The following is a 72,089-nucleotide window of genomic DNA, read 5'->3' as shown; positions in this document are numbered from 1 at the left end:
AGACGACTGAGTATAACTTTAGTCTACTGAAGTTCCTATTTCCTGAATTTTTTCTCTATAGTTTGAAAAACCGGTTTGCTCTCTTTCTTGGCTCTTTTATAAAAATAGTTTCGGGATTTTAAAATTATTTCTAAGTCTATGAATGTCTCCTAATGATGTTCATGAAATGCATGAGTCCAAAGGTCATTCTAGATTGTGATTTGAGCCTCAAATTAAATCATATGAAAATATAAATACATAAGTTCTAAGTACCCATTCCCATGACGCTTTTGAACTTGTTGCTTGCATCTTCATTCTTGTACTCTTTGAGTTCCATGGATTTGCCAAGTTGTGTATGCTTTACTCTTTATGGCTTCCATGACTTGTTATCCTTCTGTGCATGCTTAATATAGTTCCTGTTCACAATCTCAATGCACAGATCAAATACTAAGTGATTTGTCATTATCAAAACAGGATTGGACTCATAGAGTCAACATGCATAAAATGGTTCGGTCGCCCGAGCTTTCTCAAACTCCCTAATAATATTCAATTTAAATGTATTTTTAACACTCCTGTATTCTATATGATATATATGCATGAGTGTTGGGACCTAGAGTCATACTAGGGTCTTACTGAGCTTACCATATATTCTATATGCATGACATTAAGGTAATTATTACAGACCATATCCCTAGTTACTATTACAGACCCATATTACATAAATTGAATTTACAATATGAAATAGAATCCTCAGGGTCTTCATGTCTCGCTTCAAGTGTCATTCCTTGAGATGCTCATCTAAGCCTGCACATACACTTGAAAACCATTAAATACCTAAGTATTTGTCATCATCAAAATCGGGTGTGACCTATAAGGTCAACATTCTCCCCTTTTTGATGATGACAAATACATCATGCAAAAAATGGGTATAGCCATAGAAGGCTCCCCCTAACAATGTGCATTATGTAAAAGTATGTAAAAGTATTTTCCTTAAGTGCTTGTAACCTAATTTTTTGCCTCTTATTCATCTCCCCCTTTTGCTAATAGCAAAAACATAAATAGAATCATTATCATGCAATAGATATGAGAATTGTGCATTGCAAAACATAACCAATTTCATAAAGTCCAAGCCAACGAAAGATTCCAATTGTTATATTGATTGTTAGACTTTGAAATTATTAGAAAACTCCCCCTTTTAAATATAGCATTTGGGTATGAACAGTTTTTATAACCAAAGAATATATCATTTAAGCACACAAGCAAAAAAACAAGATATGTAGCATGTAAAATCATTTTCTTGCCAAAAATACGTAATATAAATAGATAAATATATATATCTCCCTTATGATTTTAAACAAATGCATAGGAACAGTGCTTGCTTAAAAAAAAACTTTAATTCGAAGATCAAGCAAGCAAATTTTTATGGTGATCATTTAAACACAAAACAACTTTATGACCAGAAAAATTACAACCATATGTAACTTAAAGATAGACAATTTTAAGTGCAACATCATACGGTAAACTTTGAAATAGTTTGTGACAAAACAATATATTTCAGTTTTAGGATTTTCAATGAGATTAATACATTTAAGCACATGCCATAATACAACTTAAAGCACATTTAAGCTTAAAAAATGGGCGAGCACAACAAGATTGTGATTTTAGCTTAAGGTTCCCCCCTATGAATTTGAATATTAGCTTAGATAAAATGAACAACTTATACTACTCAAAGATTTAATTTATTAAGCATGCCAAGCAGTATAAGCAATCTCTTAAAAATTTCTTCATCATAATTATACTGGACATTAATTAATTCATTTCAAGCATTATTACCAGTATAGTCTCCATAGAGCCTTCAAATGTATAAGAAAATATATACTACAACATGAAATGGTACTCATAACGTAGAACAATCCATATTTATTCAAAGACCTTTAAGCACTGGATATGATGTTCAGGGTTTTATAAAGGGTCTCAATATTCAAAAAGCGAATTGATGCATATGAGTTCTTTGAGCCTTTTCTATAGGAATGGTGCTTAGCTCCCCACAATACTTGATGATTGTGTAAGGATGAAATTCAAAATTTTTCAGTTTTCACTCATCCTTTCAAAAAGATTTTAATATTAATTCTATCATAATCATCCATGTACAAGGTTTTACTTGGGAATATTCCTGTTGAAATTTCGGCAGCATGTCGTTTGTAAATTGGACATTTTCCCATAAAACCTATACCTGATAGGTTCAAATAAACAATTTATAACTCAGTTCAAGGCACACGAGAACCTATATCCACTACCAGCATGCACTACACATAAACTACATCCGCCATGCAGGAGACATTTTAGACAAAGCATGTATTCCAGTAGTATAATTAGCTGAAGATATTCAATATAGCTCTATACAAGATCATGCTAAGAAAAGACATAAAGTATCCATCAAGGAAATTTTAATCATTTATTGAATCATGGATAGTGCAGCAATGCTGTACACATATATAAGCATAAGGCATAAACGATATAAGGATATAAGAGCATTTTAATTTACATATATGAAGAATAAAAGCTCCCCCTGAGTTATGCACTCAACTCATTTAATGTCTTTTTCTTATTTTTCAAGTTCTTTATGTAGAGACCCAAGCTCGAAATAAGTTAGGTTCGTCAACAAAGGAGTCGCGTTCGTCGACGAAGTCCTTTAGAGCCTCGTCGACAAGCAAATACCGAACGGGTAAGAGAAATATCCGGAACTTGGGCTCAGTAACGAAGGGATGGCTTTGTCGATGAGCTGTGTGGTGGATTCATCAACGAAGACGCCGCCTCGTCGACGAGTTCGACTTGGTCAAAGGCCCTATAAATATCCATTTTAGTTGCTTAGAAGTTAAGTTTCTCTCCAAACTCTCTCTCTTTCTCTCTCTCTCTCTCTCTCTCTCTCTCTACCAATGAAACTTCTCTCTCTCTTTAAGAGTCTTCGTCGTTTGATGCCCGTTTCTAAAAACAGAAGTTCCCGCGGGGATCAAAAGAGGAAGTTTTAAACCTTTATCGGATCAGATCGTTATTTTGAGGATTTTCGGGTTTTCCCAAAAATCAAGGTAAGGATGTCTTATGAAGGCTTAGAAAACATATATTGTAAGTATTTCAAAAGCTAAAATGTCATTTGAAATATGTTTTGAAGCTCTTTCAAGAGATTATAAAGTCTTAAAAGTCCTATTGAAGTTTTCTGAAATAAGTCTTGTAAAAATCAAAAGACAGCAAAATAGTTCGTTAAGCAAATATTTTTTAAAAAATAGATTCTTAAAAGATCAGATGACTGAACTTTTCAGTTCAGACATCTGAAGATTAAGTACAGACGTCTGAAGATTTAATGAAACAAAACAGAAAGAGGCAGTAGCAGTTCAGACGTCTGAACTCGCGACTTCAGACGTCTGAACTCGCGACTTCAGACATCTGAACCTGAAACCTCAGATGTCTGAACCTTGACTTCAGACATCTGACCCTGTATCTAGTTCTATTTTTAAAGGGTTTCAGGAACTTCAGACGTATGACCTCGAATCCTCAGATGTCTAAACACTATTCAACGTGCAAATTTTTAAAAATATCATTTTTTAAATTATAGCCGTTTGAACCCCAAATTTTCTAAATAATTGGGAAACTCTTTAAGGAAACACTTGCAACAAGGAAACATGTTTTTGAAGCCTATAAATACATCGTTTTTGTTAATCAAAAATTACACCAATCATTGAAATTCTCTCAAGCTTTCTTGCTCTCAAAATCTTTCTTGATCAAACTCTTGCAAGTTGAAAGTATTGTGATTCTGATTTATCTACTCATCAATTCCTGAAGAAAGATTACTGAATTCTCTTCTGGAGAAAAGGAATTTGGTGAAATCTCTGTTAAAGCTTCAAAAGTTTATTTCTCTCTTGATATTTATCTTTTGAAGTACATAGTTTCTATTTGTACTAATCTGCTCTTTGTGTTAGCATCTCTTGTACACCAGCTTTTTAATATCTCTCTTATAGATTTTGGACGATTCCAGGCTGTTGGATCGTTGATTGAACAAGGGTATATTGTTTGGAGAAGGCGGGCTCTAGCCTTGACCAAGGAGTGGTTGTAAACAGGCGTTGTTCCACCCGGTAACGGAATTGTTATAGTGGAACCCTTCGGTGTTTTGCCAAGGGCGAGGACGTAGGCTATGTTGAAGCTGAACCTCGTAAAAATTTTTGTGTCTTTCTCTCTTCTTTACTTTATATTATGTACTTGTTGTTGTTGTATGATTTAAAAGTGCAAGTTGTAGGTTTTAAAGTGAGAAAGAAACAAAGACTTTTGATATTTAAAAAGTACGTTTTGATTAACTGTTTGCGGAAACCTAAAAGGGAGTACATTGGTTAATCTGCGGAAATCTTGATCAAGAGAGGTGCATACTAAGAGCTTACTCAAAGAAAGTGGCAAACATTTACAAGGAAATTAACAAAAGCACTAATCTTCTTGGTTGAGTGGTTGAATTGCTTTGATTTCATTGATTGGCTTGTTGGTTTAAATTTCAGTATTTTAAAGTTTGATTATTAGTTATCAATTGTGTTTTTCTTAGTATCATAAGCAAAAACTCATAAATTTATTAAAATTAAAAAAAGAATCCAATTCACTCCCCCTCTTGGGAAGCTATTTATAATTCAATTGGTATCAGAGCCTAATTATAGAAATTCCTAGCAAGAAACTATAAAAAGATCTAATGGCAAATATTGGAGTAGCACCCTTCGGTGAAGGTCAATCCTCAACCCGTCCACCAATCTTCTGTGGACACAATTATACCTTCTGGAAAAAGAGGATGGAAATATATCTCCAACATATGGATTGGAAAGCATGGGAAGTTGTTATGGATGGAAATCTTATTCCCACAGTTGATGCAAAACATATTCCGAAAGAAAATAAAGATATGACCGATTTAGATTATAAAAAGCTTCAAATAAATGCAAGTGTTATAAATGCATTATATTGTGCATTAGATGCCAATGAATTTAACTGAGTCATGGCTTGCAAAACAGCTAAGGAGATTTGGGATAAACTAGAAGTAACTTATGAAGGAACCGTTGATGTTAAAGATAATAGGATAGACATGCTAACAAGCGAATGCAAAGCATTCAAGATGAATTCTGATGAAACAATATCAAGCATGTACACCAGATTTACTCACATAATAAATTCCTTAAGTGCTTTAGGAAAAACCTATACTACCTATGAAATGATTAGAAAAATTCTAAGAGGCCTTCCCTCTATTTGGGAACCAAAGGCTACAACTATCACGGAAGGTAGAAACCTTAAGACTACTTCTTTATATGAACTTATAGGCTCACTTCTCACCTATGAAATGACTTTAAAAGAAAGGAATCCTGAACCAAAGCATAAAAGATCCATAGCACTAAAAGCATCTAGTCACAACACTAGTGAAGAAAAAAGTGAAACAAGTGACTGAGATCAAGATGAATTGGCATTCATTACCAAGAGACTAGGAAAATTCTATAGAAGAAATAAAAGGTTTCCTATAAAGTTTAATAAAAAGAAAACAGAAAAAGGAGAGACAAGTAGGAAAGAAAATAAAGGTAAGAATGAACCACCAATTTGTTATCATTGCAAAAAGTCAGGGCATATCAAACCGAACTATCCATTATTCAAGAAAGATAAGAAGAAAAAGAAGGAAGCAATGAAAGCTACTTGGGATGACTCAAGCTCCAGCAAAACTGAAATCAAATCAAGTGAACAAGAGATGGCAAATATATGCTTCGAACGATGAAGAGGTAAATTCTTACTATTCTCCAACTGAACCTCAAAATGAGTCTTGTGATGAGTCGTGTGATAGCTTGCCCTCTTATAAGGAATTACAAACTGAATTATTCTCATTACATAAAAGATTTATAAAAGTTTCTAACAGAAATATAACTTTTAAAGATCAAAATCAAGAACTAGTAAAGCAACTTGAATCATTCAAAGCTATTGAAGAAGAAAGAAATACTTATATTAAGAAGTTGGAAGAATAAATAAACATAGCAAAACAAGAGTTAGATAAAACTCATAAAGATTACTTGAATAAGAAAGATTTAGAAATAAATGAACTCAAAAAGGTAGTTGAGGATAAAGAAAAGATTGTCTATAATTTTACTAAAGGAAAAGAAAACTTTGAAAAAATGATTGGACAGCAAAGGCATCATGGAAACAAAGAAGGAATATGTTACAACGGTAAAACAAATAAAATGAATAAAAAGCTATACATGGGATATTTTGTTAAGGAAGCTAAGTTTTATGCTAACACTTCATCAAATAACAAACATGAACACACCACTTGCTATATGTGCAAGACTAAAGGTCATGTGATGTTTAATTGCCCATTAAAGAGAAAATATGTTAAAGTTCAAGGAGAATGGAAAGCAAATAGTGGAACTAACAATAAAACAAAGAAAGTCAAAAGAGTTTGGGTTCCAAAAACTAACACATAGTATCCCTCATTGTGGGTTTGTTTTAGGACAACAACGACAACGGACAAATGGTACTTCGACAACGGGTGCTCAAGGCATATGACCGGTGACAAGACCAAGTTCACTGCTTTAAAACAAAAGGATAGGGGATACATCACCTTCGGCGACAATGTCAAAGGAAAAATTATTGGTATTGGAAAAATTGGTAAAAAACATTCACTCACTATAGATAATGTGCTATTAGTGGAAGGACTAAAACATAATCTTTTAAGTATTAGTCAACTAAGTAATAAAGGGTTCGAAGTAATTTTCATGAAAGAAAAATGTGTTATTCAAAATCCTAAAAATAAAGAAACTTTGTTTATGGCTCATAGAATAAATAATATCAATTGCATAAATCTTGAGAACTTAGCAAGTCAAAACATAACTTGTTTAACAGCTATGAATGAAGTAAGTTGGTTATGACATAGGAAACTAGGTCATGCTAGCATGGACTTACTATCCAAATTATCTAAGAAAAATCTTGTAAAAGGACCACCAAATACTAAATTCATAAAAGACAAGTTGTGTGATGCATGTCAAAAGGGAAAATAAGTAAAAACAAGCTTTAAAAAGAAAAAATTCATATCCACCAAAAGACCCCTATAACTTTTACACCTAGACTTATTTGGTCCAACTAGAACCTTAAGTTTAGGAGGAAAACAATATGCTTTTGTAATAGTAGATGATTATCCAAGATTTACTTGGGTAATATTTCTAGCAAACAAAGATGAAGCTTGTAACTAATTAATAACCTTATGTAAGAAATTACAAAATGAGAAAAGATATAATGTAACAAACTTTAGAAGTACCAAGGAAGAGAGTTTAAAAACAAGGAAGTTGATAAATTTTGTAATGAACATGGAATAATTCACAATTTTTTAGCACCGAGAACTCCACAACAAAATGGAGTAGTTGAAAGGAAAAATAGAAATCTACAAGAAATGGCAAGAACAATGCTAAATGAAAATAATTTACCTAAATATTTTTGGGCAGAAGCTGTAAATACAGCATGTTGTATTGTAAATAGGGTTTCAATAAGGCCAAAAATAGATAAAACACCATATGAACTTTGGAAAGATAGAAAACCTAATATTTCCTACTTTCATATATTCGGTTGCAAATGCTTTATATTAAATACTAAAGATGATCAATTCATATAACTTTTGATGAATAAAATAATTATGACATTAAAGATATGAATGATGAAAAAGAAGTCACTTCATAAAAGGAAGAAGATCTTGAAATAAAAGAAGAAAAGAATAATGATGTTCTAAATGAAAATTTTTCAGAAAATTTGAAACTTCCTAAAGAGTGGAAATATGACAAAAATCACCTAAAAGAACAAATTCTTGGTGAAACATCAAAAGGAATAACCACTAGAGGCTCACTAAAAAATATTTGCAATCATTATGCCTTTTTATCCCAAGATGAATCCAAAAATTTTGAAGATGTTTTAAATGATGATTCATGGATTATAGCTGTGCAAGAGGAATTAAATCAATTTGAAAGAAGTCCAGTATCTGAACTTATACCAAAACCCAAAGATAAATCAATCATAGGAACTAAATGGGTGTTTAGAAATAAGAAGGATGAAAATAGAGTTGTTGTAAAAAATAAAGTTAGGCTAGTAGCACAAGGGTATAATCAAGAAGAAGGAATTGATTATGATGAAACCTTTGCACCTGTGGCAAGGATGGAAGCAATTAGGATGCTTTTAGCCTATGCAGCCCATAAGGATTTTAAATTATATCAAATGGATGTAAAGAGTGCATTCTTGAATGGATATATAAATGAAAAAGTGTATGTCAAACAACCTCTAGGTTTTGAAAATTCTAAAAATTCAAACCATGTATTCAAATTGACAAAAGTCTTTTATGGTTTGAAACAAGCTCCAAGAGCTTGGTATGAAAGGTTAAGTAAATTTTTACTCAAAAATGAATTTACAAGAGGAATGGTTGACAGTACTCTATTCATTAAAACCAAAAATAAAGATATGCTAATAGTTCAAATATATGTGGATGATATTATATTTGGAACTACAAATGAAGATCTATGCAAAGAATTTGCAACTTGTATGCAAAAAGAATTTGAGATGAGTATGATGGGGGAGCTAAATTATTTACTGGGATTACAAATAAAACAAGCTGAAAATAGAACTTTCATAAATCAAATTAAGTACATCAAGGATATGCTCAAAAAGTTTGATATGGAACAAAGTAAACCTATAGGAACTCCTATGAGTACAACTACAAGTTTTGATAGAGATGAAAAAGGAAAACAAGTAGACATCACACACTATAGAGGAATTATTGGTAGCTTACTATATTTAACTGCTAGTAGGCCGGATATTATGTGTAGTGTGTGTATGTGTGCTAGATTTCAATCAGCCCCCAAGGAATCTCACTTAAAAGCCGTCAAGAGAATTCTTAGGTACTTGGTAGGATCACTTGATTTAGGTTTATGGTATCCAAAGGACACTGATTTTAATATGATAAGTTACTTCGATGCTAATTATGTCGGATGTAAGATTGATAGAAAGAGTATAAGTGGCACATGTCATTTTCTAGGACAATCCTTAGTATCATGGTTCTCAAAGAAACAAAATTCAATAGCTTTATCAACCGTCGAAGTTGAATATGTGGCAGTGGGAAATTGTTTTGCACAAATCTTATATATGAAACAACAATTAAAAGATTTCAATCTAAAATATAAAACAATACCAATAAAGTGCGATAACACAAGTGCCATAAACATATCTAAAAACCCAATTTCACATTCAAGAACTAAGCATATAGACATAAGACATCATTTTTTGAGAGATCATGTTCAAAAAGAGGATATAATTCTTGAATTTATAAATATAAGTGATCAATGCGCTGATATTTTTACAATACCTCTAAGTGAAGAAAGATTCATACATATTAGGAGGGAACTTGGGCTAATCCATAGCAGAGAAGTGTATTAGAAGCGAAATTTCAGAATTTTTATGCAATTCAGAAGTCTGATGTTCACACCCCAGACATCTGAACGCTGTAGCAGAAGGGTTTAGATGACTGAACTTGTGACCTCAGACGTCTAAGCGCCTACTGACTTTTAAAATTCCAGGTTTTAAATACTTCAAACGTCTGAAGATAATCTTCAGACATCTGAAGTCGCGGGGTTTATATACTATTAGCGCACTAAACCCTAACTTCAGACTTCTGAAGTTATTTGCTTCATTCATCTGAACTTCACACTCTTCATCTTCTCTCATTCTCACTTCAATCCGAAGCCTCTACCCTACACAAATTCACCACACGAATTCTGGGGTAACCAAAATCTTGTGTCTTCATGCCTCGAATCAAGCAGACTGCAAACAAGGGTTCTTCATTGGGGAAGGATACTCAAAATATTGAAAAATGGTTGGTTGCTCCTCAAGCTCGAAGCCGATATCAAAACTCACTGAGTTCTGTAGAACCAATCTTAGGTAAAATCGTGGATGTATCATTCTTCGCTACTGAATTTCTAGATATTCTTACCTTATTTCGTGATATTGGATGGCTTGATTTCATTACTCAACAACCTAAAGGTTGTTTTCCTCATTTGGTGAAAATCTTCTATGTAAATATGACATATGAAGATGGAATTTTTTCTTCAGAAGTCAAAGGGAAGAAAATACTACTGAATTCTGAAATATTATCTCCCGTTTTCAAAATTACTCTAGGAGAATTTAATTGTCCTATGTTTGCTCAATCTTGGATCCTAGAACAAGGATTCACTCCTGAAGCTTTTCTTCATTAATCATGACAAATGAACCCGTTTATTTTGCACACCCTCCGTTATACAAGCAACTGAATTTAAAAGGCCAGATTCTCTACAAACTTGTTTCTAACAATATCATCCCAAAACAAGGCTCTTTTGATAATCTTTCTTATATCAAATGCTTTGTTCTTTGGTGTCAGCTCAAAGGAAAGAAACTAGATTTGGCTATTTTAATCATTAGGTGGATGTGGACCAAACTGTAATCTAATCGATTCATTCTTCCTTACGGAGGAATTCTTACTCTTCTTTTTACTCATTTTAATCTTACCAATATCTCTGAGTTTTTCATAAAAAGAACTCGATATGATCTTTTTAGTGAAACTTCCCTCAAGAAAATGGGGTATGACAAGGGAAGATTAGGATGGTATTTGAAAACAGGAAGGGCTACACATGCACCGCCTGCCTCTGCAGCAGCCTCAGCTTCAGCATTAGCCTCAGCCTCTGATCCAGTATCCACAGCAGCACACTCCTCTTCTACACAGAACCTCGATTCATATCAAGAGACACCTTCATGGTTCTTATCCTTTCAAAAAGATTTCACCAATTTTTTATCTGAAGTACGCACTGGACTTCAGAATATCAAAGAAAAAGTCACATCACTTGACAAACGGGTCACTCATATAGAACAATATCATGCAAAATCCTTTAAGGGAAGTGATCCAATGGACATTAGCTCTGATCCTCAGAGTGGAGATGATAATGATGATGATGACTCTAAAGAAAAAGAAAGAAATTATGAAGAAGAAGGTGATGAAGGGAATAACGAAGAAGAAGGAACTCAAGAAGAAGGGGAAGAAGAAGAAGAGTAAGGGGATGGCTTTGAAGAAGAAGATTAGAATAGTTAGAAGTTACCCAACTTAGATATTATGCAATTTTTTGTTTGTCATAAAGAATCAAGTCTTATGTACCTCAAATTGTCTGTAATCATGCTATAAAGCAGCTTTTTGTTGTATTTCTTTTTCTGTATGGAAACATATGAAACTTCTATGTATTGCTACTTTGTACTGATTACCTTTTGATTATAAGAATGAATTTTTGATGGTTCTTCATAACTCTTGTCACTCTTTTTGACTAATGACAAAGGGGGAGAGAGTGATACGTAAAGATAAAATATATAGAGATCTTGGAGATCTTGAACTTGATGAACCACATGTTGATGTGAACTATAATAAGAGATCATAATGAACACTTGATGAATTACATGAGAACTTGGAACTACAATATGAGAACTTGATGAACCACATGTTGATGTGAACAAATGGATGGATATATGACACATGTGAACTTAAATTGACATGGATATTTGAAAGTATTTTTATGGCTTGCACTTCCTATGACTTGCGACATATATGGAACACATGATAAATTTTCTATGGCTTATAGCAAGGGGGAGTACTTCATTTTTATATGGCTTGCTTATTAATGTTAATAGTAAGGGGGAGTACTTCATTTTTCATAAAATCTTTATCTTTACTCCTTGTTTGTCATCATTAAAAAGGGGGAGATTGTTGGCCTAACAAGGTCTTTCAATCGGTTTTGGTTTTGGTGATAACAAACAAAGGATTATTTAACTTGGAAAGGTTGAGTTTTTATGTTTCAGGAAATATGGTTCAAATCAAGCTCAAGTATGGTTCAAATCAAGCTCAAGTATGGTTCAAGTAAAGCTCAAAGCATGGTTCAAGTAAAGTTCAAGACTGATCAAAGATACAAGGAGAAACTAAGATATTTGCACCTCAAGAGCACAGAATTATAAAGAACTCAAGCATGTCTTATGAAGGCTTAGAAAACATATATTGTAAGTATTTCAAAAACTAAAATGTCATTTGAAATATGGTTTGAATCTCTTTTAAGAGATTATAAAGTCTTTAAAGTCCTATTGAATTTTTCTGAAATGAGTCTTGTAAAAATCAAAAGAGAGCAAAACAGTTTGTAAAGCAAATATTTTTTAAAAAACAGATTCTTAAAAGATCAGATGACTAAACTTTTCAGTTTAGACATTTGAAGAATTACTTCAGACATCTGAAGATTAAGTATAGACGTCTGAAGATTTTATGAAACAAAACAGAAAGAGGCAGTAGCAGTTCAGACGTCTGAACTCGCGACTTCAGACATCTGAACGTGAAACCTCAGATGTCTGAACCTTGACTTCAGACATCTGACCCTGTATCTAGTTCTATTTTTAAAGGGTTTCAGGAACTTCAGATGTATGACCTCGAATCCTCAGATGTCTAAACACTATTCAACGTGCAAATTTTTAAAAATGTCATTTTTTAAATTATAGCCGTTTGAACCCCAAATTTTCTAAATAATTGGGAAACTCTTTAAGGAAACACTTGCAACAAGGAAACATGTTTTTGAAGCCTATAAATACATGGTTTTTGTTAATCAAAAATTACACCAACCATTGAAATTCTCTCAAGCTTTCTTGCTCTCAAAATCTTTCTTGATCAAACTCTTGCAAGTTGAAAGTATTGTGATTCTGATTTTTCTACTCATCAATTCCTGAAGAAAGATTACTAAATTCTCTTGTGGAGAAAAGGAATTTGGTGAAATCTCTGTTAAAGCTTCAAAAGTTTATTTCTCTCTTGATATTTATCTTTTGAAGTACATAGTTTCTATTTGTACTAATCTGCTCTTTGTGTTAGCATCTCTTGTACACCAGCTTTTTAATATCTCTCTTATAGATTTTGGACGATTCCAGGCTGTTAGATCGTTGATTGAACAAGGGTATATTGTTTGGAGAAGGCGGGCTCTAGCCTTGACCAAGGAGTGGTTGTAAACAGGCGTTGTTCCACTCGGTAACGGAACTGTTATAGTGGAACCCTTCGGTGTTTTGCCAAGGGCGAGGACATAGGCTATGTTGAAGCTGAACCTCGTAAAAATTTTTGTGTCTTTCTCTCTTCTTTACTTTATATTATGTACTTGTTGTTGTTGTATGATTTAAAAGTGCAGGTTGTAGGTTTTAAAGTGAGAAAGAAACAAAGACTTGATATTTAAAAGTACGTTTTGATTAACTGTTTGCGGAAACCTAAAAGGGAGTACATTGGTTAATCTGCGGAAATCTTGATCAAGAGAGGTGCATACTAAGAGTTTACTCAAAGAAATTGGCAAAAATTTATAGGGAAATTAACAAAAGCACTAATCTTGTTGGTTTAGTGGTTGAATTGCTTTGATTTCATTGATTGGCTTGTTGGTTTAAGTTTCAGTATTTTCAAGTTTGATTATCAATTATCAATTGTGTTTTTCTTAGTATCATAGGCAAAAACTCATAAATTTATTAAAATTAAAAAAAGAATCCAATTCACCCCCCCCCCTTCTTGGGAAGCTATTCCTAGTTTCATGAATCCTTTTTCAAAGATTTGTTTCTTTTAATTCCCAAGGTTTTATTATGATTGATCTTCTCACTTTTAGCCTTAAGTGACACTTTAGAATGATCTTCTGTTTTTCTCTCCAAGCAGATGATTTTCAATATCTTCACTATCTTTTTCTTTTCAAGAATAGCATGATAATTTTCTAAACCCTTTAATTGTTTTGCTATTTTTTTTTTGTTTTCTTTCTTCAAAAATATTTTATGCTTAGATGCTTTAACTAGAAATTTATGCATTTTCAATAAAGTCTTTTCTAGTTTTTCATACGACAACACGTTTTTAATATTCAATTCAGCACATGATTCAACAAAAGAATTAACACAATAATTTTCACATGAATCATTGCATGCAATGTCAACAGTGTAATCATAATTTTCAATAGATGATTCAATGCATAATATATTCTTGTAGTCTTCATGAAAATCATCAAGTGCATCAATAGCAAAATTTTCACAATGTTCAATACAAGAATCATCCATCGAGTTATAGAGAGAATCATATACCTCCCGTTCTATTATTGCCATTTCCCTCTCACTTACTACTCTCTGACCATCTGAGCATGACACCTCTAGAGTGGTGCTCTCCTTTTCTTAGGTCTCTCCATACTTCTTTTCAAGCTCAACCCAAATCTCTTGTGCACTACTACATGCCATAATCTCATGAAGAATATCAGTATCTAAAACACGGTACAATAAATCCATGGCATGTGAATTTGCATGCATTCAATTAATGTCATTTTCTACAAGCATACAAATTCCCTTATCAATCACCTACCAAGCTCTCCAATTCATTGATTTTATAAATATGCTCATTCTAATTTTTCAGTGGGTGTAGTTTACACCACAAAACAATGGAAAACTGGAAGGTGACTGTCCCTCACTGAATGGGGATACACCAATGTGAGTCATCTCGATCTTTAGTAAAAATATTTGAATCAATGCTACTAGGCTCTGATACCAATTGTTAGTTTTGGTGTATTCCCCAAAGGGGAGTGAATTGGGTATTTGAAAATTATCTCCTAAGTTAAACCAGATTGATAGTATTACTCAACCTAGGGTCTGTCTATGCAAAAATAAACCCAATCATTTACAATAAAACATACACATGCAGTAAATAAATTACAAAAATGTAAAGAACACGCACGATATGTTATCGGGGTTCGGCCAACTATGCCTACATCCCTGCCTCTAGCTCGTAAGCCCAAGAATTCCACTAATGCTCACTTAATGGGTGGAGCAGCACCTAATACAACCAGGTCAATTAGCATAGAGTTGACCTCAACCTTTACAAATTCTCCTTGCGGAGCGGAGAAGACCTTAACAATCCTTACGGACTGGATTACCGCCCTCTCAGGCCACGCCTGGAATACAACAGTATTTTTCACAAAATAATCGATATAGTGATTATGCTTCTCAAGTAAAGCAGATATGTACCCAATGTAATCTATCACATCCACAATAACAATATAAGTAATGTAAGCTCAGTGATGTGAATATGTGTGCAAATAACACTCAACAAGATATGATCACAATAATGTTCAAAAGTGTTCTAAATAAGATGTATCTTTAAAACAGGTTTATATCAAATCTCAATGTTCAATCAAAGTTTCAAAGATGCTAGTCAGATGTTCAAACTAACTCAAAAGATTTCTTTCAATGAAACAAGCACACAAGTAGTTTGAAAAATATTTTAGCTTGTAGAAAATATTTTGCACAACCAAATCAAAGCTATGAGACACTTGCAATAACAATGCAAATATCCTAAGCTTGATAGTTTATTCCAACACAAGATTTATAATATTGAAATCTGTGGGATAAACTTAACTAAACTCCCAAAAAAGAATCAAACAATCAACCAAACAAAGGAGAGTATTAGTACTATCTAATAAACACAATAACAATCAATAAACTCTCACAATATTAAGATGTTTAAAGAGAATAAATATTTGAGAGTATTTTGGGCAAACTGAGATTTTGTGATAGAGAGGATTTTTGCTAATTATTTTGGCTAATCTCTTGTTAATCCTCACAAATGAACCCATATTTATAGCTAAGGTAAAAAATATAACCATTTGGGACCTATTGGGTATTCTTAGAAAAGTTCCAAAATGTTTAAACACAATTAACCCATATTAACTCGTATTTACCTCAATTAAAATATTTTTAACCTGGAAGGGTTCGGGTGGCTGAACCGAGGTTCGGTCGCCCGAACAGACACATTTATAAAAGGTCTTTAAATTAGTTCGGCAGCCCGAGTCCCAGTTTGGTGGCTCGAACAAAAGTCGAAAACATTTCTTCGGAATTTCGGGTGCCCAATCCTAGGTTTGGTAGCCCGAACACACATGTTCAGTCGCCCGGGGATTAATTTGAACTAAATTTCTCGATGGCCTGAGTTGGTGAGGGGTCCCTTTCAAAGGATTCGGGCACCTATGGAAGGTATACATAAAATGGTTCGGTCACCCCAGAGCTTAGGTCAATTGTTGACTTCTCAACAGTTCGGGCGCCCGAGGAGTTTTGAACTCCAAGGGGTTCGGTCGCCCGACCTCTCACAATTATGTCTATTAAGTCCAATTTTCAATTCAATTATTTTCCTTGATGTTATATGTAATATGAGGACTATTTTGTGCATTTGTGTAGGGACCTAAGGTCTTTTCAAGTACGCCCAAAAACTCGGCGTCGGTCGATGTAACGCCCTGAACCCTGAAACCCAGGTCTGGCGCGTTATACCTAATAAAATCCTGATAATCCATAATATACGCAGGGGAAAACATAATCATAATCTTCATATAATAAAGTACTAAAGTTTACTAATTCTAACTACCAACCATAATAAATTAATCATCCACTATTATTCAAATATATACATGTCTCCAAAACAATATCCACTAATACCAGTATGTTTCACAACTATCCTTTCATAACTAACTTAAAACATAAATCATAAAACATAAAATATACATATCAAAATTAACATAAAAATATACCATTTTTCTTATATCTTCAAAAAATGTTATAAAATCTCGAGCTCTCAAAGCTCGATCCTGAGAAATCCTGAAAAAAAAATGAATTCATATTCGGGTGAAACACATCTCAGTAAGGAAAGAAACAATATATTAAAACAGTGTGTGGCCAACATGAGTTAAATAGATATCATTTTATTTCATTTGCAAATCATCATATAACATTGAAATCATTTTCTGAACCTAAATAATCACATGCAACCAAGAGATTACCTGAGGATAGGGGTGATTACCCGCCCATACAAGTAGCACCCCTCTGCTCTGATACATTTAGCAACCCGAAGGTCACGATTTAAGCATACCAGGGCACTCGCCTTAATCAGTAAACCCTCAAGTGTTAAACTGATCTTGTACTCACGCGTTCAACAATAGTTTACCGGCAAAGGCCCTAAGGATTGAGAATTCTACCCGCCTATACAAGTAGGTTTCCTCTTCCCTAGTACGTTATGCGGCTACTGCCACATCTGTAGCTACTAGTGCACTCGCCTTACTCAGCAAGCCCTCAGGCGAAGAGTGTGCCCTGCCCAAACGTAACATGTTCTACATACATAAATACTTCTAATATCATAATACACCATTTTTTCTGTTATTATACATTCATACACATTCATTTATGTTCATAACTTAACTTTGCATTTTGTTTCACTTTAAGTGGCTCTTTCCCATTTACATCGTTTACCTTTGTCATTTCATTTCATTGCCATTTCATCGTCATTTTATTACATAACATTTCATTTCATTACTTCGTACTATAGCTGGTCTTTAGCCATCATCAGTTAGTCTACGTAGAAACGTGCTAGATTTGCTAACACAGCTCCTTTTAGCTGTCATCAGTTAGTCTACACAAAAGTATGCTAGATCTGCTAACATGGCTGTCTTTCAGCTGTCTTACATTTACATGGTTGCATTTAACATACACAGGCAACATTGTCCATATCAAATTTTATTCTCATTGTTTTACTTACTTAGTCTGCATCTTATACATTTAACATATATTTGCACAGATTCTCATGCCACACAATTTAGCAATAAAATTCATACACTGCCTGTAAAATAAGTCAACCAACATTTAATGTTTATATACTGAAAATACCTTTCATTTCTTACTTAATTATTCTGAAAGTATTTACCACTTTCATCAGTTCATTTTTGCATATACATATCTAATAAACAGCCCTAAATTTGAAAAAAATATAATTTAAACAGTTGGCATTTTACCCATACTGAAACATATACACGTACATATAACACAATTTATTTTTCCATTAAATTCATAAAAATTCTGATTTAATATATATATATATATATATATATTTTCCCTTACCTGGTTTCTTGAACTAAAAAAGACCTACGGTGCTCACTCAGACTTTGAAATTAAATTCCTAATTCCAATAAATTATTCTTGAATAAAATATTATTTAAATATTTCCTAGGGTCATAATTCCTAAATAAATAAATATACCCTTAAATTTAGCCAAATTGCCAAATTTTCCAAATCCCACTCTCGCTTTGGAGTTGGGCCTAGAAAACCCCAATTGAAAAATGACCTACGTCAAAATGACAACAACGACGATTAGGACCCCGTGGTGGTGCCTGATCGTCGATTCAATAGCAGATTTTACCAGAAATTGAGAAATTGGGAAAAAATTACCTTTCCCCAGGAGCGATGCCTAAGTCATTCCTACAAAAAATCTGCTCCAGTAGAAATGTCGGTGGCGGAGCTAGAAACCCAACGACATCTTCCGTTTTCCGATCCGCCATAAACTTGTCGAGAAATAAAAGAAGAAAGAGAGGCGGAGATGGAGGAGTGGAGAGGCGAGATGACGAGAGCAGAAGCTCTCTGCAATTCCCTGCAGAAGCTTCAGTAAGCTTCTTTATCCTCTTTTTTTTTTCTTTCTTTAACTTACCTTAACTTAACTTTACTTATAAAACTTATACTTTAACCATTATATATATATATTAAGCTTACATATATATATATATATATATATATATATATATATATATATATATCTTTATTCCATTTTTTTTTACTATTTATTTATTTAATTTAATAAAATTTAATTAATTAATAATTATTATTTTTTTATACTATTTATTTTTATTTTTTTATTTAATACATTAATTTAATATTGTTTAACCAATTAATTAATTAATTATTTAAAAAAAAAAATTTCTCGGATTATTACAGTCGACCTGCCCTAAGGTCATTCGGTCCCTATGGTCAGTCTATGGCATTTCTGAGCTTACAAACTTACATGCATGACATGCAAATATTATTATAAACCGATATAAATTATTACAGACCCAAATAATATAAATTATAATAAAAAATAATCTTCAGGGTCTTCAGGCTTTACTTTGTGTGCCATCAATTAATTTGCTAATATAAACCTGCACACAAATTTGCTAATTTAAATTCATTTTAACACTACTGAATTTTGTATGATATATGTGCATGAGTGTTGGGACCTAGAGTCATACTAGGGTCTTACTAAACTTATCATATATCCTATATGCATGACATGCAGGTAATTATTACAGACCATATCTCTAGTTACTATTACAGACCCATATTATATAAATTGAATTTACAATATGAAATAGAATCTTCAAGGTCTTCATCTCTTGCTTCAACTGTCATTCCTTGAGATGCTCATCTAAGCCTGCACATATACTTAAAAACCATCAAATACCTAAATATTTATCATTATCAAAACCGGGTGTGACCTATAAGGTCAACACCCTATTTAAACTTTCTCAAAAATACCTAATAGGTCTTGAACAGTTATAATTTTTGGGGTGTCTATATACTATAACGCCCCAACTTGGGTCTTTCAGGGAGCACTATGTCTCTTCTTCTCCACTTGGACCAGACAACAGGGGGGGCATGCCTTATCGGACTAATAACTGGCCCCACAAACCAACACATGTCCTTTTCAGTGTGTTTTTGTCCTCACTCACACACTTCTTAAGAAAACTTCCCAAGTGGTCACCCATCCCAAGATTGCTCCAAGCCAAGCACGCTTAACTATGAAATTCTTATGGGAAGGCTTTCGAAAAGAAATGTGCACCTTGTTGATATGGGTAGTAACATCTAATCCTTTAAACCTTTTATCCATGGGGTATCACATTCTCCCCCACTTATAGAACGCAACATCCTCATTGCAAACCCACATTTCCAAACCCAGGCGATGTGAATCTCATCACACTTCCGGTTGGGTGTTGGCTCTGATACCATTTGTAACGCCCCCACCTGGGTCTGTCAGGGAGCACTGCGTCTCTCCTTCTCCACCTGGACCAGACAACAGGGGGGGCATGCCTTATCGGACTAATGACTGGCCCCACAAACCAACACATGTCCTTTTCAGTGTGTTTTTGTCCTCACTCACACATTTCTTAAGAAAACTTCCCAAGTGGTCACCCATCCAAGATTGCTCCAAGTCAAGCAAGCTTAACTATGAAGTTAGCTCCCAAAAAGAAAGGTGCACCTTGTTGATATGGGTAGTAACATCTAATACTTTAAGCCTTTTATCCATGGGGTATCACATATATCCTCTTATTTGCATGGACTAGCATCAAACTAGCAAACATCATTAGCAAATTGTCTCTAAAATTCCAAAACCCTATTTCTCATATTCAAGCTCCATACTTCTATTCTTACTCATCCTATTGCGAAAATCGTTTAGTAAGAGTGTTCTTGTGATTGTCTCACTAAGCTTACACTCTCTTTGTTCCACTTGATTGAGATTTATTTTCATTTGAGCATAAGCATATAGTTTTTCTTGGAGACTTTATCAATAAGTTTTCCTTGAGAAAACTCCTTAGAACTTGTGTGTTTTGCATCATCATTGTAATACTCAATAGCTCATATTACATTTTGTTTGTGAAATAAATTTTTACAAACTGATTTCAAATATCTCTTGTGGTTATTTTTGAGAAAAATATTTTTGAGATATTTTCTTGTGTAGTGAAGATCTTTGTTGCTACATCTTGTGATTGACATTACTATATTGACACAAAGATCCTAACACATACACTCTCATGTACTGATTGCTATACTTGTATTATTTTTGTTGAGAGTAGACATTAAAACTACATTGAGCTTATCATATCCTATCATACTGCAGTATGTTGATTATACTAGTACAAATCTACTTAGTTGAGAAGCATATATTTTGTACGCATCTTATATTGAAAAATTGGTTGTATTCCAGGCGTGGCCCTGAGGGGGCGTTAATCCAGTCCGAATGGATTGGTTGTAAAAGTTGAGGTCAGCCTAGTGTTAATTTGACCTGGTTGTATTTCGGTGTTGTTCCACTGGCGAAGTGAGCCTTAGTATGCGTGTGAGCTAAGGTGGGGACGTACGCACTGTTGTCGAACCTTAATAATATAGTTGGTGCTATCTCTCTTTATTGCTTTATTGTGCATGGTTAATTAGTTTACTTAAGAAGTTTAATTTCCGCTGAATATACATTGATTTATTTTACCCACACTAGATTGACTTTATGTTTGTGTAATACTGCTGCTAGTTCATTGATCTAGGGGATTAATTTTTAAAATACCAATTCACCTCCTCTCTTGGGATTACAGTAAAGTTAAAAACATATATATTTTTATATACATATATTTTTCTCAGCAAGAAATGATTTTACATGCGACATATCTCGCTTTTTGCTTATATGCTTAAATGTCATATCTTTAAAACTTTTTTTTATGCCCAAATACTATATGAAAAAGGGAGAGAATTTTTTTTGTGCTCAAATGCCAAAAAGGGGGAGTGTTTTTAAAAGGGGAAGAATTTTTCTGAGTTAAATGAAAATTATTTTTGAAAGGGGGAGTGCCATTTTAAGCTAAGATTTTTTAATCAACTATTTTTTTTTTCTTAACTTAACCCTTTTGCTAATGCCAAAATGGAGAGAGGGAAAACAAAATGTAAAATTTGAGCCATTTTGCATGCTACATGTATGTGCTTCATTGTCCAAACTGAATGCATATTACCTGAAAATGTCATCTTTTGTGAATATGCTTGATTTATATTGCTTATGTTTTAGATATGCATATTCTTAGGGGGAGCCTTTTCGGCTAAATCCCATTTTGCTCTTAAGTGTTTGTTATCATAAAAAAGGGAGAGATTGTTGACTTTTTCAGTCTGATCCTTGTTTTGATGCTGACAAAACATTTTGAACTAATGTATGTGCCTAGTATTTGAACAGGTCATTAATTCAGAACACACACATAAGAGAGGTTTGATGGAGGCTAGAAAAGACCATAAGCACATACCCCTGGCTTATTTATTGGTTTATTCGTCCTAGCTTGCACACACAGTTTTTGATTTGCCATAGTAGTTTTTGAAATTAATTTTGTGGACACTTGGTGTCTCCGCGTTAATAGATGCTTAAAGAAGTGATCAACAAAAGAACTCATTTTAACTACATATTAGTTATGTAGGAATGGAATGGAGCTGAATGGGAAGAAATCAAATTCATCACTTGATTTTGTTTTAATTCATTTTGCTGCTACTCCTACTTCGTAGGTAAACGAAACATAATTTAAGGAGAATTCACGAAAAGATTCTTGAACTAGATGTGAAGAGAGATGTGAATATAAAGAAATAAAACAAAAAGAGATATTTGAAACAATTAAGTCTGATTATTAGAACATGAGTTGTGAATAGTTGTAAAATGTTTATTTTTTTTTAAAAAATAATCAAAGGTTATATTAATGTAATATTAAAAGAATAGTTAGGGACGTATTAGAAAAATCAAAAACTAAATTAGCATATAAAATTTATTTTTTAATATTAGAGATGGGATTAATTAATTAAATTAAATTAAATTAAAGAATTGGTTCGGTGCATTAAAAATAAATATATTTGTTAAATGAGATTATTTTGTTAAATTAAATTAAATAATTAACTTTTAGGATAGATAGATTAAGAAATAGTAGTATTTCTTAATTTTCTATATTAATAATTTCATAAATAAACAAACAAACAAACAAATAAATAAATAAATAAACCAATAAATAAATAATAGAATGAGGACACGCAATATCCAAACTTGATTTTAGCGGAGTTGTCCGAGATGCAAAGCCTCCTCTCAGATATTCTTTGCCCGCGATCACTCGTCCAAGGCTCGTACCAAAGCAACGGCTCTTCTCTTCTTCCTGTTCCCCACCTTATATATAACAGTCTCTTCCGTCTTCCCTCCACCCCTACTGCCCTGGCCTCTCTCTCTCTCTCTCTCTGTTCGATTTTTTTTCCCCTAGAGCACGGCTTCAATGGCGACGAAGTTGTCGCTGTTCTTTTGGAGCCACGGATTGATTGACTTGAATGGCAAGTACTCCAATGTGCGATTACCTGAAGTACCTTCTCGCCGCCTGCTACCTGCTTCCTGCAGGATGCGTCAGCGTAATTTCAGGTGCTGCTCTCCTCGTTTCTTGGCCTCTTGTGTTTTTTCAAGAATCTACAGCGGGTTTCCTCATTCATTTTCTCGCCCCTTCTTTTTTTTCTTGATTGATCGATTCCCTGTAGCCCATATATAGGTTGAGTTTTGTTCCATTTTTTTGTCCGCATTGGTGAAATGAATTGGGAAGCTGTCCCGTCTTGCATAAAGAAAAAGCACTGCTTGCTTATTTGATTGGCTTTCTAGTGAAAGTTACCTACTTTTTTTCGTGTTCCTGCTGTTGGCTCTTGTTCAATATTTCAATTTTTTTGGCACCGTTTTGGTTGGCATTTTCAAAGATTCTTTTATTGCTACGAGAAGCAAGAATATGTTGATTCTTGCTCTTAAAAGCAACCCCTCCCCCTCAGCAGCAGAAGAAAAGGTTTCCAAGATGCTCACAGAACATAACGTCAACTAAACAAGTATACTAATGAAATGGGGCCTTTTATGCTGGATAAAAGTCATCATTAACAACTTTAAACTCATAATTAACTACTTTTTGATCCACTTTTTCAAGAATTGCTTGTATGCTAAAGAAGCGATGCCTTGAAAATAGAATTAAAAATTGTTAATGATGACTTTTAATCCCGTATAGAAGGCATCATTTCAATAGTATACAAGTAATTTACTAGTTGATACTCTGCGCTGTGAGCATTCTTGCTCAACCAATTATGTAAAATGTGAATTAGTATTTTTTTTATGTTTGTTGATCAATCATGCTGCTAGTTAGGGGCCATTAACGGACCAAATTCTTTGCCACAGGTGACGGATAGATAATTGAAGAGGGGAAAGGTAGGATAAAGTGAGGTCAAGAGCAGACACTACTAACCTCTTATCTATATCTATCTATGAGTAAAGTGTAAACTACTATTAGATGTACAAGGAATGGACACGTGTTTTCATGTATAGTCCAAATATTGTACATATTCATCACAAACACATTTGTTGCTTCCATTCATTGTACCCCTAAAAAAGTCCTAGATAATAATAGCTCTTTGTCTGTTTTCATATTCATTGAGAAAGTATCTTGTTAGTTGAGCTGCCAATAACATTGCGTATATTTACTTCACATTCTCTTATTGCATATCTTCAAGAATGGAAACGTGATTTTACTTGCAATCCAAAAAATTACCTATTCATTTCACATTCTTTCAACGCATCCTTTCATTGAGCCCCCTCAAGACATAATATAATAGATCCATCATGTGTTGTAACATTCACTGAACAGGCATCTTGTCACTTGGGGTGCTCGATAACATCATACCTATTCGTTCCACAGTCTCATCACATTCCTTCACCGTACCCCTTCAAGTTTGATAAATATAATCCAAGCATCATTATATGTATCTATAATGATATAGTTATTGAATGGAAATCTGGGAGACATCCATAGTCACTTGCAACATGAGCCAATTAATAACTACTCTCACTTAATTATAACAAAAAAGATCATGTTAGGATTTTAATTTTGTTAATTTTGCCTTAATGTGTCAGTCATCTGTTGTAATTTTTGGTTAGGAGATATGTTTTTTTCACACTCTTCTTTCAATATGGTCTATTTTAAGGTCTTTCTAGCCTGGGAGACTTGCTTCTGCAACAAACTTCGTAATTTGGGTACTGCTTTTGTTCTCTCTTTATGGTGGAGAGATCTTTTTGTTTCTATTCACCAACAAACTATGCGTACTGGAATTGTATGATCAGTATGCAATTGGATTTTTAAAAGGGTTTTGACGAGTGAAAAATTCTCAGCTTGGTTTGCTTAATTTATTAGACTCTTTGGCATTGAAGCTGCATTTGCTCTAGCAGAAATTATCCCTTGCAATGGATGGGTAATGTGCATACTCCAAATATCTGACTGTCATTTTTAACGATAATAATTTTGAATATTTTTTAGCAACATAACACATGTTTATTGCTGAATTCTTCTGCTACCATTCTCTTAGAGGAGATTAGGCTTGTATTTGAATCCCTTCGTAGATGGTCTTAAAGGATAGTGTTGTTTCTCTTTTAGATATACCTCATGGGGCTTAGGGAGCTTCACCAGCTGTTATTTTTATTTTTATTTTTTGGTAATGTTTATGGGAAGAAATAAGCATTTGGTTAGAAGAAAGGCATACCAAATTTCTGTTTGTTAAAAAAATTGTGTTTCTTTGCTGAATTTTAATTCAGTCAGAAGTCAATCAATTATAAGTTCCCTTTTCAAGCTGATATTATTTTGTCTCTTTTTCTCCAGTTTTCTTTGTTGAAGCAAGGACTGGTACGGTCAACAGTCAACTTGTTCTAATTGACTGGTTTGAGGTTACATAACTCCTGAAATTATACATAGGACTCGAACAAAGAAAAGAAAATTTCTTAAAAAATGGAATAGAAACAGACACACACGGAGGAGATTACGATTCCACTTTAGAAATGCATATATTTGTAAGAGACTGGAGTTGAAACTATTTGTAGAATGTGTCTAGTGACCAATTATTGTTCACTGGTTGGTACCTGATATAAGGTGGTCAATTTATATTTGTCACCGATAGTTTAAATATGATGGAATTGTAGCTTTGATTCTGCTTTGGTACAAGAATTATCTTTGATGTTTTGACAAAGTGGGCCTATCCTTCCCAAAAGAAAGGCATTAAAATCAGATGATGCTGTAGACCTTAATGGAATTGTGAGTGTTTGAATGGAGTGTATTTCGTTAGCCGTATAATTGCCTTTTTCTATCTGATTTCTCACCGATCTGAGCATACTGATGCTTAACTATTCCCTTAGTACCATTTCCATTTTTACCTTGTAATGTAGGATTGTTGATATGGCGACAAGGTATTTTATTGGCTTTTAATTTATTATAATAATCAAGTTTAATTTTTAATAATTATTTTAATATAAAAACACAACTGTACTCTCATGCATATTGTGAAAGTAATGTTGAGTGGTTCTTGATTTAAAATAAATGTGCCATGTTATCTCCATTTGAAGTTGAGCCTTGACTTAATGATAAAGATGACACACTCAAACCTGAAGGTCATAGGTTGATGTTACATATGTAGCCTCTCGAAATCTGGAGGTAAGGTAGCCTACATCATGTCTTCCCTGAACCTCAAAGACATAGGAGCCTTGTGCACAGGTTGTTGCATTTGTATTTATGGATATTTGCTATATTAATGTTGCTATTGGGCATTTGGAAAAAAAAAAAAGAGTTTACTAATTAGCCACACATGGAACTAAATGAACGAGACATGTAATGCATGACTGTTTTCTGGACTGACTTCCCGTAACATTTAATAGTCAGCCATCGTCAAGGAGTTTTATTTTTTGACAAAGTATGTATACTTTTGTGCACTCAACACTAGTATAGTTTGATCCATTTGTAAAATTTATCTGGATTATCTTCTCTGTGCTGAACAGTAATATGTTTTCAGCCATATGTAAATTTACATTTCTGGATTAATATCCTCCTTTATTGTTTTTTTTTTTTCATTTAAAAATATGTGGTTGAAATGAATGCGGCCATGCAGATACCTTTTTGTGGCATGCATACATGTACTACAGAATGCTCTTTCTGTATTTTTGTTCATTCTGACTTTATGGAGTTTGCCATATATGTCACTAGCTGCTTTCTTATATTGCCCATATGGTTAGTTGTGCACTTAGTTGATGGAATATTGACATTTATGCAGTTCTCAACATAAGAGGCGACAGTTGAAGAAATTCTCTGTTGAACAGCCTCCAGTGAAAGCAAACATCCAGATAAATAGTGAAGATACTGGATCTGAAAATGCTTCGACTGATAATATCTCCAGTTTGAATAAGGATTTGATATCTGATGATGATGCCGGTTCTAGTATACCTGTGGAGGATTCCAATGAGGATGATTGGAATGATTTAGTGCTTCCTGATGAGACAAAACCTCTGGTATAATCTCTGTCATGCTTTATGCAGTAAAAGTTAATAACATGAATTTAAATCACACTTGGTGTAACTTTTTTTTTTTTTTTCAATTTTTTGTCTATGTTGAGGGTTATCAATTTAGATGGAATGCTTTCTGGATGAAAAGGTTAGTTAAAGAATAATAACATGGTTAAGCTTAGTGTCTCAAGTGACTGAGCTTGAATAGCAGATGCTGAAGGAGTTCTTATCAATTATAAAAATTGGAGTAATTATTGATGTAGGACGAGCAGAGGCTGCATGAATGGATGGTTTGACCTTATTTGGAGGTTCACTTTGTGAGTTCAAAGTCCAAGAGGTTTAAGCATAATTAGTTAATTAACTAGTAATATTTGGCGGCTATTTTTAATTGTTGAATATCAGGGGTTTTATTGAGTTAGCAATGGCTTTGAATGCAATTTTCTCTTTGGGATTATATGGGATTTGAATTTTTATTGTGTGTTTCTCCCCTAATTTCCTTCTCTCTTCCCTTTCTCCTTTCTTTCCTTTAGTGGCAGCAGCACATCAGTTGGTATCAGAGCACTGCTTGACCCACTTCACTCCTTCCTCTTCGATCCACTCTTTCTTCACTCTCTTTTTCCTTTTGCACCATTATCCCTCTTTCCTTTTCTGAATTTTGCTCAAGGTTGCCATTAGCACAACTCTCTGCTGCTGCCACATGCACCAAACCACCAATCAAAACTAATTATAGTTGACCATACTCTCTACCACAAAGAATCTGCCACTTACCCTTACAGCTGCCATCAACACTAAACCCCCAGAACTTCTTCTGTATTCACTGAGCAACCTTCAGTTCAAATCCCAAATGTAACTTCATCCCAGAAAAGAAGATATTTGTTCATCTTTATCATAGATTAGTGCTGTTGGTTTTGCCATTTAACGTTGTTGCTGATTGCCACCTCATTGTTGCACCACTCATATTCACCGCCTGCAAGCCATCACTGACAAAATTCTCACAAGTCGCACCACATTCACTGCTGCCTTGATTTCAAAGTAAGTCATGACAATCCTCCATCAAACCACTGCTTTGTAATCATTGTATGCTGGCTGTCATCCCCCGACTTTGTCACTGCATCAATGAGCATGTGGGTTGAGATCTGTTGAGGCAAAAAAACATAGATTTTCATTTCCTCTCTCTTGATCAAAGAGAAGAAGTCAAAACTAAGGGAAAAAAGTGCATCAGGATAATGCTAAGGAGCTGACTGACAGTTAACACATCCAGACTGGGGTGGAGCTGAATCTAGACCCGCTCAGAACTGCAACCACATCTTTGTCTAAATTTTCTTTGTTATGTTTACCTCCTATCTCCTTATCTTCTTCAAGAGTGTCTTGCAAGTTGAGAAAGTAGACATCTTAGGTTTCCAAAAAAAACACAGCTGGTCTTTGTCTAATCAGAAAAGTGGAACTACTAATGCTAGACCCCGTGCTTTTTCACACAGAGGGTAATATACCAACAATAGGGGAATTAAATTGGTGGTTTTAGGTTTTAATAGGGTTGGATCTGGCACAAGTTGTAAGCATGGTGAGCAAGTTCTTTTCGAATCTGGGTCGACAACATTGGGATGCAGCCAAGTGTACCCCGGATATGACATTATGTTCAGTAGACAATATAGTGATCCTTCAGTGGTAGGTTATGTGGATGCAGACTACGCAGGAGACTTGGATGATCTATTTGTTGGAGGTCTATGGTGTAGTCACTCATTGCTTTATCTACTACTGAATCGGAGTACATGGCAGTGGCCGAGGCTGCCAAGGAAGCGTTGTGGCTTACAGGATTGGTCAAGGAGCTGGATATCCAATAAGGTGGAGTTCGCCTGCAGTGTGATAGTAAGAGTGCAATCTATTTGGCGAAGAACCAGGTGTATCATGCGAGGACAAAGCACATAGATGTGAGATTTCACAGGATCAGGGAACTGGTTGTTTATGGTGAATTACTACTTGAGAAAGTTCACACGGCTGAGAATACAGCTGCTATGTTGACAAAGCCTGTTACAACGGACAAGTTCAAGCATTACTTGGATTTGATTAACATCCCCAGGTGCTAGACGGGAGGTTGTCCCAACTTACTGTCCCAGGTGGAGTAGTGGGTTATGCTTTCATATTTCTCCTAAGTGGTGAATGTTCGCCAAGGTAGAGATTGTTGGAAATGTGGCTCATATTGAGTGGAACACATTCACCGGGAAAGCATGGTGAAGCAAAGAACAAGGAAGTAGGCTGCAAGAAGAAACCGTCGACTGTTTGGTTGACGGTATGATCGACGTTTCACCCTCGGGAGATAAACGTCAACGTTTTCTGTTTGCAGGAATCAGCTTCGGTATTAACCATCGACGGTATTGTTTGGCGCTAAACACGGATTTTGAATTGGGAAGATTAGTAGATTGGAGGATTTGGAGGATTTTCCTCCGGGATTTACTACAGGAGTGTTTTAGATAGTTTCTAAGACTTCTATATGCATAGGGTTAGTATATAAACATTATTTTGTAACCCTTGATGTAAGCTTTTGACGATTGAAAGTGAAAATAAGCTGCTTGCTCCTGTGGACGTAGGCACATTGCCGAACCACGTAAATTCTTGTGTCGTGTGAGTTTATTGCTTTCACTTATTCTCTTTTTGATTGATTGGTTGGTTTCTTATTGTTCATCGTTGATTGCTGCACTGCACGTTCTAATTCAATTTGTGTTTCCGCTGCGCATTGGTGTATACTTTGCACAACATAAGACATCAAAGCTACCATTCACTGTTCAGCACAGCCAAGGTCTCATTTTGCAGCTAGCTTCCTAGGGTCCTGATAGCAAATATTTAAGACACTCTTGCCACGGGTTTGAGGCGTGGAAACAGCCTCTTGCAAAAATGCAAGGTAAGGCTGCGTACTATAGACCCATTGTGTTGCCCGTTCCCAGGACCCCACATGTGGGAGCTTTGTGCACCAAGCTGCCTTTTTTTTCTTATTATGGACAAATAATATTCAAAATTACAGAAAACTTTGGAATGGATCAATACCCCTCTAGTAATAGAGAGAGAAAAATAAGCTAACAATCATGAAAAATTGTTCAAAATTGGAAAAGGGGTAGAACATAATACCCCATGAGAAAACTCTAAGGCATATACTCAATTCAATTAATGGTTCATACATCTGACCCATATCAGTAGCATTTTCATGAGAAAATATATGAGCAGTGGGGGTCATGGGGTTCTGAATGTAGATGGACATGACCTCTGTGCTTTTGGTAGGTGGTAGCTTCAGAATGGTAGGGTCTAACAGCAAAATATCAGTGGTGTCGTCCATAATTAGCCTGTTGGAGAGTAGGTTGGATACGAAGAAAATGAACTTGGTCACCATGGAAGAAGTCTCGACTCATCTCTCATACTGTTTCTACAATCTGATTTCTCTCTCTCTCTCTGCCACCTCTCTTTCTGCTCTCTTTATTTATTAGAGTGATGTTGCTGCCTTTTTGTGATGTTTCGATTAGGAGTGTCATGAAGAGACTAGAAAGACTGTCTTGAGAGAGAGTAGGTTTTCCACCCAAAAAATGGCACTGTTGCACAGAGAGAGAGAGAAAGATGGTATAGATTTTCCACCCACAACAGCACTGTTGCATAGCAACTATTTAATACCTCAACTGCTTTTTTGCCATAGAGTATAGATTTTCCACCTAAAAAACTTGGGAATTTACAAAAAATTGTTGCAGTTAATCTGTGCATGTTCAATGCTTCAACAAGAAATAAAAATTTAATAAACATTTCCTGTTTTTGGATTTAATTCTTGAGAAATTTCTTTACATGATGGAAGTATATTCAATTGTGGAGGAAAATTTACCCAGTTGGATATATGAACCTAGTGCAGATTAATGGCAAAAATAGATTTGCGATTCTGCCTGGGTGACCTCAAACTATTTGGGTAAGGATTTTTGTTCAGTCAAGTATGCAATAAAATCTAGAGATGGTTGATATTTTTCATTTTAAATCCATTTATTGAACAAATATGTATTTCATGTGCTTTTTCCCTCCTTGAGCTAGAATGTGAGAAGAGAAACATTTAGAACTTTAATGACATGATTCCATGTAACAGGCTGTGAATGTGGATGGTGGAGAGCATCTTTCAAGTGTTCAACTTGGGGATTTGATAAGCATGATTAAAAATGCAGAGAAAAGTAGGATATTTTTTTCCTTTAAAATTGTTCGGTCAGTTATTTCTTTTTTTTTCTTTGGAGGACATTTATGTGTTATTTGTATTTTCTTTTCTTGTATGTTAGATATCCTTCTTCTTAATGAAGCTCGGGTTCGTGCACTTGAAGATCTTGAAAAGATTCTCACTGAGAAGGAGGCATTACAAGGAGAAATTAACATCTTGGAGATGAGATTGGTAGAAACTGATGCCCGGATCAAAGTTGCTGCCCAGGAAAAGATACATGTGGAACTCCTAGAAGACCAATTGGAGAAGCTGCATAATGAAGTGACTAACAGGGGCGGCACTGATGGCAGTGAGCTTGACATGTATGGGAAGGAGAATATAATTTTGAATGAGGAGGTGGTATCTCAAGATAGTAGAGTTCATTCTCTTAGCAAGGAGCTTAGTTTCTTAAGGACTGAAAATATGTCCCTAAAGGATGCCATACAAGAACTTAAGTTCGAGATTAGTAATGTCAAGAGAACTGATGAACGTATGGTGAAGCTGGAAAAAGAACGTTCACTCTTGGAGTCAACTCTGAAAGAATTGGAATCTAAACTTTCTGCATCTCAAGACGATGTTTCAAAACTTTCGACACTTAAATTTGAATACAAGAATCTGTGGGAGAAAGTAGAAAATCTGCAAGCACTGCTAGACAAGGCAACCAAACAGGCTGATCAAGCCATTTCAGTGTTGCAGCAAAACCAGGAGCTTCGAAAGAAGGTTGACAGGCTGGAAGAGTCTTTTGAAGAGGCTAATGTCTACAAGCTGTCATCAGAAAAAATGCAACAATACAATGAACTAATGCACCAGAAGTTAAAACTATTGGAGGAGCGTCTTGAAAGATCTGATGAAGAGACACAATCGTGTGTTCATTTATATCAAGAATCTGTGAAGGAATTTCAAGTTACCCTTGATAGTTTGAAAAAAGAAAGCAAGAGGAGGGCACTGTATGAGCCTGTCGATGATATGCCTTGGGAATTTTGGAGCCGTTTATTGCTTATGATTGATGGTTGGTTGGTTGAGAAGAAAATATCAGCCAGTGATGCAAAGCAGCTGAGAGAAATGGTGTGGAAGCGAGAGGGGCGTATTCGTGATGCATGCATAGCATGCAAGGAAAAGAATGAGCATGAAGCTATTGTTACATTTCTCAGGCTGACATCATCATCAATGCGGTAGTAATATTTAACTTGTTAATAGCAGTGAAATTAAATTCCACTTTTTAACTGGTGGTCTTTGTTGATCTTTAGTGCAGGATTGCATGTCATTCATATTGCTGCAGAGATGGCACCGGTTGCTAAGGTGAACTTCTATTTGTCTGATTCTTTAATGTTTTTCATTGCTCTGAATGATACTAGGTAGTCAAAATTATTTGAGAAGTTTGGTTGTACTATAAAAAGATGTTTTTTAAGAAAAAAATGCTTTGTATGTAAACTTTATGAGAAAGGTTAGTCAGAGGGCCAAGCTTCAACATCTTTTAGTTGAGGTAGCTGAGGAGTGATACATTTGGTCAAGTCATGGTGGTGGTGATAATAATATATAAGTTAAATTGGGTCAAGATGTTACGTAGTGGTGAATTGTATTAATATGTATTCGTACATGAGGTATACTTTTTATGTTCACATGCAATTTCTTATTCTAGTGCTGTACAATCTAAATGGGATTGGATGATTCAGATTTGGAGGGGTCGTTGAAGAGTCCCATGAAAATAAAAATGAAACTTGAATTATTTGTTCAGTTTAGAACTATTTTGAGTGTTCATGCAATCAAGTTTATCAATAGTCAGTATATTTTTTTATTGTTATTTTTTTAAGGGTTGTAAGATATCAATCTCATTTTATTTGAATGCTTTATTAATAGTCTGAATATTTGTTTGTTTAAAGTTATGGGTTCTATAACTCTTCATTTGGGTTGCAAAATTGTTTAGTTGTGTTATTGGGCCTTATATTTGGCCTGTAGCAGTATCAATTCTAGTTCAAGTAGTAAAGAGTTTCAACGTTAAGGAGTTCCTTTTGGAGTTCATGTTGTACTCAAGTTAGGAGTCTTCATTTGCGATATATCCACCCACTCTTTCCATTAAATGATTAGATAAAGATGAGAATTTTTTTTTTTCGCTGGATAGTGTCATAAGCATGTCCATGAAATAAAATATGGCATGTTGTAAATCGAAAAATAAAAGTAAATGTTAATCAGTTGTTAATAATGCTGAAGGCATTCCAGTTTTAGTCCTGGACTCACTTATAAAAACCTTGTTTATAGTTGATCATCCAGATGCAATGTTTGTGTGGTTCCTTCTTTTTTTTCTTCTCTTGGGATGCTCTTGAATATAAAGTCTCACTTTTGGTGCCTGTAGCTGTATGCATGCAAATTGCTGTATAGGGAAATAATATTTATTGGATGGGTTCATTATGCACATATGCTCATTTCACAATTATGATTTATACAACATCTGTATTTCCGTGGAGATGACATACACTTATGCCGAACATCATTGAGTCCTTGTTAGAGGACTGGCCTTGCATCTATCTAGATTCACCATTTTCTGTATCAGAAATGTAGTGTTCAAACTGATAATGTATATAGTGCACAAACTTATCATGTATTTTTAGTATCTATGAACACTTTTTTTTCTGCCACCAAAAATATCCTTGTTAATCTTTAAATTGACTTGGAGGTATTTATATGTTTGCTGCAAGGTTGGTGGTTTGGGGGATGTAGTGACTGGTCTTAGTAAAGCATTGCAAAAGAAAGGACACCTTGTGGAAATTGTTCTTCCCAAATATGATTGCATGCAATATGATAGCATATGTGACTTGAAGGTACGATAATTGTTCAATGATTTGATCATTGTACTTAAAAGTATCAGTGGTTTGTAGACTTATGCTCATAATCTAATTGTTTGTACAGGCTCTAGACGTGGTGATAGAGTCATATTTTGATGGCCGGATGTTCAAAAATAAAGTTTGGGTTGGCACTGTTGAAGGTAAATGCATTTTCTTTTGCGCTTTCGTAAATATTTCAGTATTTAATTCTGACATAGTTTCAGCCGTGCAGGCCTTCCTGTTTATTTCATTGAGCCTCATCATCCCAATAAGTTCTTCTGGAGGGGACAGTTTTATGGGGAGCATGATGATTTTAAGCGTTTTTCATTTTTTAGCCGTGCAGCGCTTGAGTTGCTTCTTCAAGCTGGCAAGAAACCTGACATAATTCATTGCCATGATTGGCAGACAGCTTTTGTTGTAGGGGCAAATCTTCATTTTTGACTTGTGCTCACTCTTTGGCTTCTGAAATAAACTGTTACCATTTCAATTAATAATCTATTTAAATGGCTTTAGGCACCTCTTTATTGGGATCTATATGCACCGAAAGGATTGAACTCGGCTAGATTATGTTTCACATGCCACAATTTTGAGTACCAAGGGACTGCTCCTGCTCCTGAATTGGCATCCTGTGGTCTTGATGTCCCCCAGTTAAACAGACCAGATAGGATGCAGGACAACTTGGCATATGGCAGGGTCAATTCTCTTAAGGTAGGAATTGTAATCTCATCATAACCAGCATTAGCAGAGGAAATTTTATTTATCTATTTGTTGTGCACAATCTAATTTTACAGGGTGGAATTGTGTTCTCAAACATTGTGACAACAGTATCACCCACTTATTCACAGGAGGTGCGGACTGCTGAGGTATGAATTTTTCCTTGTGGTTGAACTTTTTAATGATTTTTATGTCTGTTTGATAATGCTTTACAGTTCCTTGTCTTTTCATTTGCAAAGTTACAATAATGAGTTGTCATAGAAGATAATCTAAAAATGGCTCTTAAAATCATGCTTTGGCTAATGAAAATTTGAAATTTGTTCGATGTTAGGAAGTAATTGATGATTTGTATCTTCTGGTTTTGTAGCTATTGATTTTCATTTTATTTATAAATAGCTTGGCTGTTTGTCATGGGCTGAATATTTCACACCTGAAGGGTCGTGCGGTACTAGCTAAAGCACTTTTTCTTAACTAGTCAGCCAAAGATTATTGCAGTTTACAAACAGAACACATTCATGTCAACAGAATGTGAAGTAAGCGGAAGTAGTAAGTAATTCATGAAAGCAAATGGCAAGCAAGTGGTAAACATTAAAGAAACACAGTTCATTAAAAAACACCTCCATAAGAAACAGGTGTTTAGTGAGGGAGGCAACTAGGCCAAACACATTTAACAATGCTAGTGAGATTTACAAGACTCATGAACACTTACCCTCCCTTAAAGAGCTTTATATGCTATTTTAGCTCTAGCACTATGAGACATCAAATTGTCCAAGGAGTCATACTCCCCTTTTACACTCTTACACCTTCTCAAAGCATAAAACCTATACTAGTTTTTACATAATGGTAACCCAATTTATGTACACAAGACAGATGGTCACAAGCAAGCATAATGCCCTAAGCAAGCTTTGCTCATGACATTCTCCCCCACTTATGTAGTTAACATCCTCGTAGACTTTGACACTAGGTGCACTCCAACTTCATCCACAAACGGTTGCATATCCTCCACTAAAATTAGCTAATTTCTTCGTCACCAAGGCCTTCCACTTCACTAAGGAATCGTGTCGCTTCTTCCTTGATGATATGAGTTCTCTATTTGTGAGGATTACTTCAACTTATTTTCTTTAGGTTGTGTTGTGTTGATTCACTTCTAGTTGGATCTTTAGTGTCTGGGTGAATGGATTGAGGTAGCTGATATGAAACACAAGATGCACTTTCATCCAAGCCGGAGGATCAACCTTGTTGGAGGCCTTCTTGACTTTAGTTAAGATGGGGATTAATCCTTCATATTTGCAAAGTAGTCTCCTACCTTGACCTCGTAGTGAATTGATCTCTTCAAGATGGAGCTTAACAAGTACAAGTCACCTACATTGAAGTGGATTGGTCTTCTTCCCTAATCTGCCTACTTCTTCATTTTCTTGGAAGCTTTCTCCAAGTAGGTTTGGGCAATTTCTGCATTTTGTCTCCATTCTTTGGTGAAAATGTATGCCCTCATACTCTTTCCTTTGTACGACTTATCCACTATGTGAGGTAACAACAATTGTTGGCTTGTAACAAGTTCGAAAGGACTCTTGTTGGTTGTTGAGCTCTTTTGAGCATTGAAATAGAACTTAGCCACATCAAGTAGTTGTACCCAATTCTTTTGATTGGCAGTGATGAATGGCGCAAGTATTCTTCTAGTAGCCCATTGAATCTCTTTGTTTGCCTATTTGTCTGTGGGCGGTAACTCAAAGAGATGTCAATATATGAATCGAGGATTTTGAAAAGTTCTATTTAGAAGTTGTTAGTGAATCTTGAGTCTCGATGATTCATTATGTCTTGGGGAACACCCCAATATTTCACAGTGTGTTTGAAAAACAATTTTCTTGACTCCTTTGCTGAACAGTACTTTGGTGCGGGTATGAAGGTACTATACTTTGAAAACGTGTCTATGACCACAAATATGGTTCCTACGTCTCCCACCCTTGGAAGGTTGGTGATGAGGTCAAGTGAGACACTCTAACATGGTTTTGTTGGTACTTGAAGGGGCTTTAGTAGCCCTGTAGTCTTTTTTTGCTCCACTTTGTTTTATTGGCAGGTGAGACAAGTTCGGGTGTACTCGACCACATCATCACACATCTATGGCCAGTAGTACCTTTGCTTCAGTAATGCCAAAGTGCGATGCTATCTTGGATGACCCTGTCCATATGATGCCATGACACTCTCATCAGTGTCTTCCTCAGATCTTTAGCTCGATTACAAAGAGCCAGTTACCATGTGTCATTAGCAATTTGTTTTCTAACCAGAACTAGCGCACTTTGCCCTCTTCCATTAGCCTTATGAGGTTTTGGGCAATTGGATCTTTGGTGGATGTGCTCCTACATTGTTATGGAAACCTTACTATCAAGTGAGTTACCATCTATAAGGTTGCAAGCTCGACCTTCTTGCTTAGTGCATTTGAGACTTGGTTCATCCGACTCACCTTGTGCTTAAATAGGAAATCAAACTCTACTAGGATTTCTTGCCAACAGGGCACTTGGACGATAGCTTTGGCTGTGTAAAGAAGTGACTAACAACTGAGTTATCTGTTTTCACCACAAACTTTGACCCAAGTAGGTAATGCCGCCGCATGCGACGACAATGTATCGTTGCTAGCGTCTCTCTCTTGAGCTGTGTACATGGTCTTAAATTTCCACGAAATTGTCAAAATTTCTGTTGAAATTTTTGATTTTCGTCACCCTTGAAATCAAAATGGCAGTCTATTTCCGGCTTGCATTATTTCTGTCAAAAGCTTAACAAATCATCCAAAATTTATCAAAATCTCGAAATTTTAGCCAAACTTGTCAACATTTTAACTATACGATGAAATTTTGTCATAATTCAAATGAGAAATTTAGGAGTGAAGTGAAATTTCTGTCCTAATTTATTTTATCGAAACGAAAGATTATTACAAGTGCTTTTGAAATTATATGAAAAAATAAACTTACAGTGCATTTTATGTAACCATTCATGTCTAAATTATCATTATTTGTACAATAAATAATATTTAAATGATTATGAATTTCATTTGTATTAACTGAATATATTTAGTGTACATTATCTTACAAATATGTTTGATACACATACTATTTTACAACTTTTCCACCTTATACAAAACATAGATGTATTTAATTTGTAATATATTAGTCCTAAAATTTATATTATTCTGTTTGTTAACCATTTCTAAAGTTTTACAAAGAATTTCATGCTTTATTACAAATTTTCGTTATTTTTTCAAATTGAAATTGAAATTGAAATCAGCATTGAAATCGAAATTTTCGTCAAAATTTCCGTACTTTTGGAGCTTCAAAATTTGAGTTAAAATCAAAATTTAAGACCTTAGCTGTGTACTTTCTTTCAGCTTCATGAAGCTTATGGTTGTCGTATGCAATAGGATGTTCCTCTTGTGACAAGACTCCCCCAAAGGCATAGTTTGATGCATATGTTGTACTTCAAAGGGTTTCATGATGTTTGGAAGAGCAAGTATCGGATTTCGCATGACATCCTTAAAGTTATCAAAGGCTCCCTGACACATCTCTGTCCAGTTCCACCCATGACTCTTTTTTAGCAGTTCGTTTAAAGGAGCAGTTCTCCTCGAATATCCTTCCACAAACCTTTTGTAATAGTTGGTAAGTCCAAGAAAGGAATGCAACTCCTTCATTGTCGTTGGGATCTTCTAGTCTGGATTAGTTCTTACCTTCTCCATATCCATTCGGATATGACCTTACTTAATCACATGACCAAGGAATTTGATGCTCCGCTAAGTGAAAGTGCACTTTTTTATTTTGAAATACAAACTATTGTCCTTCATCATATCGAACAACTTGCATAAATGCTCTTTATGTTCCTCCAGAGTGGAATTGTAGACAACAATGTCATCTATGTATACCATAACAAACTTGTCAAGGTACTCATAAAATACCTGGTTTATCAAGGTGCAAAATGTTGTTGGTGTCAATCCGAATGACATCACCAAGAACTCATATGCCCCATACTATGTCATATAGGTCATCTTCGGTATATTGCCATCTTTCATCCTCACTTGATAGTAGCTTGACCTCAAGTCAAGTTTGGTGAAGTACTTTGCATGGCTTAGCTGATTAAACTAATCATCAATCAAAGGAATAGGGTACTGCATATAGTCACCTTGTTGAGTGTGCAATAGTCCACACACATCCGCATGCTCCCATCATCTTTCCTTTGAAATAATACCGGTGTTCTAAATATTGCTTTGGAAGGGCGCATATAGCTTGCTTTCAATACCTCATCAACTTGTTTCCTTAATTCTGCTTACTTTGGAGGCACCATCCAATATAACCCTTTAGCAGGCGGCTTCAATCCTATTAACAACTCGATCTTATGCCCCAAACTTTGCTGTGGAGGGAAGTTGTCAAGTAACTTGTCTGGCATCACAACGTTGTGCTCGTGCAACACAACTTGGATGGTAGTAGGTACCTGTTCTTGGCCTACTTCTTGATTGACCCATTGTGCTTGGGGTCTCTTAGTTTATGCCAAGCATTGTACTCAACATTCTTAGGAAGATTTGAGCCTTGAGCCCTCTCTTCAAATCTGCCCAACAATCAATTGCACAACATCCTCCGAATATCATCGTACTTGGTACACCACCACAGCTTTGCGTCACCAACCAAGTACATTGTTGTAGTGGTTACATTCACCTATTCTAAGTCCGTTCTTATTGTGTGAAAGTACTGCTCCATATCAAATTGGGTCAATATTGAACTCTTGGGATTAAGCCAACTTAACGAGCTTGTTAACGAGCTCATTATTGAGCTCCTTAATAAGTCTAATAAATGAGCCCATTCGAGTTAGTTATTGAGCTGCTCACAAGCCAAAACGAGCTGAGTTGGGCTGTGCTCACACTCAGCTTGTTTACAAATTGAGCCTAAAAATTGTGCTTGGGACTTGTTCATTTAGATAAACAAGCCCAAATGAGCTCTTATCGAGTCGAGCTTCTAAGCTGCTCATGAGCGGTTTGGTTCGTTTACAACCTTATTAACACATTACTATAATGAAGGCGATTGAATTCACATAGCAAGTAGCCAAGCTTTGATACCAACTTTCACGGGCCAAATATTTCACACCTTGTGAAGGGCTGTGTGGCATTACCTAAAGCACTCTTGCTTAACTAGTTAGCCAAAGATTACCGCTGTTTACCAACAAAACACATTCACAGTAGTAGAATGTAAGTAAGCGGAAGCTGTAAGCAATTCATAAAAGCAAATGGCGAGCAAGAAGTAAACATTGAAGCAACATAATTCATGAACAAGCACCTTCGTATGAGTGTTTAGCAAGGGAGGCAAGTAGGCTAAATACGTTTAACAATGCTAGTGAGCTTTATAAGACTGATGAACACTCCCTCCTTTAAAGAATTTTATATGCTATTTTAGCTTTGATACTAGGAAACATCAAATTGTTCGTGGAGTCGTACTCTCCTTTTACACTAAGTCTTACACCTACTCAAAGCATAAAACTTATACTAGTATTTACATGATGGTAACCCATCCCACAAACACAAGATGAGTAGTCACAGGCAAGTATAATGCCCTAACAAGCTTGGCTAATGACACTGGCATGTTCTAATTTTTTTCACAGGGGAATCCGCATGGCAAGGTGTCTTTATCATTGATTATTTGATGAAAATGGGAATAGCATGGTTAATCGATGTTTTCTATTTAAGAGTCAAGGGAAGCCGGTTAACCATTTATTATTGTAACACTTCGGTTTTTGGTCAATGCAACACTTGGGATTTATTGGCTCATTTTGGACAAGATGGGGAAGGAGCTTTGGGCATGGAGGGCTTCTTATTTGAGAGCTGAAAATTTGTGCGATGCTGTTCCACAACCCTCTCTGATTTTTCCATTTTAATTAATTCCGAAATTAGCACTGGCCTCAAAAGCCTAAGCTTGTGGGTAGTGGGTAATTTTATTCATTGAATCAATTCACTAACATTCCCCATCATGTGTGGGCCCAATCTCCCCCTTAACAAATGGAGGATCAGCATATGGGATTTTTGAAAATTTTTAAAAATAAATTTTAGTAATTGGGAGGTGAGGTTTGAATTCAGGAACTTACACTTTGATACCATTTATAGCCAACCAATAATCCCAAAAGCCTAACCGTAGATTGTGAGTAATTTAAGTCATTTGATTGATTCTATAGAAGTTTTATACATAATCTGATTAATCTCTAAAATATTATTATTCAAATTTAGGATTTACAATTATCACTAGGTAGACCCACCCCCGAAAAAAAAAAACTGGCCCTTTAAGGGGTGTTCTGTTTATTGATTTCAGATCAAATACTTTAATATGCCCGTGGATCAATTTTTCGGGACAAGTATCTTGCGAAAAGGATATGAATTATATGCTTGTATCCTCGAAAGTAGGTGATATGTTGTCTTGGAAGCTATGTCCATTCAATTCATGATCTTTGGTGGATTCTTCATGAGAGACTCATGAATTAATTTTGTTACATTTTACAGGGAGGGCGCGGTCTCCATATAACACTTAACACTCACTCTAAGAAGTTCATCGGAATTCTGAATGGAATTGATACTGATGCATGGAACCCTGCAACTGATCCTTTCCTCGAAGTCCAGTATACTGCTAATGACCTCCGAGGGAAAGAAGAGAATAAAGAAGCCATAAGAAAAAAATTGGGGCTTTCTTCTGAAGATGTCAAACGGCCATTGGTAACCACTTTCTGAAGTATCTAATGATGTAATGTTGCTGTGCAGGATGTGATGGTCCTATTCCCTCAGCCAATGTGGGACTGAGAATTACATACTGATGTCATCACAATCTCTTCTGCTCAAATATGTGATGTCCTTGTTGAGTCACAGGTCTTGTTTCACCTGAGTGGAACATTGATCTGCTCGACTCCACAATGAACTCCTTATTGTGTTACATAATTGCGTGTCATATGTTTTGCTTCAACATGTAACGAGTGGGATGCCACCCAGTTGCTCTAATACCATTAGTAACATCTTTTGACCAACCCACCAATCAAAGAACTTTAGGTTGATCAGCTAGCACAAAATGCTTTAGCCAAGTTGCGTAATAGGTTTGCCAAGCGTCCAAGGCACAAATCTTTCCTTTTTGCTGGTTCAATCTAATAATAACTCTTCATGGTTCATTAGCTTAATACAGATAATGTGTTCATTGTCCACTGACAATGAGATTTAACAGGAACTGCATATGATTTATTGCCAAGATTTTTGCTTAAGTGTTTTTGAGGTGTTGTCTTCAAGTTGGAGAATAAATTATGATCTAAAATTGTTAGGGTGTTGTATATAATGCACCCCCCCCCCCCTCTTTCTCAAAAAAAAAAAAAAAACCGCACCCACGCATACATGCACACACGCACACAATAGAATGTTGGGAGCCACTGATTGTTCTTTCATTGTTAAAATAGTTGGGATGTGACATGCTATGCTTGTGGAACAATCCCTTCTATTTATCTTTAAACTGAATTTTTTTTGTTTGTAGCGCATGTATGAAATGTCTGAAAACGATGTATGCTGTTCTTATGATTGTGTTTTTTTAAACTTACACAGTAGTTTAAATAAAAAGGAAAATATACATATTAATTAAAAATCCCTAAATCTAAAGAAGTTATTGAATCTGATATCTAACATGGCCTATTGCAAGTTTTGCAGTCTCATGTGTATTCCTTATCATGCAGCATTTTTGGATTTGGTAATTGCAACATGTTGTGCAAATTTTTAATGTTGCGTCATTACTTATGCATGTTTACAGAGCAGCACATCGAACTTGTTTTCCCTGGAAAAATATAGAGCCTATTTCCTTGTGGAAAAATAGTTTTTATTTTTCATTTTGATTTTTGAAAAATTTAAAAACAAATTAGCTTATTTTTCAGTTTTTCAAAATTTATGCAAAAAAATTGGAGCACAATAAAAAGTTTTGGCACTATTAACTTGTGAAAATAGTTTTATTTTTCATTTTTAATTTCAAATAATTACTAAAAAATGCCACCTTATTTTCTAATTTCTGAATTTGTATAGGAAAGTTGGAGAACATCTTTTCTGGTTTTCAATATTTCTAATTTCTTAAATAATTTTTGGAAAACTAAAAAACAAGGTGATATTTTTTGTAATTATTTGGGAATGTAGAGATGGAAGATGGAAATTGTTTTCCACAATTAAACAAACCCTTTATTTTGTACATTTCAGTACAAAGCTTGAAAAGATGAAATATAAGCTCGAATTTCTATAATTATTTGGAAAACTGAAATGAAAAATAAAAACTGTTTTTTGCAACTAAATGTGCCCTTATGGTCTATCCTGCTGCTGCCTTATGTCTTCATTCTGGTTGTGATAATAGAACATGTCAACGACTATCACTAGATGGTACAAGGATGATGTAGTCAAATGTGAGATTTATTATTAGAACTATCATTTATTTTGTGTCCACAGATTCATTTTGGGGTGGTTTGAAAACTTCAAACTCTTTACAGACATGGCATGATGGATATGCACTCTTTCTTAGAAGAAAAAAGAGGGAAAGAGAGAGCTAGGGGCGGTGTTTAAGTGCTACAGAAGCTATACTCTTATTAGACCTGAGATTGTTATGCTATTTTTCTCATTGGTTTAATATAGTACACAAATGGCTATCAAGATTTTGACATGCATAAAGATTTGTACTTGATGATGCAAATATGAATCAATTATCCCATAAAGAAATAATTTGAAAAGTGAATTGCAAAGCGAAGATGTTGAATAAACATTCAACTTTGGGAAGAGATGTAAATGATTTGTGAGGATGCCAAATATTTAATAGTAATTTGAATAAAGAAAATGAATCAAAGTGATCTTCATGCATAAAAGTGCTCTCATTGGCATTGATCTGATGACTGCTGTCATAAGCATTTATCATATGAACTGATAATTGCAAACATATGCTATTTCTTTACTTCAATCTGATTGGTGATTGCAGTCACATGAACATCATTTTTCTTAAACCTGAAATACATGAATATATTGTTGATTAGGTCGGTTGTATAACTAGACTGGTGCCGCAAAAGGGAGTGCATCTTATTAGACATGCAATATATCGGACATTGGAGTTGGGAGGACAATTTGTACTACTTGGTTCAAGTCCAGTGCCCCATATTCTGGTATGTTCTACTGCTGTTTCTATTGTCAAGATTTAGGTAGTATTCTTTGTATTGGAAGAATGTGGAGTATGAGAAATTAATTAGTAATCTTACTTTGAAGACAGGAATGTGTTGTTTTAGATGTGGGATTCTAACCCTAGTAAATTGTAAGTTTGTTCTTGCTTGCTTGAGTTTTATGTCTGACAATCTAGTCCTCAAGAATGGTGAATTCGAGCCTATCTTTCTCTTGGAACAATTGGAATTCTTTTTATTCCATTGCTATGGATATGAATTTCTATTACTCCACTTTACATTTAATAATTTAATAATAAAATTCTTCTAGCTGTTCGGGTTCTTTAAGCAGCAAGATCCACCATATTTCATTTATCTTCAAGAATATTCTTCTTTGAGCAAGTTTGGAGCAAGTAGATTCTTTAGAATATACTCAAAGATCTCTTTCAACAATGTTGGGGATGTTATTTCTATAACAAGGGCCAATCTTTATTAAATCCAAATTCTATTTTTTTTTCCCACACATTAATATCCCAACCTTTTTGTGTTTTCTTTGTTCAAATCCAAATTTCATTTCTTGGAGTATCTGAATTAATATCAAACTTATTGGAAAGTTTTTGTAGTTTTGTTTCAGACTTTCAGTCACTTCTGATATTCAAATAAACATCAAAGGAAAAGGCTGGAGTTGATTCTTAGGAAAATAATCTAACTTAAATCAAATAAGCTAGGTATACTATTTTTGGAGATTTTTCTTGACTTGACTCAATTATCTGTGGGTCAACTTGTGTCTTCTTTCTTTAAGCAATCTAATTCTTGTGTCATCTTTAGCAACACTGGGTCTGATAAGAAGTAAATATGCACTGGGTATTTGTTTTCAAAGAAGAACAATTGTATTGCAGCACACCAAAAACTATATAGTTGCGTGTAGAATATATACAGGATTTACAAGCACTAGTTCTACGAGTAAATGCTAAAAATAAGGCTAAGAATCCGATCAGTTACAACTTTTAAAAATAGAATCAAAATTCAAAATTCAATCTTTGATTTGCTTGCTGTTAGTCTCGTGATTGTTGCTTGATTTGCTGCTTGTTTGATCTTCACCGGGATTTGATGAATCTTCCTTTATAGGGTCGACCTTCATTCATTTTGAATGGACCAAAAAGTCTAAAATATGAAGAGTGATTCAACATTAAACTCATTTGAATTGACTCAAACTCTCTCTTTTCAATTTCAGTTCATTTGTGTTGGCCTTTAGAGCCATTTAGGTTGATTCATTTCAAGGATGGATTTGAATTTAATTCCTACACACTTAATAGACATGTTAGGTTACCAATATAAGTTTTATGCATGGGTTCAAAAGAGTTGTATTCACCTTGGCCCTTGTTTGATCCTCATACTTAGGATGGATTTACGTATATTCAACATCTATAGACATGCCCAAAAGTAAAATATACCTTTTGAATTTGAGGAAACCTATTGACTTGGACATTTCTTGGCAGACTCTCGATGCAACACGTATCCATGGGAGACTATAATTATATACTAGAAGAAACACAGTAGTGGTTATCTAGGACTGGGAACAGCCATAGCTATTTTTCCTATAAAGGAAGAGACATCGCTAGCTTGTTTGGAATGTGGGAAATATTAGGGAAAGGAAAATATGGAAGAATCCCTTTTTTTGATTTTTTTTTTTGGTTTTGTTTTGGTTATCAATAAAAGAAAGAAAGCGAGAAGATAAAATATATAAAAAATCAGTGAAGAAAAAAATTAATTTTATACATCATTAATACTTGATATTTCCCATTTTTTTTTTTTTTATAATCATATGATTGATATTATCATGAAAATTTGAGGGCGGACCTTGAATCAATGGTAAGGTTGCTCTTTTGTGACCGGTTGGTCATGTGTTTGAGACCAAGGAAACAGCCTCTCTGCATAAATGTATGGGTAAGGCTGCATACATTGTGACGACCCTCCCCCTACCCTCGCAAAGCGAGGAGCCTTGTGGCGCAGGGACGCCTTTATTTTTTTAAATGTTTTTGATATAGAGAGAAAAAACAATAGAAAATAAATCTCCTTATTTTCCTTCCCTTTCCTTCGCTAAAACAAATCCTTGATCCAAACAGAACTTGATTATTTCCATTGAAGGAAGATGGAAAATCATATTCATTTTTTATTGAATCTTTTGGATATGTATGATGTAGTATATTTTCATTGATAACATACTGAAGTATGCAAAATATTTCGTGGTTTATTTGTCTTATATTAGTGTCCATGTCATCTTGCACATGCATTGTGCCTTGTTTCCATACTCTTGCTTTATAGATTTTTTGTTGCTTAGTTGGGAGCAAAAAGTCATAAATGATTTTATTGGACAATTTTTATAGTACTTCAGAGTTTTTTAATTGCAATTCTGCATTTGGGATACCAAATGTTTATTGACAAAAGAAATTTACTAGTGCTATGCAAAGTTTGAATTAGTTCATTTCTCCGGCTTAATAGTTAACTTATACTTAATCTAATGATATTGGCATTTAATAGTTGCTTGTGCTTTATAGAAGATATTGAGATTTGGTTTTGGATGCATAAGATATTGAAATAATTTTTTTAGAGATTTTAAATTTTCATTCAAAATATTTTTGACAGTTCTCCTACATAATAGTTATACTTAGTCTGATGATTTTTCCATTTAATAGTTTCTTGTGCTTTGTAGAAGAAATTTCTCTGTTCCTTAGGGTTCAAATGAACCTATTATATATGTTAAACTTTATTCAATGCTCTTGCCAAGTTGGCAGTTGCTGCTAGTATTTCGTTTGTTGTCTGTAGTGGTTTCATTAATTAACCATGTTTAGGCCTATGGATTTGGAGCCATTAATTTGAACAAATTTTAATATAAAATTTTATGAGTTTTATCCAATAAAAGCTCAAGCTGACTTCTGCTCTTTGATTTGCTATTAAAATTTCTTTTAGCTGACAAGAGTGATTCCTTTTGCAGAAAGAATTCGAGGGTATAGCAAGCCATTTTCAGGGTCATGATCACATCAGGTTGATATTGAAATATGACGAGTCTCTTTCCCATTCTATTTATGCAGCATCTGACATGTTCATCATCCCATCTATCTTTGAACCTTGTGGCCTTACACAGGTAGAGTAAAATATTCTTTCAGTGAAAATTTTCTTGGACAAACTATTATTGTGTGTGTGATTGCTGATGTATAATGGAAATTGTTGTTGGAGAGGTTACAAAACCTTTAGATTTCCTGGCAAGACTGTTACTTTGAGAGTAATAGATTATTTTAAGAGTGATTTTGGTCTTAGCCTGCGTAAATGATGTTCCTTGAGAATTGATATGCCCTTTTCTCAATCCCCTTTAGTGGGTTGGACATATGCAAACTTATTTACTGTTTGAGCACTGCATATCCTTCTGCAGATGATAGCAATGAGATATGGTTCTATACCTATTGCAAGAAAAACTGGTGGTCTGAATGACAGGCAAGTTGGTCATCGGCTGACTTATACAAAATGTCCCCACTTTGTTTTGAGGTTATCTTGCTTGAAAGATTCATTTTTTAAGTTTTAAAATTTGAATTTTCCTCTGTAGTGTTTTTGATGTTGATGACGAGACAATACCTCCCCAGTTTCGGAACGGGTTTATATTTCTTACTCCTGATGAACAGGTAAATTAATTGAGTGCTCGACATGTAGATAAATAGTATATATATATTAATTATTTTGTTTCTCTGTTATCCATGTTTATCAGAAAGCATGCTTGCATCAGTCTGATGATGACTTGGGTCTGGACCAAACCAGCCAAGGACATCTGTCCTCAGTTGCCTGGAATTTTATTTGATTATGTATATAAAATTTGGGAAATTTACAGTTACTACTGTGCTTACTCTTCTGCCTACGACTTGAAATGTTACATCAGAAAACTGCTGCTTTCCTGGTGACATGTTAAAAGCATACTGGTATAAAGAATAAATGAATACAATGACTGAATTGCCCTCCTTTTAAGTCTACCCCCTGCCTTGCACTCCAAGGAAACTGATGATGAATTGGGGACATTAACTATTTGAGGGAAAAGCATGTAATTTAATTAATCTTTTCTTACCCCCATAAAGGGGAAAAATAAGAGGATGATAAATCTTCTCATTGCCAAAATTGTCTTACACATTTTGCTTCCTTTCTCTGAAAAATTTGTAAAAAGATGTTCTTTGACAATAAATTTTCTCATTGCCAAAATAGTCCTATACCGTTTTGCTCCTTTTTTCTTAAACATTCATAAAGGGTGTTGCTTAAACAAATTCAAGGATTTCTAAAGAAGTGTTAAAAATTTCAAAGATTTCTTATGAGTTGTTTGCTGTCACAAAAAATAAAAAAATAAAATAATGGAAACTATTAAAGCATGATATGCATTGTTGGCCTACAACGTAACGGCTTAAGCTCTAGGTGAATATCTAACATGGTATTTGAGCTATGGTTGTCAGGAGGTCCTTGGTTCCAGTCTTGTTGCCTGTGTTTAATTTGTGTTGGTTAATTATTATCATACTCACTGTAATGAGTGTTATTTATTGTTTTTGTTTGTGCGCAATTGGCTGCATATGCAGGGGATTGTTAAAGCGTGATATACATTGTTGCCCCACAACCTTAAATCTTAAGTTTTTAGGTAAAGTGGTGATCTAACAGAAACAAAAATCAGAATCAAAAGATAAAAACCAGAAATAAAAACCAGAAACTGAAAAATAGCTACCTGTTTGGTTAATATTTACAAAAGTAAAATAAATTTTTAAAAAGCCTAATTGAATGCACATTCATTTGTGTCTTTGAATGAGATAAGATTAAAAAATTATTATTAAAATATTGAAAATGCAAAAGAATAGAATTAGAAAATGTTATAGTGAGGAATAGAAATTAAAGAACATAATTATTTTACTTTATTTCTTTTGGAAGAAGGTAATAAGAATATATTAGCTCAAAGGGGAACAATATGAGGAAAACCAGCTTCTATTAAGCTTGTACAAACGAGACAAACAAAACCAGAGAAGAAGCTAGATTCTAATCTTGTTTAAACCATTGCATCTACTTTGATTTCAAACAAGATACAAGAAATGATTGAATAAGCATTGGGAATAATATCTTCGAATATATTGGCATTTTTTACTTTCCAGATATGATAAAATTGAAGCTGCCTAGGACAACTTGTTAATAACTACATAGTGAGAGTTACAAAGAGAAGACAGCCAAGCAAGATCCACATCCCAATCTGAATACGATCTTGAAATTTTAAGAGAGTGGAGGACTTTGTGAAGAGCACTTTTATGAAGTCACCTGCAAAGAACAAATTGAGGACTTTGTGAAGAGCACTTTCGTGAAGTCACAAGAAAAGAACAAATTATCTCTTTCAGTGCAGGATTTGCAGAAAAGCGTGTAGGGACATTGTGCTTGAACCATATTGAGGAATGCCAACTAACTGGATCAACTTTAGCCCTGATTTGATTCCATATTGAAATAAGAATAAAATCTCCAAAAGAAATAGGAGTCCATACTATTGAGTGTTTCATATAATGGGAAGAAACTTAGTTTTATTTATTAATTCAGAAACTCTTAACAGAATGTCTTCTTTAGCCCTGATATGGTTCCATATTGAAATAAGATTAAGATCTCCAAAAGAAGTAGGAGTCCATACTATTGAGTGTTCCACATAATCATTATAATGGGAAGAAACTCAGTTTTATTTATTAATTCAGATACTCTTAACAGAATGTTATCTTGGTCATTTCCACTCTCCTTCTACTATGATCTTTGGGACCTTTGTATTGAGAGGTAGTCCAAGTATTCAGATCCAAATTAGCTACCAAAGGACTCTGTGGGTGCCAATTATTGTGAAAAAGAAAAGTGTTTCTGCCATCCCCAATAAAAAGTTCAATACATCCATAAGCAGCTTCTCTGGCTTTAAAGATTCTCTTACAAGTCCATTAGCAGCTTGGAGGAGGCTTTATAGCCCAAATACATTTGTCCCTCAACTTATAAGAATGGATCCATCTGACCCAGAAAAGAAGGAGCAGCAGATAAAGCCCATAACAGCTTATAAGCAATAGAATTGTTCCAATCAGAGATCAACTTAATTTCAACCCATCCTCTTTTATGGGCTCACAAACTTTAACCAGCCAACCTTGCACCCTTTGGAGTTCCCATTATGGCCTTTCCGTAGAAAATCTTTTAATCTTCTTTCAATTCCATTGATAACATCTTGGGGAGAAACATAGATGAGCCCCAGCAGATTTGAATGTTCAATAGAACAGAATTACGAGCTTCAACCTACCAGCATAATATAAATTCTTACGAGTCCAATTGTATATCTTAAATGTGATTTTCTTAATGAGCAGGTTGCAGTCTGCTTTGTAAGCATTCTCTGGGGTCTCAAAGATCTGAATGATACTAACTTTGTCAGAATCAGAAGTTCCAGAAGTCAGTAGATCTGATTTTGAAGGATTCTGTTGTAATCCTAAGAGCAAATAGAAGAGATTCAAGGCATTTTTTAATGCTTTTTGCTGAATCTGTATCTGCATGAGTGAAGATCAAAATATCATCTGCAAAGCAAAGTGACCTTTTATTCTCAGCCTGCTGCAATTACTATGAAACTTTAAGTCACCACGGCTTGCTGCTTTTTTGAAGATTTCTAGTAAAAACCTCCATGACCATTTAGAAGGACAGATAGTAAATATGCATTCTCTAAGTCAATTAATAAAGTCGTCAGGAATTCCAATCTCTTTTGAAAACTTGCCCACTCAACAGAGTTAAAAGCCTTTGATCAGTCTTTAGAGCCATTCTAGGAGGATCCTTATTTAAATGATAGTTATGGAGAATTTCTTGAGCAAGGAGAATATTATCGTGAATAATTCTTCCTTCAATAAAAGCTGTCCAATTTGAGGGAATGAAAGAAGGAAGGCAAGACTGGTGTCTATCGGCAAGGATTTTAGTAATACATTCATATAGCAAGTTGCAGCAAAGCAATAGGTCTGAATTCTGCTGGGCTTGAATGGTTATGTACTTTTGGAAACAGCATCAAGGCTGTAGCGTTTACTTGCCTCAACAACTTGGAATCAGAGAAGAATGAGAAAACAACTTTATTTCCATCATCCTTAATAAAAGACTTGAAGAATCTAGCATGAAAAGTTTAAAACCATCTGGACTAGGAACCTTTTTCTCAGAAAAGGAAAAGAAAGCTTTCTTGATTTCCTTCCTACTAATGGGTTGATTGAGCTTGCTCTTCTTTTATCTTACCAATTGATGTTCTACAGATCGTTAAGGAATCTCTTACTACAAGGAATGGTGGATCTGTTCCTGGCACCCAATATATCTTGATAGAAAAAGAGCAGCTTATTCCTTATTCTTTCAAAATTTTCAATCATCTTGTCTTCAGAATCAATCAAATATTTAATCTGAGATTTTGTTTTCTTTGCATTCGCTGAAAGAGAGAAAAAATTATTATTTTTATACCCAATCTGAATCCAAGAAATCCTGGATTTCTGCTTGATGATGCTTTCTTCAGCATTCAACATATTAATATAGCATTCCTCCTTTGAAAATGCAAGAGAGACATCAGTACCTGGATGGTTCAAAAGAGCTTCTGAGCTTTATCAAGCTCCTCTTTAGCCTGTCGAATTTTGTCACCGATTCTGGAAAAGAATAAAAAAGTGTTGACTTATTTGCAGCTTTAAATTTTTGGCCGAAGTTTGAACACTGGAGTACCAGAGAAGCAAGCCAATTCTAAGAAGTTCTAACCACATCAAGGAACTCGGGTGAGAAGTCCAGCAGTTTAGAAATTTGAAAGGGGTTTTATGAGCACATTTAGATATTCCAGAAGTTAAGTTGACCAGAAGAACAAAGATTGGAAATAATAGGAGGTAGAAAATCCACTCTGAAATTAGGGAAAATCTGGTTATGGTTTTGGTGTCGACACTCTGTAAAGTTTTCTAGCAATGAGATCAGAATCTCTTTTGTTAGACCAGGTGAAGACAGGACTAGAAAATGGAAATCCAAGCTTGTTAATTCCCTGAAATTCTCCTTGCCCTACTGATTTATAGAGGTGATGGGGCTGCTGCTCTCTGAAACATCTTTCATTGTGCCAAAATTACCTAAAAGCCATTTTGACTTGAGTGGTTATGTTACATTAACCTGCAACTCTCCTTTCATGAACTCAATTTGATGCATAAACAAAAGAAACCCAGAAGTTTGGGAATTCTGAGGAGGACACTTTCATTGAAATACATTGTGAATGAGAAATCACCTCCATGATACTAAAGATGGAAGGATTATAGCACTTAAATTCTAAGCAGAACGGTCTGTTTAGTATAATTGTGAAGAAATGATCAATTTCTGTGGATGTTAAGGTAAATTTTATCAAAATTTATGGCTGTAACCTTGGTTTCCAACAGACCAAGCATCTTGATAGAGTTCAAAGAGATAAATTTGTTAATCTCTCTGTTTTCGGGGGTTACTCAACCTTTAAATGTTCCCACTTCCAATTTTTGGAGAAATCATGTGAGACAACTGGTGTCCTAATTTGGTTCAAGCTTGGCTTGATCTTTTGGTGGCCTACTTTTCTTCTTCCCCGTCTTGGCACCTGAATTTTTGATAATCAGACTTTCCTCAAGATTGGGCTTTGCATCTTTATGCCTTTATAGCAGAACCCTCATTTACTTTTACTGTGCTGGAACTAGTAGAAGTAGAACTTCGGATCTCAGCCTTAGCATTGACAAATCCACAACCTTTGCTTTAGCAATAATGCCAGGGGAATGATTCCCTTTCTCATCATTAACCAATTCCTTTCTCTTACCTTCAGCATTTTCTCCATTTTGGTTCCCAGTATCAGCTATTCATCTCCTGCTTTATCTAGGAGCATCCGTTCCCCTTTATCAAAATCAGGTTGAACATCAGCATTTTGCAGATTTTTCACTGTAAACATTATTCTTTTGAGAATCATTAGAAGTAAAAGTTACTCTGTTTGGCTTCTCTATACAACTTTCATTCTCAGAATAACAGGTTCAACATAAGTGTCATTACCATCATCTAGTAGTGGAAACGAATTAATTAACAGTATATCTTCCATATCCTTATCCTTTTTCTTTATTCATTTCTTTTTAATCTTGCAATTATTCACATTATGCTTCAAACTTGAGCAGTTTGCACATTTTTGAGGTTGCGAGGTATGTTCAACATCTATAATAATAAAATATCCCTTAGGTGTTGTCACCTCCATAGGCAAATCGTCATTCACATTGATTTTGACACAAATTCTTGCAGTTGTCAGATTTTTCATTAGTTAATGTATCAATCCGTATGCAATGGAGTTACTGCTGAACTTGCAATATAGCCGAGTCCCAAAGGAGTCCAAAATTGCTAAGCATTTTGCTGTGTTTCAGTACTTTGAGTCCCAATTGGAAAGAACTAAAGGAGAATTTGCAATGAACCACTGCCCTCCTTCATTTTACTTTATCATTATATTCTGAACTCACTTTTTAGTGGTCCAAGAGCAATTCTATTGCATATGACTATAGCAAAATGGTAAAAGTATTTTATGAATAATTATAAAAAAATAAACTATAGAATTTTTATGAATATTTTTATTTTAATTATATTGTAAATTCACATGGTCATTTTATTTTAGTTTTAATTAAAAAATTGTTTATACAATGACGTAATCCACAAAACTGAATTTTGGGTATTGAAGTGTCGTGGCAAAACTGAACTTTGGGTATTCCATGTAAAATGTAGGATATTAGTTTAAGGTGGCAGTCATTCTTAATTTTTCTTACAAGTGTCTCCTTATCTGTTCATCATTCTGATATTTCTAGATTATATGCAAATTGGGCAGGGTATGGGTACTGCTTTGGAACGAGCCTTCAGCCACTACAGAGAGGATAAGACGAGTTGGGAGGAGCTTGTTCAGAAGGACATGAATATAGATTTCAGTTGGGAGTCTTCAGCGTCGCAGTATGAAGAACTTTATGAGAAGTCTGTGGCCAGAGCAAGGGCATCAAATCGCGCTTGAACTTCTTTGTGTTGGTTCCCCCATCCTTCTGGCTTGAGCAGGCTTCTGTATTAGCCTGTTGTGTTGGAACGTGGTAAGATTGGTATATGAATATTATTGAGGATGCGATTGTATGGCTTGCAAGTACTGCTACAGTGAAAATTCCGAGCTCAAATTTATGACTAGGCTTAAAGCTGCGTGGTGGGTTTGAGTTATAGCTTCTCACCATGAACAACATTTGATCACACAATTCATTCCTTTATAGAAGCGGCCTCTGTTTCACAATTGATGCATATTACATTCTTAGTTGTATCAATGTACTTTTATACCTGTAGCTAGAGGTTAGGCTAATTTGTTAGACCTATTCCATGCTTTCTGTACAAGAAGAAAATATCATCATTGTAGAAATGGATTAATAATTCGTCTATATTCTGGAAAATTCTACGAAATTATCTAGAAATTTTAATGCCATTATTTTGGACCCTTCGTGGCTTGCTTTGTTCTGTTACAGGGAACTGTATTTTTGTACAGCGAGTAGGAACTTGAATATTCTCAAAGCTTTCGTATGAATAATTGCTCCTAGTATGTCTCTATTGCCAATTTATTCATCTGTAACTGTAAATTGCCTTGAATGAGTTCTGTAGGATGCACTGCTGATGAGATTTTCTTTTCTGGGCTTACCTTCAGTCAGAAAGAGTTATTTATTTCCTTGTATTTCTATGTAATGATTACATTCTCTAGTGTTCAGACTTCTTGTCTCCTGGAAATTTTGCTTTTGCACTGGAAGAAACAAACATTCCTTTGCCCTTTGTCCAAGGGAAGGAATTGTACTAGTTGTACCAGCGGTGTCTGTCGGAAAGTAACAAGAAATCGCAAGGAAGTGTGACGACAGTATATAAATTGCTCACTTGATTCAAAGAAAAACCAATTTTGGGATTAACATTAAATCACAAAGTTCGTTCTCATAGTTGACAACAAATTTACATGATCACTGCAACATGACGGATGCAGAACGTCTCTTCTTAAGCTCACTTTCCGGGGACGAAGTTGGTGGCGTAAGCCCAGGCGTTGTTGTTAACTGGGTCGGCGAGGTGGTCAGCCAGGTTCTCCAACGGTCCCTTTCCGGTCACGATGGCCTGAACAAAGAACCCAAACATGGAAAACATGGCTAGTCTTCCATTCTTGATCTCCTTCACCTTCAACTCTGCAAATGCCTCTGGATCATCAGCGAGGCCCAAAGGATCGAAGCTTCCACCTGGGTAGAGCGGGTCGACGACCTCTCCGAGTGGGCCTCCTGCAATACGGTAGCCCTCAACAGCACCCATCAAGATAACTTGGCAAGCCCAAATGGCCAAAATGCTTTGGGCATGGATCAAGCTGGGGTTGCCCAGGTAGTCAAGCCCACCCTCACTGAAGATTTGTGCACCAGCCTTGAACCAGACAGCCTCGCCAAACTTAACACCGTTACGGGCCAAAAGCTCGGGGAAGACGCATCCAAGAGCGCCAAGCATGGCCCATCTGCAGTGAATCACCTCGAGCTCGCGGTTCTTGGCGAAGGTTTCGGGGTCAGCCGAGAGCCCAGCAGTGTCCCAACCATAGTCACCGGGGAATTCACCGGTGAGGTAGGACGGGGGCTCACCAGAGAATGGGCCCAAGTACTTGACGCGGTCTGGGCCGTACCATGGGCTTCCTGAAGGAATGGCCTTGCCGACGCTTTTTCTCATGGTCACCCTTCCTACCCCGAGGAGTTCCGGGGCGGATGGTGCCAGTTTCACTGCCTTTCCGGCCAGTGATGGGGAAGAGAGGGCCATTGTTGAGGCAGCCATGGTTGAATGAGAAAGAAGAATGTGCTTTTGGTTAGCTTGGAAGCTTGAGATGGAGTTGAGTGGTGGAAAATGGGAGTAGCATGGTGGGTATTAATAGGAGTTGGGAGCAAAGCTTCTCCTTATCTTTGGGTATCTTTCTTTCTCTTCTAATTGGTGCTTTAGATTTTAGTTTTGTTTCTCTGCCTCCACTTGGCAGTCTATAATCCACCAATCCTTGGATTCTTTGTTTAGGCTCTGACCAATGTGGATGTGCCATCTGTCGCTTTGGGATTGCACTCATCTTTTCTCCCATTTGCCACAAAGAGACTCGAGAAATAATGTCGGCAAATGCTACCAGGTCATAAAAAGAAGACGTGTAACTTCATGAACTTAGGCTGTCATTCTTCTGCCATGAATTTTATCATTTATAGCTTAGAAAAAAGTTTGTTTTATTCCACCCAATATGAAATACTAACAGAGTAGTCATTCTCATCATAAAATTTAAGGAAATCATTATTCACAATCTATAGTCATAGAAGTTTTCTACTCTACTATTTTCGTAATGGTTACTTAACTCTATCTATTAAAGTATCATTATTCACTATGAGTGTATTTGAATTGAGTTGAGTTGAGTTGAGTTGACACAGCACAATACTCAAATTCAACTCAATTTCAAAATGTTAAACTCAAAACTTAATTCGAACTTGATTGATATCGTAGTTGTTAAATTCAAATTAGGTTCAACTACAAGTTCATAAAATTCGAGTTTAACTCGATTAAACTTGACTCAATTATAATTAATATTAAACATTATAGTGTACATATAACATTAAATATGTTTGTAATATATATATATATATATATATATATTATGTGACATATATAATATAAAAATAATAAAATTAGAAAGTTTAATTAGGTTCGAAATTCGAATCGAGTACTATTACTGAGCTCGAACTTGACTCGTTAAAATGTTCGAGTAGTTCAAACTTGACTCGAACAAGAACACAATCGAGTTGAGTCGAGTTCAAGTAGTTTGCGAGACAGTTTGACTCACTTATACTACTAGTTTCAGGTGCATATCGAGAATATATTTTTTTTATAATTTCCCTAAACATAGGGGTGCATAGCATAATTGATAACCAAAAGAAATTATGGGCTAAGGATGCTCAATGATACTAGTGAAATCACTAGGTTATATTGGATAATTGCCACTTGTCAGATTTAATTTCCTTAGGGATTTCCTGCGGCACCAAATGAAAATCAAGCCAAAGAAATGTGCTCCGTGATGAATCCGTTCCTCGCTTGAAAAAAAGGTAAAAGGACAGTCAATCACAGGACAGATTTTTTTCTCTCTCTCTAGTAATTGTATATACACATACAGTCAATTACACACATACATATAAATCAATTTGCTTGAAAATCACGCAAGCTGTGATTGTGAATCTCATTCATCCACGTGCTGTGCGTGAATCATTGGTGTGATTTTTTTGTGGGCATCTCAATTCTCGCGGACAGTAATTTCCCACCCATGCAATAAACCCTTCTATTATTATTAGTATTATTATTATTATTATTATTATTGATTTATTTTTTCTTTCTTGACAGTGAGTCTTTGGTGCATGTTGTCAGAGATGATACTGTGATGTGTGGATATAGCAGCACTGCTATCCAATGACACAGGTGGCAATCTGCCATTGGTCTGACCCATGAGACTGTTGATTTTGGGTGAGCTTAAAAATCCTGGGCTGGGAAGTGGTCTAAACAGTGCCAAGTGGATGTGCAAATCAAGTTTCAAAAATGTCGCCAGCCAATGAGAGCACAGATTTAGATCTCCAAAGGACCCTTTCTCCCCAGCCTCATATTTATACGACCCAACAAGCCCAGCCTCAAGCACCCATCTACACATCTCAACTCCTTTAATTTGAATTCTTCTTCATCTCACTGCTCTACCAAAATTCTCCAATGGCTCTCTCTTCTCCTTCCCTCGCCGGAAAGGCGGTGAAGCTCGCTCCGTCTGCCCGTAACTACGAGGAAAACTTTTGGCAACCCCATTCCCTCCGGGAGCCCATGGTACGGCTCAGATTGCGTCAAGTACTTGGGCCCGTTCTCTGGCGAGCCCCCATCCTACCTCACTGGTGAATTCCCCGGGGACTACGGTTGGGACACCGCCGGGCTTTCCGTGGACCCAGAAACCTTTGCCAAGAACCGTGAGCTCGAGGTGATCCATCGCAGATGGGCCATGCTTGGCGCTCTGGGCTGCGTCTTTCCCGAGCTTCTGGCCCGCAGGCCGTGTGGTTCAAGGCCGGCGCACAGAGTGGAGGCACTTTTTCCATGACATTTCAAGAGAAATAAATTAAAAATATTTATAATTTTTATTTTTATTTTTATAATTTATCATATAAATTGTAATGAATTTTATCTCGCCAAATTCATACCAATTTAAATTGAAAGTCGAAACTCTAAGATATTCAAGAAATGAGACCAATAATTAATGTGCAACCAGAAGACGAGCAGGCAAATAAACAAGATTGAGAATTGGGATGTAAAAATCTAAATCAATGATTTTGGGTATTTTCAATAATTAAAATCTTACAATGAGTAAATTTCATGTAAATAATTTACAATAATTTGTACCTCATTTCAACTCAAAGGTCCATATTTCTCTATATATAATTATCTTCTATAGACAATCTCTAAACGAACAAGAGGGAAGAAGGGAAAAAAAAAATAGTTGAACGGGACAACACAAGAATGTAGGGGCATAGGAAATGACTCTCTTATTCCAATAATATTTCCAATCCTATTAATGTCAAAAATTTATCAAGGGCAAATAATTCGTTGTAAAATACGTGAATTAGACTACTTAAGTTTACCCTGACATGGGCTTGTTATCCAATAATTATCTAAAAAGAATAAAGGTTTGAGAATGGTAAAGAATTGGAACCTATGTCTTGCTCCAGTTATTATCACAAGTGTTAGCTCTTGCTATACTTGGCTCCACCCACCAACCTATTTTGCAGAAAGGATGAGAATCCATGTTAATGAGACTAAATATATCATTGTCAAATGCATTTAAAGAGTAAATATCATTTCTTTCTCAGCACTAACCTTTCCATTGTCATTTCATGGGTACGAGTTAATAATAGTTTGAAGCTTTAGAGATTTAATGGAGTGTCCAATTGTAGTAATAGGGACCACTATATCGGCATCCACACTGGACAGAGTTCCGATTAGAAACCATGATCAAGTAGAAGACGAATAGTTGGCCACATTAAAATGTTTTAGACACTAACCCTGAAAGCAATGAGCAAAACAATTCCAAGACAACACAATAATAACATAAATGCTACATGATCTACATTTGAAATAAGAAAATCTAAATCAATACAATTATATTCCAAAAGAACTGTTGTGCTTTTATGGTTAAAAATAGCATGCCTTAAATATGAAATTAGCTAAAAGTAAACAAGAAACTTTCAAAATTATAAAAACTTTCTGTGAACAAACTAAGTCAACCTAGTGGCAAGAGCAAGTCTAACAAATTTCACTGAAGCCTTAAGTGAGAAATTCTCAAATTGAATGGTGCTTATCAAAAAGTTAGATAAAAGATCAGAAATACCTATTAAATATCTAGAATAGTCTACTGTGAATATGCAGTTCAATTCCAAGAATTTTTTTTTTTTTTTTAGAATTGTACAATATATCTATAACTTCATTTTGTGATATGTCCATTTGAGGAACAAATATAGTAGAACGAGTAAGACAAAGAGGATCCAACAGTGAGAAATAATGATAATTGTCAATAATTAACTCATCTTGGACCAACAAAATTTTAATAATTAAATAGAATTTCTCATAAAACACCAAAATATTTCAATAACACAATAGCCCTGATGAAGAAATTGAGAAAACAACCTAACACCCACCCCATCCTTAAAGCCTAGTTAAGTCAGTATAGTTTCTTCGAATATTTCAAAAGCATCTAAACCAATTCATGAAGATTATGTACTAACCAATGTAGTGAATCATCTAAGTAACAATAATTTACATACTAACCAATGGAGTACTGAATAATTTATGGGTTATACTGTCAAACAAAAATAACTAATAGACCACATAATTGAAGTATTTTCATAGTGGACATAAATAAAGGTAGGAAAAACCTATTCTTATCATGAAGAAAAAGAAATTCTTCAAATATAATGTTAAGATTTTTACCATAAGTATTTTCACTTTTAAGTTCAAAATTGAATATTTCATATTTATATAAAAATAACATAAAATTTTTTCAAGATTTGAAATTTTCACAAAAGATGTCATTACTAAAAACAAATGTGAATTTTAAACTGGAAATAATGATTTGATGTATTTAGATTAGTTACAAGAACAAACACAAAATTGAAGAAAGGATTATACATATTTGCCCCAAGTTAAGCTCTTAATACCATATAGAGGTCATTCCTTCTAAGTGCTTGAATGATCTTATTTAGCACTCAACTTGGTCATAAATCAACTTGAAGGAAATGACTACGTTTCTGTTGTTAGGCGTAGATATGGAGTTAAAAGAAAATATAGGTCTGTTGACCCATATTGTGTTCAAAACCATTATCTTGATGGGCTATATTTCATTTGTCACAAATTAAACATTTAAGAAAGGAAGTGGGGAACTATATGTTGCTACTAAGCGTTGAAACTTTTTGACTTATCAAAGGAAGTAAAATCTAAAACCATTTTAATGAGATGAACAATTATAACACAACAATTATACTAGGAAATGACATTGTAGGACAAATACAAAAGTTAATGAATTTATGTAATACAAAAGAAGAATTTCAATTTACATTTTAGCTTCTATGATGTCACTAGTTGCATTATTAAGCAACATTTTCTTCAATATGATGAATTTTCCTGGCATATGTAAGGATAATCGCAAAAGGAATACTATTTAATTAATCTATTGCATAAGAATCATCAAATGCGATCAATTTTGACTCTTAAAAAAAAAAGGTATAGGATGAAAAAATGAATACGTGAAGCAGATTAGAAACTATCATGCGTGCACAAGCACGGACACGCACACACACACGCGTGCGCGCGCGCACACACACACACACACACAAAACACAAATTAAAGAAAAAGCACACTTTTATACAGCTGATAGTGTTAAAAATTTTATGAACACAAATCTCACGAGGATCTCCACTGCAACTTATGATTGTTGTGTCATTCCAAATAAAATTTAAAGAGAGAAACAAAGATCAAATAAAAAATAAAAGAGGGAAAGGGAGAAGAAAAAGAATTAGGAAGCGATAAAAGAGTTCTTTTTACCAAACTTACTTAAAAACTATTATCTATCCCTTCGCCTCTTCGTGCCATTAACCCATAACTTTCCCATTCATGACCACCGTCAATACTACTCTAGTGGCGCCACCTCCCCTTTTTATCATCTCCACCCCTCCTTCCATAGTGTTTTAGTGATGGTCACCCAATCTGCTGAAAGATCAATCCTTCACATAATTTTTAGTGCAAACAAATACCCATGATTGTGCATGGTTGCTGGGGATATGTGACAACTTAACAATTTTTGTCCATGCTTAGCCTAGAAATGAGGATAGTAGCCTAATTTTGGGAGAGAAAGAAAAAGCTTACAGAATCACCAGGTAGAGTTGAACTATTGATTTCGGTAATGCAAGACAAATGGAGTCAAACAACATAATGGTAATAAAATGATAAAAAATAGATATAGAGAGATGGGGAAGAGGGAGAGATTGGTGATGACTCTTTGAATTCTACTGAGCAAGAGAGGAAGTAGAAGAGGCATCTGGTCTTTACTTATTAGGAGTTCAAAAAGGGTTTTAGGAAAATTTGGAGAGGTGCACCGAATGGACAAGTAATGGACTCTTCAATTATGGGTCTTGGGATATGGAGGGGATTAAAACTTTGTAAAAATAACAAATGGAGGGTAAGTTTGGAATTTCAATTTTTGTCACCTAAGAACTATCATAATTTTCTCTTTATGATTCTAGGAATAATTTAGTTTAATTAAATATTTTTGCAGTTGAAAGCTGTGGAAAATTACTATTATATTTAATAAACTCCACCAAACTTCATTCAAAGAGAAAATATGCCATCAGTTTGACTGCAATAAATATATTTAGGACAAACAATCTGATGTTGTTTATTGGACTCAAATGTTCCTATGTTTTTTATGTTCCATCCTTCAACAAGTTCTTTTTCTTAAAAAAAAAAAACATCCTTCAATACTTCTTTATTCTATTCTAGAAAATGGCTTCGGTGCAATCATCAATCCTTACTCACTCCCCCCCCCCCCCCAAAAAAAAAAAAGAAAAGAAAAGAAAGAGAATTTTGATTTATTGTGATTGCATAAAACTTATGCGCCCTGTTCGACAATTTTTATTTTTGGCAAGTATGAAACTTTCAAACTCCAAGGTTATATTTTATTTATGAAATAGTTATTTCTAGTAATAAGATAGAAGTTAATGAAAAATAATACGGAACTCCAATAATGAACATCCGGAGACCCCAAATCAGATTTATCAAAACTCCAAACCCAAAATAAGATTCAACATGGTAGTGGATCCTTGACCTATTGCTTGACGTGAAGCACAAACTAAGAATATCAAATTAATGGATGAACGCCACAAAGGTAGCACCTTTGATAAGTTCGATGAAAGTTCAATGAAAAACTTGAAGAGAAATAAACCTCACTTATAATTGTATTCAGCAAAAATAATCATCTTTTAATACAATAGAGAGTTGACTACTTATAGAAAATAAAAGAAACCCATGACATCAGTTTGACCAATAAAAATAAGCTATGACATCAATCTGGCCAATAAAATAATCCCACATAACCTTAAACATGTCATGTCATTTAATGAAACATGTGCAAGTCACATACCATGTGTCATTTAATGAAACATGTGCAAGTCACATGTCATGTGTCATGTCATTTAATGAAACATGTGCGAGTCACATGTCATGCTTAATCGACACAATTGGCCCACTATTTAATCCATAAAAATTTCCCAAATAGCCCTTATTGGCTTAAGGTTCCAACTTCACATGCCTTTAGACAATTTAGCATCTTAGGCTCTTCAAGAAAGTCTTTTTCTTTAGTGTCCATGGCCCTCATTGACTCTTACTCAAGCAACTTCTCGATTAGTCCTTGCATAGCCTCCTTGACCTTCTTGGCTCTTACTCTTGTGATGGGTCCGCTTGGCATGTGCAAATCATCGTGTGCAATTGGAGCTTGTGGGTTCATATCATTCCCCCTCTCTTCAAAAAGATTCGTCCTAGAATCATCACCTACATCAAAAAAGGATAAATCAGAAACGTTGATAGTTGCATTGACCTTATACTCACCTGGTAGATCCAACTTGTATGCATTATCGTTGATCTTTTCTACCACTTGAAAATGTCCATCACCCCTTGGGTGTAGCTTTGTTTTCCTTTTAGTAGGAAACCTCTCTTTTCTCATATGCGCCCATACCCAATCTCCCGGTTCAAAAGTAACAAACTTGCGCCCCTTATTAGCTTGAGATGAATATTTTCGGTTCTTCTTTTTGATGTGCTGTCGTGCTTGTTCATGGATCCTCTTCACCAAGTCAGCCTTGTGTCGTCCGTCTAAGCTAGCTATCTCATTCACAGGTAGCGGCATCAAATCCAATGGAGTCAAAGGATTAAAACCATAAATAATTTCAAATGGAGAAAAATTAGTAAAAGCATGCACAGTTTTATTATAAGCAAACTCAACAAGTGGTATGCATTCTTCCCATGATTTTAAATTCCCTTGAATGACTGCACGCAATAAGGTTGCTAAAGTCCGATTAACTACTTCAGTTTGATCATCGGTTTGAGGATGACAAGTAGTAGAAAATAATAGCTTAGTTCCTAACTTTCCCGACAAAACCTTCCAAAAGTAGATAAGAAATTTAACATTCCTATCACTCACAATTGTCCTAGGAATGCCATGCAATCGCACAATGTCTCTAAAAAATAAATTGGCTATATTTGTGGCATCATCAATTTTATGGCAAGGAATAAAATGTGCCATTTTAGAAAATCTATCAACCACCACAAATATAGAGTCCATACCCACTTTGGACCTAGGCAAACCTAATATGAAATCCATTGAAATGTCTACCCAAGGTTCACTAGGTACAGGCAAAGGAGTATAAAGGCCATGAGGTAAGACCTTAGACTTAGCTTGTTTACATGAAATGCATTTAGAACAAACTCTCTCTACATCTCTACGCATATGTGGCCAAAAGAAGTGTTCATGTAGAATATCTAAAGTGTTTTGTACCCCAAAATGTCCCATCAAACCCCTGCTATGTGACTCTCGCACAAGCAATTCTCTTAAGGAGCAGTTAGACACATCAAGTCTATTCTCCCTAAACAAATATCCATCATTCCTATAGAATTTATGACACGCAACTTTAACACATGCCTCGTACACATTAGAAAAATCAGAATCTTTAGCATATAAATCCTTTATGTACTTAAAACCCAATAGCTTTGTGCTAAGTGTAGTAATTAAGGCATACCTGCGAGAAAGCGCATCAGCCACGACATTTTCTTTCCCCTGCTTGTACTGAACGACATATGGGAAGGTTTCAATGAACTTTACCCATTTGGCGTGGCGACGATTTAGCTTACCTTGCCCCGTCAAATGCTTTAATGATTCATGATCAGAGTGGATCACGAATTCTCTAGGCCACAAGTAGTGTTGCCACGTCTCCAATGCCCTCACCAAGGCATACAGTTCTTTATCATACGTGGAGTAGTTCAATGCTGCCCCATTGAGCTTTTCACTAAAATATGCAATGGGACGCTTATCCTGCATCAAAACAGCTCCAATACCAATCTCGGAGGCATCACATTCAATCTCAAAAGCTTTAGTGAAATCAAGTAAAAGCAACAATGGAGCAGAACACAACCTATCTTTAAGCATTTTAAAGGAATGTTCTTGCGCATTACCCCATTTAAACCCCACGTTCTTTTTTATTACTTCAATTAAAGGTGCAGCAATGGTGCTAAAATCTCTCACAAAGCGCCTATAAAAACTAGCCAACCCATGAAAACTACGTACATCAGTCACAGATTTAATTGTTGGCCAATCTTTTATTTTCACTTTTTCCTCATCCATTTCTACGCCTTTAGCACTCACCATATAACCCAAGAAAATAACCTTTTCCATGCAAAAATTACATTTCCTTAGGTTAGCAAACAATTTTTCTTTTTTAAGAACATCTAGCACACCTTTCAAATGATCCAAGTGATCATCAAGATTCTTGCTATACACTAGGATGTTGTCAAAGTAGACAACAACAAATCTGCCTATAAATGCACGCAACACATGATTCATCAAGCGCATGAAAGTACTAGGTGCATTGGTCAGACTAAAGGGCATAACCATCCATTCATACAAACCGTACTTTGTCTTAAATGCAGTTTTCCATTCATCTCCCGGTTTCCTTCTTATTTTATGGTAACCACTTTTTAAATCAATTTTAGAAAAGATGCAAGAGCCATGCAGTTCATCTAACATATCATCTAGTCTAGGGATAGGATGGCGATACTTTACAGTGATTTTATTGATGGCTCTACAGTCGACGCACATCCTCCATGATCCATCTTTCTTCGGTACCAGTAGCACGGGTACTGCACACGGAGTCATGCTCTCCCTCACATGCCCTTGGTGCTGCTCCTATAGGCTGTACCGTTGGGAATCATAGCCCCGGGGATGAAGTCAATCTGATGCTTAATTCCTCTAATTGGTGGCAAACCATTGGGCACGTCCACAGGAAAGACATCCTTGTATTCCTGTAGCAAAGAAACAATAGCACTAGGCAAGGAAGAGGTGAGTTCGTTAGTGCTCAAATATGCCTCCTTGTACATGAGTACAACTAGAGGTCTTTGTGCATAAAAAGCTTTCATACACTCTTTTTCTTTTGCATACAAACTTACTTTTTCCTCTCTCATTGTTTTTCTCTCATTTTTACCACTCTTTTTTTTTTTTTTCTAATTTCAATGCTCTCTACCTCTGCTTTTGTTTTATTGTCAGTCTCTTTTTTGTTTTTCTCATCATTTGCTCTTTTCAATCTCACTTAATCTTCATACACTTGCTTAGGAGTCAATAGTACAAGGGTCACACTCCTCCCATCTTTTAGAAAGGAATACCTATTCTTGAACCCATAATGAGTGACACGTCAATCATATTGCCATGGCCTGCCCAATAAGATGTGACTAGCATGCATAGGGATCACATCACATAGAATCTCGTCAGAATATTTTCCAATTGAAAATACAATCAGAACTTGCTTATTCACCCTAACCTCCCCACAATCATTTAACCATTGAAGTTTGTAAGACCTAGGATGTTTTATGCATTTCAACCCCAATTTCTCTGCTAATGTGGTACTAGCTACAATAGTGCAGCTCCCTCCATCGATGATCATGCTACACACCTTATCATGGATGTAACATCGAGTATGAAATATATTCTCACGCTACTCCTCATTTTCATCTTTCACCACATGCATGTTTAAAGCTCTTCTAGTTACTAATGCCTCGCCATGGACAACATACTCAACATCACTAGAATCTTATAGTGAAATCATGGACTCATGATCACTCTCTTCATCATTAGTCTCAATAGTACCATCATCTCTCATAATCATTGCTCTTTTATTTGGGCATTGTGATGCAATATGGCCAGTCCCCAAACACCTAAAACACTTGGTATTTCTGTACCTACTAGATTGAGAAGAAGTTATACCTTTTTCATGGCTGCTCACTTTGTCTTTGCCTTTCTCCTTCTCTTCCTTGGATTTGGAAACAACCATTTCTTCTTTTGATTTCTCCCAATTCGGTTTCCATGTGGAATGGGAAGCCGAAGTTGTTGTAGCATGCTTGTTTCCACCCTTGTGTTTGAGTTGCCTTCCTACTTTCATTGCCATATGCACCATGTCCTCTAACTCCACATAGTGCTGCAGCTCCACTATGTTAGCAATCTCCCGGTTCAACCCACATATGAATTGTGCAATTGTAGCTTCTCTATCTTCCTCAATATTTGCCCGAATCATAGCTGTCTCCATCTCCTTGTGGTAGTGCTCCACACTTTTGGTACCATGGGTAAGGCTTTGAAGACGTTGGTGTAAGTCTCGGTAATAGTGGTTTGGTACAAATCGCTTCCTCATCACCGCCTTTATTTCAGCCCACGTCTCAATAGGTCTTTCCATGTTTCTATGCCTACTAAGAAGAATTTGATCCCACCATACCAGTGCGTAGTCAGTGAACTCCACAGCTGCCAATTTCACCTTCTTTTCTTTGGAGTAGTTATGACACTCAAAAATGAGCTCAACCTTCCTCTCCCATTCAAGGTATACATCCGGATTATTTTTTCCTTGAAAAGGAGGAATCTTCATTTTGATGCTTCCGATGTTTCTATCGATGTTATCTCTCCCCCTTGGCTCCCATCGAGGTTGTAGCTCTTGCCTAGCATCTCGATAAGCAAATCTGCCCATACTGTCATGTTCATTATTGCTACCTATATCATGTTCAAATTTAGCAATTGGAGGAGTATGTGACCTTCGCCGCCTTTCATTGGACTGCTCTCTTCTCAGTCCATCAATTGCAACGTCTTGTCTATCCAATCTATCTCTGAACTCCCCAAAAACCGTATTGAGTCTTTCAAACTGCTGTTGATTGGCTTGCAAGGTGAAGAATGAGTCTTGTGGCGAGTTCTCATTCTCACTACCTTTGCTGGAAGTTTCAGCGCCAACCACCTTTCTACTCATAATTTCAAACCTGCAAAAAGGATATTAGAGTGAAAAACAAAAAAAAAAAAATTCCTCACTCTCTCCCTTATGTGTTTACCCTCAAAACAATGACACTCAACGCTCGTGTTTTTGACACAATTTTTGTTTTTTTGTTTTTGGCTTTTTCCCTCTAATACGCTTACACACTCGTGCCTCTTACCACTCAGGATTTCTCTTTTAGTTCTTTAATGAACTAATGCCAAACAAATCAAACGCAACTAAATCAATGAAAACAACTAAATCAAGACACGAAACAACGAAAGAAAGACAAAAAGAAGTCAAGAAAAACAATAATGACGCAAATGGAGAAAAAGAAATTCAATGGAACAAAGTAACCAACTCGACCAAGGATATTTTCAAACACAAATCAGAATAATAAGCTACTGTGTCCTCTTTCTTTTCTTTTCTTTTTTTTTTTTGAATGCAAAATACTGCCTTTTCTCTTTTCTTTTCTTTTTTGAATGCACAAAATGGTTTTTTTTTTTAATGTGCTTTAATCGGCCTTACTGTATTTCTTGCAACGACAAAAGATTCAATCTTGGTGCTAGACGATATTAAAGAAGAGATGGAAAATTTCGAAAACAAGAAAACAAGATAGGTAGATCGGATGATAGAAGAATATGAAATAAGGATAAATGATTATAAGATAAAAGAATTTTTGAAAGCAAACAAGAAAAATAAGATAGATAGAACTTGATTTGAACCAAAGCTCTGATACCAAATGATATGGAACCCCAAGAATGAACGTCCGGAGACCCTAAATCAGATTTATCAAAATCCCAAACCCAAAATAAGATTCAACATGGTAGTGGATCCTTGACCTATTGCTTGACGTGAAGCACAGACCAAGAATATCAAATTAATGGATGAATGCCACAAAGGTAGCACCTTTGATAAGTTCGGTGAAAGTTCAATGAAGAACTTGAAGAGAAATAAACCTCACTTATAATTGTATTTAGCAAAAATAATCATCCTTTAATACAATAGAGAGTTGACTACTTATACAAAATAAAAGAAACCCATGACATCAGTTCGACCAATAAAAATAAGCTATGATATCAATCTGGCCAATAAAATAATTCCATATAACCTTAAACATGCCATGTCATTTAATGAAACATGTGCGAGTCACATGTCATGCTTAATCGACAAAATTGGCCCACTATTTAATGCATAAAAATTCCCCAAACAGCCTTTATTGACTTAAGGTTCCAGCTTCACATGCCTTTAGACAATTTAGCATCTTAGGTTCTTCAAGAAAGTCTTTTTCTTTAGTGTCCATGGCCCTCACTGATTCTTGCTTAAGCAGTTTCTCGATTAGTCCTTGCATAGCCTCATTGACCTTCTTGGCTCTAGCTCTAGTGATGGGTCCGCTTGGCATGTGCAGATCATCCTGTGTAATCGGAGCTTGTGGGTTCATATCAAAAAATTTGAAAATGAATGTCATAATTATTTTCCCAAATTATTTTTTATCTATTCCGGATTATTCCATCCCACATGAAATTTGAAATGAATAAATACTTTCTTAGTAAAATTTGTTAGTAATTATTACTTGTCTATTTGGATTCATAAAAAGTTTTTAGATTATTATTACTTTATGATAATAATATATATATTTATTTATAAAAATTATCAAATTTTTTTATAATAATGATTATATTCCTAAAAATAAGTATTCTATGATTTGAATATAACCTAACTGTTTGGATTACTTAAAAAATAACAATTCAAAAACAATTGGGTTATGTTCTTAACATCACGTGAGCTGAGTTTAAAAGTTAAGAGGCAACATATACTCAATTTTTTTAAACTTATGTTGATCTTTAAAAAAATTAGCACATTTAAATTCAATGACATATCCTTATTTAGTCACCCTTTTGAAACCAACTTCTGATGGCTCGTTTGGTTCAATATAATAGTTATTTTTTAAAATAAGAAAAAAATATAATTTAAATTTTGGGAATCCAGGGAATAATTATTCTTTATTATAATTTCATTGAGCATGTAATAAGAATGGAATAAAATTTCCATGATGAAATTCGGAATAATTATTCCTTATCTATTCCTTATTATGAACTTATAAAATATTTCACATTTTTAATTGTTTTATAGTAACAACATAATTTTTTTTTTTTGATTTACATAGGAACTCCAGCCACCAACAAGCACTTCGGACCCCCTGGTGTAGCACCAAACCTACGGATCAGCGTCCTCCGCCCCCAAGTCTCGCTGATCAGGCACCAAACCTAACTAATTATGATTAACCTGCAAAAAATTATGGAAATAAACACTCCTCAAACTAAACATAACTTAAATTGTGAGCAAATTTCAAAGAAGAAAACATTAAAAAAGAAACTTACTGCATAAGTTCTTTTTATATGTTTTTACTTTCTACTGCATAATTGCATTTTTTTTTTCCAGTAAAATCGTTTTTATATTGATTGATAATGTCTCTTACAAATATCATCATGTTACATTTCAGAGCACAAATTTCTGGTTTAGATTTGAATGAATTTAGATCAATTTTAATATAATTTTGTGTTACATTCAATCCAAATCAAATACAATTCTAAATCGAAACACTGTCCAAACATGGGGCCATTGAAACTCATTGAAAAGTAATGAGCTTTCTCTTTATGACATTAAAACTTCTTTTTAACTTGTAATTAAAGTCGTCACCAAAAAAAAAAAAAGAGATATCATGCTATTTAAAATTAATAAATCCACTAAAAGAATAATCAAATGAGTTGGGCTTCATCCCATTCCAACCGAGCCCAACTCATTTCCTCTAGACTGGTGCCCTAGTTTCGACCATGCGCCCGCTGTTCAGATAATCACATGGAAAGCAGCCGCCCTCTTGTGTTTTGAATCCATTCCTTCCAAAATTCAAATCCTGCCCGCCTTCTCTCTGTGCATATAGTCATCCCCGCAAGCCTAAACACCCAATCGATCAACAAACATGCACCCTCCTTCCCTGCACGCTGGATTTTTCTCCTCTCTCAAACGGGTACGCATTTTCAAACTTCTTCTTCTTCTTCTTCTTCTTCTTCTTCTTCTTCTGTGTAGTTTAGTTTTTGACTCATCTTAACAGGTGGAGAAAAGGTTGAAATTGGAAGACCCTTCGCAATCGCAAGAAAACAACCAAACATTAACAGAGTCTCTCAGCTCACCCATCTATCTCCCCTCGGACCAGCTCAAACCCAGCTCAACCCGTCTTCAAGACAGTGAGCCCCCCGGTGAATTCCTTTCAAATTCATCCGAATTCACGCCAATCCACGAGGACCCACCTCAATCGAAAGGCGTAGATTGCCCGCAGAATACCGTCAGCGAGGCCAATGACCTCGTGATCGACGACATCGAACGGCTAATTCAGCTTCTGGGTTTATCAGATTGCAGAGAAGAAGAGAGAGAAAGGGTTGGTTTGGTTTCCAAGTGTAATGGTGGTAGTGGTGAGCCTTGCCATTGTGATGCTGGGTTTTATGAAAAGATTGTTGGGGTGAAAGGGCCTAAGTGTGTGAAGGAAGTGGAGAGGTTGGAGGGTTGGATTAAGCACTTCTCAACCGGTGGTGGTTGTAGTGGGGAGGAAAAGAGAGAGCCCTTGAGATTAGCCCATTTGCTTTTGGGCAAAGCTGCTTTTCTCTCTGGAAATGGTTGTGGTTTTGAAGGGTTTGAATTCCCTTCAACTGTACAAGAATTTTTGCAGAATGATCCTCCGACGGATTGTTAAAGAAGCATATACTGTTGAAATTCACTAATGTTCGACGAAAAAAAAAGAGCAAAAATCATCATAATTCCTTTCTCATTCTCCCTTCATTACTTGTGTTACTGAGTTAACAGTTGTACAAATATCAACCCAGAAATAAGAAATATCGAATACAAGTAGCTCATTTACTTTGATCTCAACTTGTGTCGCCTTATTTATGAACCAGATGAAGAAAATGATATTGCTGTTAATGCTATCTTGCCCTTAGCTTCAACAAGGAAGACGAGACTTCATTCACATCAGGTCGATGGCTTGGTTCCGGACTGGAGCATGATAAGACCAATTTAAGGAGATCTGTAATTATTTCCACATGCTTCTCCGAGGTCTTTGAAGCTATACAGGGTTCTACAACTTGAAGAAGCTGGTTCCTTCCACTTGCAAGGGTTCTCTCCACCAGCTGATGCAGAGTGTTTGGGAAACCATCCTCTTGTGTGAGTCCTGTTGGCCTCTGTATGCCAACTCTACTAACACGAATTCAAACACAAGTTTCAGTGGTGTAAGAGATAACAATTCTAAAGGCAATCACTCCTAGCCAAAGTTTATTAATCAAGGCCGTAAATTTAAAATTGCTTTTATTGTGTATCGCAGTAATTGAATCAAATAACTCTCCATCTTCCCACTCTCCTTCTATCTTACCAGATACAACATAAAACACAATATGAAGAACAGAAAACAACAATAAAGAGATTCAAAGCATGCAGTTCACATGAAGTTATG

At 35.3% G+C, this 72,089-nt stretch overlaps 3 protein-coding genes and 1 pseudogene across 3 annotated transcripts; 3 read left to right on the top strand and 1 right to left on the bottom strand.

Annotated features, from left to right (window-relative positions):
* Positions 1-22,765: 22,765 nt before the first annotated feature.
* Positions 22,766-55,841, top strand: LOC131144237 (probable starch synthase 4, chloroplastic/amyloplastic). Its single transcript, XM_058092758.1, has 16 exons — positions 22,766-23,092; positions 26,788-27,022; positions 31,125-31,206; positions 31,309-32,398; positions 32,474-32,525; positions 33,920-34,042; positions 34,131-34,206; positions 34,278-34,462; positions 34,559-34,753; positions 34,837-34,908; positions 41,277-41,486; positions 43,805-43,930; positions 46,917-47,066; positions 47,352-47,413; positions 47,523-47,598; positions 53,799-55,841. Exons 1-16 carry the CDS (start codon positions 22,953-22,955, stop codon positions 53,973-53,975), a joined length of 3,051 nt encoding a protein of 1,016 aa, XP_057948741.1. The 5' UTR covers positions 22,766-22,952; the 3' UTR covers positions 53,976-55,841.
* Positions 54,867-55,780, bottom strand: LOC131144238 (chlorophyll a-b binding protein of LHCII type 1). The gene has a single exon (XM_058092760.1). The coding sequence runs from the start codon at positions 55,778-55,780 to the stop codon at positions 54,983-54,985; it is 798 nt and encodes a 265-aa protein (XP_057948743.1). The 3' UTR covers positions 54,867-54,982.
* Positions 55,842-57,715: 1,874 nt separating the features above from the next.
* Positions 57,716-58,114, top strand: LOC131143878 (chlorophyll a-b binding protein 3, chloroplastic-like; annotated as a pseudogene).
* Positions 58,115-70,391: 12,277 nt separating this feature from the next.
* On the top strand, positions 70,392-71,512 carry LOC131144497 (uncharacterized). The gene is made up of 2 exons (XM_058093182.1): positions 70,392-70,616; positions 70,701-71,512. Exons 1-2 carry the CDS (start codon positions 70,569-70,571, stop codon positions 71,334-71,336), a joined length of 684 nt encoding a protein of 227 aa, XP_057949165.1. The 5' UTR covers positions 70,392-70,568; the 3' UTR covers positions 71,337-71,512.
* Positions 71,513-72,089: the final 577 nt, after the last annotated feature.

Source organism: Malania oleifera, chromosome 12 (assembly GCF_029873635.1).
Source record: "Malania oleifera isolate guangnan ecotype guangnan chromosome 12, ASM2987363v1, whole genome shotgun sequence".
Classification (NCBI taxonomy): Eukaryota; Viridiplantae; Streptophyta; class Magnoliopsida; order Santalales; family Ximeniaceae; genus Malania; species Malania oleifera.
The sequence above is the reverse complement of the archived record's forward strand: the minus strand, read 5'-3'. Positions and strand labels throughout refer to the sequence as shown.

What these genes read in the sequence shown, in the direction of transcription:
- LOC131144497 (XM_058093182.1), top strand. Translation starts at nt 70,569, where the DNA reads ATGCACCCTCCTTCCCTGCACGCTGGATTTTTCTCCTCTCTCAAACGG. An exon ending in TTTTCTCCTCTCTCAAACGG is followed by an intron (nt 70,617 to 70,700) that starts GTACGCATTTTC and finishes TCATCTTAACAG; the next exon opens with GTGGAGAAAAGGTTGAAATT.
- LOC131144238 (XM_058092760.1), bottom strand. Translation starts at nt 55,780, where the DNA reads ATGGCTGCCTCAACAATGGCCCTCTCTTCCCCATCACTGGCCGGAAAG.
- LOC131144237 (XM_058092758.1), top strand. Translation starts at nt 22,953, where the DNA reads ATGGCGACGAAGTTGTCGCTGTTCTTTTGGAGCCACGGATTGATTGAC. An exon ending in CTGACATCATCATCAATGCG is followed by an intron (nt 32,399 to 32,473) that starts GTAGTAATATTT and finishes GTTGATCTTTAG; the next exon opens with TGCAGGATTGCATGTCATTC. An exon ending in AAGATGTCAAACGGCCATTG is followed by an intron (nt 41,487 to 43,804) that starts GTAACCACTTTC and finishes ATTGTTGATTAG; the next exon opens with GTCGGTTGTATAACTAGACT.